Below are 72,089 nucleotides of genomic sequence, written 5' to 3' on the forward strand. Positions count from 1 at the left end.
AAGAAAGCAAACCAGTTAAAGATTAAATGACTTGGAGCGCCTGGCTGGCTCAGTTGGTAGAGCATGTGACTCTTGATCTTGGGGTCATGAGTTCAAGCCCCACGCTGGGCATAGAACTTATATTAAAAAATAAACAAATAAATGACTTGCTGGGGAATGGATTTTGAAGGTATTGAGCTCCTCTGAACTGGGCTCAGTGGGAAAGAGAAAAACAAATCAGATGGAGCTAATTGCCCTTACCCTGGGGTCTAAACGCGTTCTGAGTTAAAGCTCTTGGTACCCAACTCCCACAATGGCTTGTTTCTCCACTACTAATCTACCCCAGTGGGTTATCCAGATCTATCTTGGTGTACCTTGGGACTGCCTATGGAAGGCTATCGCGTAAACTTACTTGCAGTAAATTGAGCTCCATGTTTCTATAATGGATGGAAAGAAAAGCAACAAAACAAACAACTCATTATGTTAAATCTGATTTTAATTCTCCTTAAAAAAATTAAGCAACTGGCATGATATTTTGGCAGCTTTTTGACGGCACCCACATTTGATTTGATGAGATGCATGCTCCTATTTGAGTTGTGTCCAAAAGAGGGCAGACAGATGGAAGGCTTTTACAAAAGGAAAAAAAGAATCCTGGTTAGTGTAAGCCTGGAATTCCTAATTTGCTTTTAATTTTTTTTCTTTTAAAAAGCAATAAATAGGTCTTAACAGATGGGCTAACACTTGAGTTAGAAGCATCCTTTGAAAAATTGCAAGCAATGAATGCCTTTTACAGATGTAGAGAGTTCAAACACATGCAAATCATAGCAAACTACACAGGGTGAAACTAGAGAAACAGACACTTTCTGAGAAAGGAGGTTTAGAGAAATAAATATATACTCAGCTATAAAACAATTTGCTGTGGCCTTCCAGCATAGCTTTTCAAACTGTGAGTCATGACCTATTAGTAGGTCATGAAATCATTTAATGGGTTGTGATCAGAATTTGAAACAAAAGGGGCGGGGGAGGACAGAAGAGGAAATATTCAGAATGCACCACGTGCGGTAAAAATTAAGGCTGTTTCATGATGGTTTGTTTCCATTACACACTGTTTACTGGGTCATGATATATTTCTAACTATAGGTCATGGTTAAAGAAAAATTTTTTTTTTTATTTTATTTATTTGAGAGAGAGAGAGAGTGAGAGAGAGAGCACAAGCAGGGAGAGTGGCAGGCAGAGGGAGAGGCAGACTTCCCGCCGAGCAGGGAGCCTGACATGGGACTCAATTCCAGGACCCTGGGATCATGACCTGAGCTGAAGGCAGACGCTTAACTGACTGAGCCACCCAGGTGCCCGCCCCCAAATTTTTTAAGATGCTGTCTAGCAGATAGATGACTAATGCAACTATATCGCAATATCACTCCATTCATGAATAACCAAGCTTTGTAATGTATTATGTAGTGTTGAGACTTGAGTTGTGCTTCTGAGTATGCCAGGTATACTCAAGGAAATCCTAGTTGGTTTGAGGAGAGTTGGCCAGGGGTGGCCTGTGAAAATGTCTGGCAAGGATGCCAGATATGTCTGGCAAGGATGCCTGGGCAGACTCAGAAACCTTGTGTCTGTTGGCATGAGGTGAGCACCTAGACAGTTGGTGATCAATTGCCTTTCTTTTGTGGACCCAAAGCAAAGAGATGTTACTTTCAGATCCAAGAGAGTGGCGTGATTATGTGTGTGATAAGAAGCAAGAAACCCAGAAGCTAAGCACAGAGGAGAACAAACAAGTGATAGTTGGTTTCCCTGTAAATTTTCTTAATGAAAATGAGTAATAAGGGTAATCCAACATTTACTGAGCACTTACTATATGCTACTACTGTGTTAAGTGTTTTCCATCAATTATCTAGTAATGATCTTAGGTAATAAGCACTTATATCACCATTCTATAAATGAAGAAATATAGGCTCAGAGATGTAGGGAAATTTGTCCAAAGTTATGTAGTTATTTGTGATGAAACTAGAAGTTGAATATAGTTTTGCCACCAAAGCCTGAGTGTTTCCTAATTCTATATATAGCCTCAGTTGCCCTGATTTACTGCATTCATGGCCTAGGCTTAAAGGTGTTTTCTTTCACCAGAATAGGCAGCAAGGACTTAGCTCTGTGACTTATCTTTTCCTGAGTCCCTTTTTTAGGCCACCCTCTGCATCTAGTCCATTAGCTTTCTGCTCAAAATATGGGATATGCCATGTCTATTCACTTCTTTCTATTTCCACTGCTTTCACCCTAATCCAAGCCACATCATCTCTCATTGTAGGATACAGAATATTCTCCTAACTGGTTTCCCATCTGTCATTCATGCTGCCATTTCATCCATTCTACATATGGCAGCTAGAAGAATCTTTTAAAAACATAAAAATAAATACCATCACTCTTTTGCCTGAAACACACCACTGGTTTTCCTTTGAAACTGGAATAAAATATAAACTTCTGAGCATGCCTACATAGACTTTCCCTGCCTACCTCTCCAGCCTCATCTCTTCTTGTCCTCCCTCAGCTCTGACTTGGCTCAGCCTCGGGTCTTTATCTATTCTTCTCTGCCTGGAAAGTGCTTTGCCCAGATCTCAGCAAGGCTGATTCCTTTCCTGCACAAGACTTTCAGATGCTATGTAAATGAGGGTGTGTTCTCATGATGCTGAATACGTGCTCAGATTCCCTGTACCAGTTGCCTCAGATTTACTTTCTCTGTAACACAGTCTGAAGATATCTTATTTATTTGTTCATTATCTGTCTCCCCATCTAGACACCAAAGCACTGGGACTTGGACTGTGTTGTCCTTGACTGTATCTCCAGCATTTAGAACAAGACCAGCCTGGTCATAGCAGGCACTCAGAAATATCTCTGAATGTGTAAATGAGTGGTTGGATGAATGAATGAATGAATTTGCTCCAGGATTTTCCAAAGGCCCAAATTCTAAGGGCTTCAAACCTAGACAAACTATGAACAAAGTGAAGTTAGAATGTTCTCCTGGTCTTGCCAGTTGGACATGGCATTTTGAAGCCAAAGGGTCTGAGTGTGGCTTCCTCAGTTACTGCTATGTTTGGTTCTCCTTCCCCACAAGATCATCACCCTGATAGACTTGAAAGTCTTGTAATGTGGTATCAGAAAACCAGAGTTTTGTGATCTTTGAGTCTTGATTCCTTTATCTGCAAAATAAAGACAAGAATAAATCTACCTAGCAAGGGTGGTTTGAAGATTAAATAAGACAGCAGGTATGAAAAACAAATTTATTTCCTATTGTATTTACCAGTCTTTTAAGGTACTTTGGAAAAATGAGGAGTGAACATGGAAGTGCTTTGCTAATTCCAAACTCAGGAAAGTGCCCTCCATCTGGGCTTCATCCTCAAAGCATCATTTCCCTTTATCTCTACATCCAGTTATCTACCAGTTTCTATCAATTCTTCCTCTTCTCTGTAAAGTGGAGATATCCTCACTTCACCCCTTTACCATTTGAGGACTGATGCAGGGCCCTATAATTTGATTAGATGAATTGAAATGTCTAGAGCTCAGAAATTTAAAAAAAAAAGTTAGTTTCCTTTTTTCCCTGAGGAAAATTCATTTGTACTTGTCCCCAAGATACCCTGCTTTTCAATGCCATGCAGGGCTCTCCTATGCTGTGAAGATCAGGTGCTTTCTTGGGCTTGTCAGCCCTCCATTGTTTGGATGCCGAGTAAAATAAATCCTCCTACAGTTTTCCCCTTGCATTCCTCAAATGATTCAATCAGTTACTGAAACGGGATATGATTCCACCTGGGTACCTTTGCAGTTCTACTCTCCTCTTAACTTCTAAATGGCCGACGTGATCCCATGCTTTTACCAAACCCGTCTCACATGCCTGGAGTCTACCACCATGGTTTTATCCTGGAAGACACTTATTTGTTCATTTGCATGCCCTTGTATTTTTGTTTATTATGATTTTTCAATAAACTTCATTTTCCCATTCTTTCTTCCCTCCCCATTTAATGATTTTTCAGCTGGAGTACGCAACGGCCACTAAGTGGTTTCTCTGCCTTTAATCTCACACCATCCATTCCAACTTGCTGCCATTGCTTTTATCCCATCCCCTTGGGCCCATCTCCTGATTTTCACAGTGACAAACAGGTCAACTGGGAAACACCTTAAATCCAGAGCCATAGAGCTGGTGAGGTGTGGTTTCTACCTTTATTACCCACCTCAGAGGAGCTACTGTGCTAACTGTGGACCAAATAAGAGGGTATGGCCCCAGCAGACCAATTCCAGCCTTGAATGTATACTGGATTGCTGGTTAACCTGGGCAGGTCTCATTATGTCTCTGAGCCTTCGTGTGCTTGTCTGAAACAATGAAAATTGTAGTGGTTAAAATTTCCTTTTTATTTGCCATGTGCCAGGCACTGCTTTACATATTTTATGTGGCTCTGCTTATCCTCCTAATAACCCATTCAGGTAAATACCACTACTCCTGCTTGCATTTTACAGATGAGAAACATGAGAGCTTAAGGAACTGGTCTGAAGTCACACATCTAGAAATTGTTGGGACTCTGATTCCAACCCAGGTAGTGGCTCCAAAGTCTGTGCTTGGATGCTGTAAAAAGAAAGAGTTAAATTAAAGGAGTTTCCAGGGTCTCTCTAGCTTTAAAAACACCCTAAGTTAATATGTCAGAGAAGGCTGCTGGTTCCCCCACCAAACACAAAGGGCAGGAGCAGAGCTATGTTAAGGTGTGACACCAAAGCCAGTCCAGTTCATCCTCAAGCATGGAACATTGTCTAAATATAGAACCTCCCTTAACATTGGAAGATCTGACTAAACTGGGTTAGTGACCGGGCAAGGTGTTAGAGGCAGAGAAGGCTGCAAGGTGTGCCAGCGATGCAACAGTGCGGGGTAACGGTATAGGGCAAGATTTCTTTCTGAGCTCTGCCCTCCTTGCACCACTGCTTCCATTGTACATCCTTCTGTGGGATTATATAATGCTGATTAAGGTAGATTACTTTATGAATCAATCTGCCTCTCGGAGAAACCAGGGCATTTTGCCAGACCCGTTCCCACCAGGATGGCAATTTCGTGCCTTTAAGGTTGATTCTCTTTGTGTTTGTTTGTCAGTTGTAAGAGAAACTCTGGCATGTGTCTGATCCACGCCCAGCTGGACTGTCTTTGGACATGCATACCTTCCAACGATGTTAACTTTCTCCCTGGCATGCTCTTTGAAAGATGTTTCTAGGCCCTTTAAATACTGTTGTGGGTTAAATTATGTTGCCCAAAAAGGTGTTCAAATTTTAACCTCCAGTACCTGGGTAAGTAAGTGGCCTCATTTGGAAATGTAATTTGGCTTACATTGGCAGATGTAATAAAGTTATGATGAGGTCCTGCTGGATTAGGGTGGGCCCTGATCCAATGACTGGTGTCCTTACGATAAGAGGGAATTTGGATACAAACACACAGAGAGTTAGGGAGAAAGTCATGTGATGATGGAGGAATAGATTGGAGTGATGCTTCTACAAACCAAGGAAAGCCGAAGATTGCAGGCAAACGTGTGGCAAGAGTCAAGGAAAGATTCTTCCCTAAAGCTTTCAGAGGGAGCATGGCTTGCTGACACCTTGATTTCAGACTTGTAGCCTCCAGAGCTGTGAGAGAATACATTTCTCTTGTTTTAAGCCACTGAATTTGTGATAGTTATGGCAGCCCTAGGAAATGAATGCAGATACTTCTCTAGATCTTTTGCCAAAGGTGTTTGAAGGATTTTGTAAACATAATTCCATTAATCCCCACAACATAAATTGAATTGTCTGGAAGGAAGAGTACTATGAACATAGATCTAGAACACAGGCCAGAAGACCTGAGATACAGCTCTAGCTCTGCTTCTAACTAGCTCTGATTTGGGAGCAAATCACTGAACTTCTATAAATTTTTTTAAATTAAAAAATGGGACTATTATAAAAAATACTGCCCTGTCTGCTTCATAAAGTTGTTATGAGGGTCAGTAATGATTTACATTTACATAGCACTGGAATGTTTACAAAGCACATCCGGGTAAAAATGTTATCTTACTTGTTCTTCCCAATCACCCTACAAGGTGGATAGTTTTTTGATCTCATGTTGCCAGTCGATGCAAAATTTAGGGAAGATGTTTACTTGCCAAAGGCGTCACAGCTATTAAATACTAGTGGCAGGATTTTCTGTTCTCCACTCTCTATGTGCTTAGGAAAACACTTGGTTCATAGCGAATGGTCTATGCATTTGTTGAATGAATAAAGAAATGAATAAGCCTTTGTTTTCTCACACTTAAACATGTAGTTCTTTCGGAACACTTCAGCTGAGAACAGGTTAATGTATTAAAGTATACAGTATACAGTTACATTCATTCACTTATGGACGCAAAAATATTTGTTGAATGTTTGCCAAGTGCAAAATTGTAGGCAAGAGGTGGAGATAGTGAGAATGGTCAGATCTGAAAATATTTTGAGGGTAGAAATGACAGGATTTTGCAGTTGCTTGGATGTGGGGTGTGGGAGAAAATGATGTGTCAAGGATGACTCCAAGGTTTTGTATATGAGCAACTGGAAGAATGGATTTAAGAGTTATTAAGATGGTGAATTCTGTGGGGGAAGCAGGTTTGGGGCAAGAGTGGAGAAACCAGTTTAGTTTTGGACATCTTAGTGTGAGGTTCATTGCAAACTTCCAAGTAAGAGATATTGTGTTCACAAATGGACATATGAGTCTGACGTTGAGGGAAGAAGCCCACCAGTAAGGTAGGAGGAAAACCAAAAGGGAGTGGTGATATAGAAGCTGAGGGAAGCTGCTGTTCAAGAACATTCCCAAACCTATTACACAGAAAAAAGAGGGACAATTGCTAAAGCAATGAACTCAATTCACATACCGCTGACTGGTTGTTAGGTGAAACTAAGTTGTTTTCATTTAATATGATAATTTGGAAGCAATTAATAGGTAACCTTGACAAAACAGTTTAGGTGTAGGTGGAACCCAATCCTTACTGCAGTGGATTCAGGAGCAAATGGTAGGAGAGGCAGCAGAGGCAGAAAATACAAATTGGGAGAGTTTTGCTGGAAAGGGAGCAGAAAAATCATGTGGTAGCTGGAGAGTAATTTGATGTCAAGGGAGAGAGAGGTTGGTTTGCTTGCTTATGAAGGGGGGCATGTTAATGGTAACATATGGTAATGATCCTAGAGATCCTAGAGAGAGGAGCACTTGATAATACAGGGGAGAGAAAGGAACATTGCTGAGGTGATGTCCTTGAGTCAGCGGCTATGAAAGGATCACCGAGCAGATTCATTGTCACAGAAGGGGAGGAGGGGTATATGGGCACACACGCTGGTGTTTGTTATACAAGGGAGAGCATGTGGAAGTTTTCTCTAACTGCTTCTCTTTTCTCAGCAAAGTAGGAAGCAAGACCATCAGCTACGAGTGAGGGGGACGAGCTGGAATTATGAAGAGGTGTGAACATCCCAGGAGAGTGGGAGAGTGAATGGATTAAGGAAACATAGTGGTAGGATTTCCAGGCAGCATTGTATAAAAATGAAAGGGATTAATTTGATGAATATAAACCCGGGGTTGGAATTTTACACATTTGTTGGCAACCTGTCCACGGAAGCTATGCTGCAGGCCTTGGGATACAAAGAGGAATTCTGGCCTCCAGGAATTTAAAATCAAGTGTAAGTGATAAATAATAAACACACCAAAGATTCGAATAATAATTTAAGACAATAGAAGAAATACATGTGACAAGGAAGCTTATTAAATTGCTGGATATGTTTAAGGAGCTCAGAGGAAGGAGAGAGGTGATCTAGAAGCAATACGATGGTTGAGCCTAGTAAAACAGATAAATTCAGAGAGGGGCAAGTGAAGAGAAAGGAAATAACAAGAACAAAGACTAAAGCCTGAATAGAAAGTGGCAAAGCAATATCATCACCAAGTAGAGTTGCCAGATAAAATACAGGATGCACAGTTAGATTTGAATTTCAGATAAACAACAAAGAACATTTCAGTATAAATATGCCCCATGCATATTTATCTGAGATCAAAGTTAACTGGATGTCCTGTAGTTTTATTTGCTAAATCTGGCAACCCTATCACCAAGGTTAGAGCAAACCAAAAGAATGTTAATTGAACTAAGGGAAGAGAGAACTAGATAGAATGTAAAGATGGAATGTAAAAGGTGTTGGGTGATGGCAGATGCTTCAACAAAACTATGGAAAGGAGATTTTGTCATTAGGACACTCTTGGTGGCATTTGACACAGCAGTGAAGGCAGAGGCCCAACACAATAGAAAAGCACCGCTCAGGAGAGAGGTTTGACAATAAGAAAAGAGAGAAATATACAATTCAAGGTCAAATGTGGAGATGGACCCCAGGTCCTGGGCTAATCGCCACCAGGATGCTATCTGCATGTAGATTATTTGTGAACAACCACGATCCTATCTTTAAGACCGTCTGTAAGTGCCAGAGATTGGCTCCGCAGTGAAATCACAGCTTAGCTGGCTTAATACTCTAGGGGTCATGGATCCTCTGTTGGGGATCAGAACAAGGCAAGGAGACACATCATTGTTAATAAAATATGAGAGGGGAGAAAAAAAGATGGAAATGCTACTGTCAGCAAAATGCTCATTTTAATTCAATAGTAGACTAAATTCGGATACTCCCAGATGGAAATCAGATTGCGAACTTCAGATTATAAATCGCTTAATAGAACACATTCTTTGCGCAGGAGACCCTATACTGGATTTGATTTTATTATGACTGGGTAGAAGAAAGCCTCAAAGAAATTCCACAAGAGCCAAACACTTGTGCAAAGAACAATGGCATAATTGTTCTTGCATGGCCACCAGAGGTAGGAGCTTGGTCACTGAGGACAGCAAGTCCAAGGGCTATGGATTATTGATGGGTAGAGTTTTAGAATGACCGTGACATATTCTTCTCCAGCCACATTTTATCCACAGGTGCCTCAAGGTTCTATCATATCATTATAGAATATTTATTGCTGAAATGCCTGCCCCCAGGAAGAAAAGGTGGCAGCTTTTGGAAGGGGTTTTTAAAAATGAGAATTAACAGAGTGACCTTTGACAGTAACTGTTAATGGATTAGGGTCAGGGACAGCTCAGGTCTCACAGACCTTAAAAATATTGTCATCTATCTTTCTCCCTGAATGGAGTGTTCATCTTGCCAGTTCCTATAGTTAATTAGATTGTTAACTCTGTCTATTTATAGCAGCAAACACTTCACTGGCATGTACCAAGTGCTGATTATTAATCAGGGGCCTCTACTGACTCAGGATGGAACAAAATGTAATTATTCAAATTAGATTTAGGCCAAGGTCCAGTGACCTCACAGGCAACATCCTGATTTTGCAAGCACTAGTTTCTGTAGGCTACGTCTCCGGAAGATGTAGAGATTCCAATCTTCAGGAGCCTTGGGGTTAATAGTGATGCTGAGTTTAGGCACCTCCCAGCATCCTTAAAAGGAATGCATTCTCTTCTATATTTGTACCTATGCACCTGCCAGCTCATGACTCAAAATCAACCTTACCCAGTAAATCATTATACAAAGTAGTTCTGGATGCAGAATTTTAATGGCAAATCAATGAAAGTTAATTTTCATGGATGCTATTAGGGAGGGTGCCCACCAAGCCTGTCTCCTATCATATATCACATTATTTTATACTTTGGGAGAAAAGCTAAGTTCTTATGTAGGTGATTGAAAAAAAAAAAAAAAGACAGACTTTGGAATGGTCCAACCCTCTCTGCTATATTTGATGGAGTGTCTTCTCCAACATTTACCATTTAGGCCTTTAGTGGGAAATAAGAATACCCTCAGGGTAAGCAGGGTGGGGGAAGAGAACTTGAGAGGAGCTCTCTGGGCAGCTTGCAGTTGCTGGGCTTCAGCTTCCTTCAAGCACTGACTGAGGAGTCACATGAGCCCAGCATGTGCTATGCCCTCCTTGCCCTCTGTCCCTTGGGTTAGACATTTGTTACTCTAAGTTTCTGCTATGTTTGGACGTCATGGCTTTTCAAGTGAAAGCGTGCCGACCAAGTAAAAATGAACTCTCCTTTTCTTCAGTAAAATCAGGTATTTGGTACTTGAGGGTATTTCCATTTTCATATGATGCCCCAAGAAACCTGGAAAGTGCTTTTAACTTCTTGGTGGGAGGATGAGGGGCATAAGTTTTCTTTTAATATAGCATTTGTTAAAAAATTGACATATACTTCATATAACGTAAGATTCATCGCTTTACAGTGTACACTTCAGTGGTTTTTAGGATATTCATTTTGTTGTGCAACCATCACTACTATATAATTCCAGAATATCTCTGTCCCCTTAAAAAGAAACCCCATACCTATTAGCAGCTGGTCCCAAACATCCCCTCCCTCCATTTCCTAGTAACCACAAATCTACTTTCTGTCTCTATGGATTTCCCTATTCTGCTCATTTCATGTAAATGCAATCCTATCCTATAATATATGGCCTTTTGTGTCTGCCTCTTTCACTCAGCATAATGCTTTCAAAGTTCATCCATGTTGCAGTGCGTCAAAGCATTTCATTACTTTTTACAGCTACATAGTATTCTAGTTTATGAATATACTAAGTTTTGCTTAGCCATCTGTCTGCTGTTGGACATTTGGGTTGTTTCTACTTTTTGGCTATTATCAATACTGCTGCTCCAAACGTTTGTGTGAGAGTTTTTGTGGAAACGTATGTTTTCAAGTTTCTTGAACATATACCTACAAGTAGAATTGCTGGGTCCTACAGAAATTCCATGTTGAACTTTTTGAGGAATGCCATTCTGTTTTCCACGGTGGCTGCATCATTTCACATTCCTACCAGCAGTGTATGATGAAGCCCACTGCCTCTCAGTTTCAAATTTCTGGAAGAAGTGCCTGGTTACTCCATCTCTACTTCAGGATGGGTTCCCTTCGGGGCAGATTTCTACTCTGTTCAGTACGGCTCGAGGGCTGAGGTGGACAGTGGAGCGGGAGTAGAGTGGTCACATGGTACAACCATGCAGATGCTCACTGTGGGACAGTTCTCAGAAAAGAAGGGGTGGTCTGGTACTTTTGATATTTCTCCTTTCCTATCTACTCCCAACCTCACCCCCAGCATACCACCTTTAGAATCATCCTGAATCTTGGAAGTGGGCAGTTGATGACAATTTGTTACTTTTAAATTGAACTGAGCCTTGAACTTTTCTCTAAGACACAGCACAAAATTCTTTCAGTGCCTAGTGAAAGGTAACATGTCCACTTAGAATAGGTATTTCTTATATCAAATCTGTGAGGCAAATGGAAACTCTAACCCAGTGTGGAGCTGTTAACCGACATGTGCAACATCATGAAGTGAGTTAGCAACCATCCTGGAACTAGCATTTGGAACCTCAGTGCTGCTGATTGGATTCCCAGGCCACTTGTGGGTTGAAACCATAATTATTGTCTTTCCTTGTTATTTTGGGACCCAAATTCCCATTCTTTATTCATGCCTCTGGGGAATTTGTAGACAAAATCTCACTTACACTTTCCAAAATGAGTTGCTTTATAAAAATCCCAGAATGCAGTCAAGCCCATCTGTTTCCTCTCCTACATTAACTTATTTGTTACAGTAAAACCCCAGACAGTCCTCAGAGAGATGCAGTTATAGGAAAGGAAACTGATTATGAGGGAAAGACTTTAGGGTCATTGAGATTTATTCCCCTTATATGCAGAGTCTGCGTAATGTGTGCAATAACCTGAGCTCACCTTGGCATAAGGCATGGCTCACGTTTGAGCAGCTAATCGTGCAGGCTGCTCATGAGGGGAATAGTAAGCAAAGGATTCCCACCACAGAAGGTTTAACAATCAGGAGCTTAAGATATTGAAATGGAAATGAGGCTGGTTGGGCAACATTTTAACTGAGCGTTACTCTGGATCTTGCCTCCCAGTATTAAGACTCTCAAAAATTATTGATTTGGATCCAAATGGGGAGAAGGATTTAACATTTGCCTTGTTTTCTGTGCAAGTCAAAATAAATGTACACCATCAAACTTGAACCTGAGTTAGACTCTGTGCGTGTGTGTGTGTGACATAGAGATATTAAGCAGTGGATGTAGAAATCTGAATGCGGAAGGTAAATAATAATAGCAAGCCTTTCACATAATTTTTATTTACTCCATATTATCTATAATAATTTACAATCATTTTTTGTTTTATTTGTAGGGTTAAGGAGACAGGGGTCTTCATTTCTATTTCCTACATAAGGCTCTATCTGAAAGGTGGAGTTAGGTAGCTGAGTACCCAGGGCATAGCAATTCAAATGTTATGTGAAGCTGCTTCCCAGCTCATGGACTGTGGGCAGTGTTGCTTCTCCCCCACTCCTGCCTCCAAGAGGACCCCCACACACAGTAGGTGACACTGATGGATGGTCCCCACCCGGCTCTTTACTGAAGCCCCGCATTATACACAGAATGGGTGAGATAGTTGATGCCTCGGTCAGGGTGGACAGCTAACAGGTCAACAGAAACTCAACCCCAAATTACTGTTATAGCAGCTTATTACAGCTTTTGGCTTAGATGTACAGCTACAGCACTTTGTAATTCGGCAAATGCGATGCTGCAGGACTGCTCCACTAGGTGTAGCTGTAACTGGAAATCGGGTGATCTGGAGCCCAGTTCCAGCTGGAGCTCTGTGACCTTGGGAAGATTTCTCAAGGCTTCTGAGACTGTTTCTTCATCTGACGGGGCAGTGGAATGGGTGTTAGACTTTCCTAACCAGGATCAACTAGGATAATGCACGTGAAAGCGTTTTGAAATGAAAAGACAAAGTATTGTTAATGCAACAAAGTTAGGTGGGTGGGGATCACCTTGGGGGCGTTTCCCCTTCTAGGTTGAAAAAAGTGGGCGAAGAGAACTAAGGTTCTTTTGAAACAGGTATCACCTATTTTCATCTCGTGTAACCCCATCAAGGTAGGCATTATTCCCATTGTGCAGATGAGCTGACCGAGGCTCAGAGAAGATTGGTGACTTGCCCAAAGCTGCTCAGTTGGCTGGTACTCAGCAGAGGCAAGGCTGGAAGAAGTGTGTCTGATTTCAGAGCTGTGTTTGAGGTATGTGGTCCCTGCCTCACTGCCCCACCCAGCACTTCTGCACTCCCTGGCTTCCACTGTTTCATGTTTATATGACCTTGGGCAAACTAATCCCTTGGAGCAGGTCCCTCATCTGTAAAAACAGAATGAATACCACTCACCTTGCAGGCTTGTGTGAACATTAAATGAGTCTACCAACAGTGCCCGGTGAGGTGTGGGCACAGAGAAGACTCTTCTCCCCACCTCCAGTCATCTGCCTCATCCCTGCTGCCCACTCTACAGTGCTCCCACAGTTCAACCTATGCCTCAGGGCTTCCCTTCTCCCTTCAGCAGAAAGAATGAGAAAATGTCACTGCACATTACCTTTCTATTTTTACTGACTTTAGAAAATTTTTGAGAAACACCCTTAGATATTTTCTAAGCTAGGCACATAAGCATGTTCTCTGGAGGAAAACTACTCTTTAGTTGAAGGTAGAGTTCGCCTTGAGCTGTTGCTCAGTAAACTATCAGGGCAGAGGTTTTTGACGTCGTTGGTCATTTTATCTGTATTTCGCTAATAACTGAAAACCACAGTACCACTCTTCTGCCTAGTGCCCATTACTAATCTCATTTAATATTTATCAATAAATGAATGCTGATAAGGTTTGTGAGATAACATTATTCCACTTTAAGATAGTGATTTAAGATAGTGATTTGCACATCTAACTCTCCTTCTTTCCACTCAATTTCCATTTGAAATGACCAAAGAAATATTAGAAAACATCCATAGCAGAGCTGGAAAACAGAAAATGAAGCAACCTGAGGCCAGAAACTTTAAGAAAACTTTATAAGATACAGTTTATATAAAACTGGATTTAGGGTTTTACTAAGACTCTTGTTTTCTTAATTGTTTTTAAAAGCTTTGATGGGAGTTGACTTGTATCCCTCAAAACGATATGTTCAATTCCTAACCCCCAGCACCTACAAATGTGACCTTATTTGAAAAGAGGGTCTTTGTAGATGTGGTCAAACTAAGATGAAGTCATAATGGATTAGGGTGGGCTCTAATCCAGTGATTGGTGCATTTGTAAGAAGAGGGATATTTGGAACAAAATATACAGGAAAGAGGGTCATGAAATGATGGAGGCAGAGATTGGAGTGGTGCAGTTGTGAGCCAAGGAATGCCAAGGATTGCTGAAAACTGGCAGAAGCTAAAGAAAGGCAAGGAAAGATTCTTCCATAGAAACTTCAGAGGGAGCATGGCCCTGTCAAAACCTTAATTTTGGACTTCTAGCCTTCAGAACTGTAAGAGAATGAACTTCTATTATTTTAAGTCACCCAGTTTGTGACAATTTGTTACAACAGCCCTAAGAAACAAATACAAGCTTGATCGAAAACTTTAAAAATGGATTTAGGGAAGTACTGACCCAGATACAATTTAACACATATGAAGGAAAGATTTCACCTGGAAAGTAAGCAGGTAGATTCCTTCAGCAGAGTCCCAGATAATCCCCAAGCTCAGACCAACAGGTGCTCAAGAAAATGTGGGTTATGTCAGAATCCTACAAATGACCTCAGGAAATTAGATCTTGACTCCACCCTTGCTATGATCTGCCATGTCAAGTAAAATGGAGGCATCATCAGACCAGGTTTGTACTAAAGAAAGCTATGCCAGTCAGAGAAGGGGCTGGCTTGGGGGACCACACCAAATGCAGAAAAGCATCTACTAAGCACGATGGGCTAAGCAAATAAATTTTCTTGCGTATGCTCTTTCCTAACTTCTGGGTATAACCTAGGCAGCCAATCTTGCAGAAATAAAGCTACAAAAATATGAAAATTTCCCCTCCTCATTTGTCTGAAACTGAACAGTTTGAATAGAGATCTGTACAGTTTCTGATAAGACATTTTTCAAATTCCCAGAGAGGAAAAATGTAGAGATTCATTTGTTAAATTCAAATTTTTGTTGAACACTTACTATGTGCCAGGCATTATGCTAGGATGAGGGTTTCATTCAGAGGTTTTGCATCATATGCAAAATCTGGAGGCAAGACAAAAGAGAACGTGCAGCAATCAAGGAGCTGCAAGAATGGGTAAATAGGGAAAAACCCCTGGGTCTGAGAAATTAATCAACAGTTATTCAAATTATTCAAACAAGGGAGGACAGTCAGAGCAATCAAGGGAAATGACTCCTCTGAATAGACTTATTCCAAGAAATCAGAAAAAGAAAAGACTTAGGTGAATCACCAGTTCCTTTTAATATCTCAGAACAAGGTTAGAGAAGACACTCCATTTATGAAAACTGAACAATCTGAGGTTAGAAAGTATTGCCATATGATCAGAAATATAATCCTTAAACTAAAATTTTAAATAAAGGTAGAATAGAGAAAATTGAATCCTGCAGTAAATTAAATTGGTGAATTAAATGGTTAGGTTGAGAAATTCTCCTAGAATGCAGAGGAAATATACAAATTTAATGATAAAGCGTATAAAGGAAAGATGTACAGGGGATAACTCCAACAAACCCAATATAGGTATAATAAAAATACCAAAAAGAGAGCAATTACAGAAATGGTAACAATAAGGAAATAGTAGGAAAAAATGCTAAACTTAAAGAAATATTTGCGTTTTAGACGGAAAGGACTTACCAGGAATGAGGTAAAATAGTGTACAGACTCCTACACTAGAACTCAGTGCAGGTTCCTTCCTGCACTCAGGAAAAACAACAAACAAACAAAACAAAACAAATTATCTAGAAAGGGGAAAATACTACTTTTCCATCATACTAACTGCTGGAAGACAGGGAATAACATATATAGAATTTCGAAGGGAAAAATTATTGTCCAAGAATTTCTTATTTGGTTTATGTGTGAAGGCAATAGAAAAATCTATTCTCAGACATTCAAGAACTCATAACATATTCCTCTTCCTGAGAAAAATTCCTTGAAGAAGTCCTATAGCAAATCAAGGAAAAAAAAAATCAAAATAAGTAATTCAAATTGGAGGAAGCCAGAGCATCACAGAACTTTTTGCAAGAAATGAAACCAGTAAAATTTAGAATTAGTGTGTAAATAATTGCTGTTAACATATGAAATTTAGCAAAGATATTAAAAATGATAATAATCTGGATCTAAAAAGAGGGCTTATTTAGATAAAAACTTGGGAGTGTGGAGGAAGAAGGAGGAAATAAATAGAAGCTCTGTGAGTATATAAATTCTGTCTGATTTGTTTACTATTCTACCCGCAGGCTTAGAATAGTGCCTGGCATATTGTAGGTGCTTAATGGATGAATGAAAAGTCTGCAAAATGTCTATAATCAGAATTTATAACTCCCATGCATCAAAAATAAAAATACTATTGGAGAGAAGGATGAAACAAAAACAGAACTTATGTCAATTTGTAAGAGCCAAATGCCCCTCCCCAAAAGATGCTCCATCTAAAGAATAATCAGGAAAATTGCAAATTAAAATAGCAAGACATACCAATTCCCATCCATCAATCTAATTGCCAAAGATCAATATGTCTGACAAAAACAAGTGTGGGTGACCATATGGGGAAACAGGAACTCTCTTAGTCAATTGGTGGGACTTGAAATTAGTAGTAATACTTTGGAGAATTTGGGAATATCAAGCAAAGTTAAAAATGTGCATACCCTATGATTCAGTAAGTCCACTACTAGGTACGTACCTTGAAGAAGCTCTTGTAAGTGTGCCCCCATGAACTCTTGCAAGGATGTCCATGAGGTATTGCTTATAATAGTGAAAAGTTGGAAACAATTGTCCATCAAAAAGGAATAGATAAATGTACTTTGATTAATTCATACACTTGAATAGTACACATGAGATAAAATTTGTGAACTACATTTGTGTTTTAACTAAATATCAAAAACTTACAGTTAGTGAAAGAGTAAATTCCAGAATGGTATGTACAGCATGCTAGCATGTGTGTATATTTAACAGGCACTCAAACTACACCCACATTAATACGAATTGTGTATGCCTATGTACACAGTAAGAAGCAAGAACTAAGTGGAAACATGCCAAATTCACAATAGTGATTACCTCTGGGGAAGAGGAGCAGGAGAGTTTTGAGATTGTGGATTAGAATAAAGGACTTCAATTTCATAATGTTTTACTTCTTTTATTTGAAAAAATCTGAAGCAAAGTGACGGAATGTTAACATTTGTAATTTCTGAATAGTGAATATATGGGTGTTTGTTATATTATTCTTGTACTTTATTTTTAAAACCTTTCACACTCCCCGGAAAGTGTAATAAATATCTAACCTCATGTCCTTACAACAATGATTCCGTCAGAAGACTGATAAGTTCTAGTGGGAGAGAGAGTAGATCCATGTAACTTCTGTAATGATTAAAAAAGCAAAAGAAAATTTTATGCATGTGCTGTGTATGCACATTGTTTTTTTGGAGAGGATGCGACTCTATCCCTTACAAAGGTATTTGCAAATGTATGGCAGGAGACTTTGATTTGCACAATATTTGAATAGTGCTACTGGTATTAGCACCTGGGGCTGAGGATGCTAATATCTTGCAATTTGCAGGTCTACACCTACACAAAAAGAATTGGCTAGCCCCAAATGCCAATTACATCCTTTTGGGAAATACTGAGTTAGAAATTGCACCCTACTGAGAATGACAGATAATCTACAATTAGCAGTTTCAACAAATAATCTTTTTTTTCCCTCTTTTGTAGCAGGAAGTCTGGAGGTTGCTGATACAGGTTCAGTTGCTCAAGGGTGTCAGGCTCGGTGTACTCTGTTTCTATTTGTCTTTTCCTGATAGTTTCATAATGGCTGCGAAAGCTCCAGCCATCAGATCCACTGTCCAGACAGGAATTAAGAAGGGCTAGAGAAGAAAAGGGCAATCCCTGTACTAAATACCAAATACAGGTATTTGAAAAAAACACTTTCCCCAAATCTTCAGTATATTTCTATTTATGTCTCATGGTACCACACGGGCTTGCTTGCTGCAGGAGAGCTTAGTTTTTGGCTTTGCAGCCTTTATACTAGAGGAAGACAAGGACAAAGGGGTTTGGAATGGGTATTAAGGAAGTCAACCCACAGTATTGGCTGCAAAAATGAATAGGTTAAATTTCATACTAAAATAAAAAGAGTGGGTGATTAACATAATAAAATAAAAAAAAAGAGTGGGTATATCAAGGCTCACTTAAAAAAATAGAAACCACCTAAATATTTACCAGAGAGGGAACTTAATGCAAAAAATTGGTTACACAGGAGATGGAAGAGTAAAGTTAAACAGGGGACAGTGAGGCAGCCCAGAGATTAGCAACCTCAGGAAGCTACTACCCACTTCCTGGTAGAAAGACAAAGGGAGAAGGCAGATTTCCTGGTGTCACTTGGCAGAAGCTAGAACCAGGATGGGCCCATTCAGCAGGAGCTGGAGCTAGAGAGGAGCAGGTAGCTGTTGCAGAAAACAACACATGAGAGGCAGGGGGAGAGGAATCCCCTGGCTTATCTCTTTTTCCCACTGGTTTCTACTATTGGCCAAACCCAGCTGGGAGCCAGGTGACAATCTGTAGGGGCCCCACTGTGAGACAGCGCTGAGTAAGAGAAAGAGAAATAAATCGGAGGGAAAACAGGTCCAGGACCAAACACATAGAGTTGAAAATACAAGACACTCTTCTATGTTAAAGTAAAGGAAGGTATAGACAGTAAAAGTAAATCAGGGGTGACAACATTAATATCAGATGAGGTAGAATTCAAGGCTCAGGCCATTAAATGAGATGAAGGGTTTTCCTTTCTTTTCTTTTCTTTCTTTCTTTTTTTTTTTTTTATTGTTGATAGGTGCAATCCATAACAAACATGAAGGAATCACTGAAACTTTAAGTGCTAGACAGCATGGCATCAAATATATTTATCAAACCTCTTAGAAATATAACAAGAGCCATAATCCTAGAGGGGGACTTTAGTCCCTGTGATAGATCAAGCAGACAAATGTAAATAAGCACATTCAACAAGAGTTCATATTAAGACATATGGCAGCAGTCAAACCTGAAATCAGAGATATTTACAGCTTTAAGTGCTTTTATTAATAAACAAGAAAAATGAAAATAAATGGATTCAATTATGGCTTCAACTCAAGAGAACATAAAAAAACAAATATAACTGTAGGAAAGCAAGAGAAGGGAAATCAATAAAAACAAAAAACAGAAATCAATACATTTAAAAGAAAAGTGGAATCAATAGAGTCTATTTCAAAAAGATCAATAAAAGAGACAAACACTTGGACTTAGTACACAAAAAAGTGAGAAAAGACCCAAATACCCAGCATTAAGAATAAGAAAGTTAATACAATCACAGATACAGAGATTAAACACATTGTAAGAGCCATTCTATATATGACTTAATCCTAATACGTTTGACAATCTCAATGATAGGAAAGATTTTATAGGGAAATACAAACATTACAAAATTGAAAGAGGTCTTTTTATGGCTTATGAGGCCCTGCAGTTATGCCCAGGCCTGGAAAGAGTAGTCTTCTGCATGACATCTATCATGATGGGATACTGAACTGTCTCCCCTATTAGACCATAAGCTTCTGGAGGTCACAGACTACATCTTATTTGATTTTGCATCTTCGGTATGTAGGTAAAGGATACATTGTAGATGCTCAGAGATGTTTGTTAAAAACATTTCTTTCCTCCCTCCCTTCCTTTCTTTCTCTCCCTGCTTTTCCTTCCTTCCCTCTTTTCTTTCCTTCTTCAACACCCCATAGAATAATCAAGAAGCAAGATCCATTTAGCTTAGGAAAAAAGAGTGCCATATTTATGTCATTCTTTAGATCCTTTTGATTGTCTATCCCTTATAGATCCTGTGAAGGAGGCATGTGCAGGCAGACTCCTGTCTGGGGTCCACAGAGTGTTCTTCTGTAAGCAGCTTGGCTTATCAGGAGCTGCCCGGAGCTGGTGACTCAGAGAATGGCCCAGCAGGCCCCGGCTGTTGCTAGGAAACCACAGTTCCCTGGTGGAACCCAGCACAACACTTGCAGGTTGTCCCTGATAACTTAGAGGAAACAAAACGCTGTCAGGAAAGGTAGAAGGAAAAACAAAAAAACTAAAATGAAGAAAGTAATTTTCCTTGCCCAGCACTAATGACATGTATCTATGGGGATTAGAGACAAAAATAGTCAAAAGAGAGGTTGACATCATTAACAGCTCCTGTTTTTGCTCTTGCTACTTTTGACGTTGTCGAAATATGCTACAAGAACACGGCCAAAAAGATGTCTGTTTTGTAGACAGTCTCAGAGTTTTCTGGAACTTTGGCCATGGAAGGGTCTGGGGGAAGAGATGAAGGGTTCTCCCCCTTCGTCCCTGTCCGCACCCTGATTGGGATCTGTTCAGCTGCCTGGTCAGCCTGCTTTTGCAACTGAATGCTTCCTTTGGCCTCCAGTATACCTTTGACCAACTGCAAGTCAGTGTGCAAGTCAGGCACACCCAGAGAGGAAAGAGAAAGAAAGTAATAGAATCCTACAGCAGTGGTTCTCACAGGAGACTGTGTGTCAGAATTACCTGGAGGGTTTCTTAAACACAGATTGCCGGACCCTACTCCCAGACTGTCTGTTTCAGGAGGCCTAGGTGGGGGATGAGAGTGTGCATTTCTACTGAGTTTCCAGGCAATGCTCATACTGCAGGTCTAGAGACCACTTTGGGAAGCTCTGCCCTAGATAATTAAATCTTGCAAGGAATTGTCAATTCACTTAACTGATGAAGAAATAGAGGTTCAAGGAAGTGCATTGGGTGGCCCAAGGTCACTTAGCTCCTGCCGGTGGGTTCAAACCCAGGCTTCCTGACTTGAACACCAGGGCTTTCTCCAATACAAAATGCTCTCCAGGCAGTGTGCCTCTTTAAAAAATTCTCCAAAAGACTCCAGATGGCCACCAACAGGGGTGGTCCTATCAAACGAATGCCAAGTTGCTAAATCCAACCTTGATAGCGACAGCTTTGAATATGAAGCCAGAGACGGTTTGCAAAAGCCTTTGTGTTCTTCGCAGCGTTGTCTCTCATCTTTCTAAATACTGTAGATAGAAAAGGAAGCACATTGAGGAGGAGCAGACACAGCTACGCAGGGCTCCAATATGTGTCCAAAGAGGCACACCTCCAGTGGCACGCTGCCAAGCCAGCACTGCTGATGGGAAGCCCCAGCGGCTTGGTCCTCTTGCCTGCCTCCTCCTCCCCGTCCCACTGCCCCCCTCCCCGCTCCCAGCCTCCGTGTGTGCAGAGTTGGCTTCAGAGCTATATTTGAAACTTAAAAAATACACGTTCTTTCCACTTTTGCTTGAATGTAGGCTTCATCATTCACTGAGGCTGATTGTAAGCTGCAGGATACACAAAGAAAAAATCAAGCAAACAATGTGTATCAACAAGGCCTGGCTAAAGCAAAAGTAGGGTGAGTCTGGAGTTTGTCTTTGGTCCCTCTGGTCTCCTTTTCGATGTTCTCATGGCTCTCCAAGGCTCCAACTCTTCCCTGCCCTTCTTGATTTCTAGTACAACCTTTACTTCTTTACTTCTTCTTTACCTTCTGCTAAACTCTGCTAAGGTGTGAGATGAAACGGATTTAAGGGGTTATTGCTCATAGGCTTTTAATTTTAATAAAGGATATTTGAAGAATAAACACCCTTTAGTGCTTAAAAAAATGAAGCTCTAATGATGAAATTTAGGGGGATCTGAGGCATAGGGGGTGGGTCACTAAGAACCAGGACCTTACCCAGAATGCTTTATCATAGGTGGCCACTAATTTGTCTCCTGCTAAGGCTAAGACTTACCTTGTGCCTGTTGACAATCCCGGCAGAGGCTCATGCCTTGTATTTGCAGTTCTGTTCTTATCACAAGAACTTTGCATCCACTAGATGGCATTCAGATAGAGCTGGTGGACCAGTTTTTATTTCTACAGCTTAATGATGCTAAGAAACAATGAACCGGAGAGCTCCTCCTTCTTGCCAGGATTTTAGCTTCGTTCATATTGTGTCTGCCTCATGAGGTGAACTATGTGACTGCTACTGAGTGAATGTAGAAAGAGAAGGCATTTTACTTGTGTATAGCGCTATATAGTACTCAACAGGCCTCATGTCCGTTCTTTCCTTTTCCTCACTTCTTGACCTTATAGAAATGATCATTTCCATTTTACCTCCGCACAAAGAAGTTCGAATACATCCGCTAGGAAGTAGCAGAGCTAGAACTTGAATCTAAGTCTTTGATTTCTGATTCTAAATAGAACATATGTCATCCCCAAATAGTCAATTAGAGATGTATCATAGAAGAGACAGTGGTTGGCTGACTGAGTGGGCAGAGAGGCCCTTGGAGGACTGACTGCAGTTGGGAAGTGACTCTGGCCAACATGTGAAAATGTTGAAAAGGGGAACATTATGGTGCCAGCCTTCCTTCTGGTGATCCCAGTGGACATCAGGATTTATGTGTCTTAAGTCCAGAGTAGTGGGGGCGGACGACAACATAAGCGTGGCCTATGACTTTCAGGAAGGCAGGAGAGTAAGAAAATGTGGGTTGTGCTGGCAGAGAGGAAAGATGGTACTTAAAATAGAGCAGGGGGTTCTCCCAGTTACCTCTGAGACTCTGCTCACGCAGTCAAAACAAGTCCTAAGAAGGTGAGGAGGTTCCTTCAAAATCACATTTCAGCTGGGAATGCAAAATAACCGTGGGCAAGTAGAAGAGTTTGTGCTGACTGAGGTCCCCTAGGAATTATCTCTATGTTGTCTGTTCACTTAATGCTGTATACAAGTCTTACACAGCATTGTATTTCATTAATATTGTTCCGGTACAGAGTGCTTGTCTTATATTTCAGATGCTCCCAGGGATGCTGGGAGTAGGAATTATGCTAACCAGCAATATTCCATGCACTTAATCACTCCTGGGAAATTAATATAGCCGTAGCGTTGACTAAGGAGTTAAGAGAAGAAGGAGGGCGTTTCAGGTGTGTGGATCAGAGGATTAGCAGGTACAAAGGTACCAATGGGAATGAGTTTAATCTGTGGGGAAGAATAAAAGCCCCTGCCTGGTCAAAGTGGAGAATCTGAGCATAGGAAGTAAGGTTGGACAGATAACTTCAGGCTGGATTAGAGGGCTTGGTATGTCACACTGAAGAGGGTTTGCCTTGACATGGGCATCACAAGGTTTTTAAGAAAGTATCATTTTAAGATTATTCCAGCAAAGCACAGGATGGTCTGGAGGGGGAAGAGCTTGGGGGCAGAGAAAGGATGTAAGGCTATCGAAGTAATTATTTATAGGATGTTATAATATGGGGCTGATCTTGTAAGGAAGAACAGATATGAAAGACACTAAGATGAGTTCCTTTTCCTTGCCAGTGAGGAAGTCAATTGTTTGCTGAACATAGTGTCCCCACTGGGATCCTGTGGGCAAGAAGTGGGTTTTCCTGCTATTCTCTTAACCTCCTATCCCTGCTGCTTGTTTTCCCAATATGGTCTCCTGTTGTCTTAATGGAGCCGTGGAGCTCTGCTCATTAAAACTGAGCAGCACATTACAAGTATCACTCATTTTAAGTAACTGATTTTGTAGCATTTCAAACCTGCCAAGTTGATAAATTAGGCACTGTACTATTTTATACAATCTGGAGTCTCAGATTTAGGGAATTTTGAAAATTTGCAAATCTTGTGGCAAATGGCAGCACCTGCTGGCAAATATGATATTACAGGCTAACTCTAGTAGACAATGGAATGGCCCAGAAAAAGATGAACAAAGAGAACGAAGCTGCTTGAGATGGAAGGGTTGAGGAGGAGAATGAATAAACTTGGAAGAAATTAATATATTTCAGGGAAATACAAGAAAAGCAATCACTGGGGCGCCTGGGTAGTTCAGTCGTTAAGTGTCTGCCTTCGGCTCAGGCCATGATCCCAGAGTCCTGGGATCGAGCTCCGCATCGCATCGGGCTCTCTGCTCGGTGGGAAGCCTGCTTCTCCCTCTCCCACTCCCCCTGCTTGTGTTCACTCTCTCACCGTGTCTCTCTCTGTCAAATAAATAAATAAAATCTTTAAAAAAAAAAGATCTAAATGCTGCAAAAAACTTTTTTTTTAGGATAATATGGCAACCAGTCTGACTACACTCCCCAAAACTTCAACAATAATTATTTTGTATTTAATGCATTTGAGAATTATTTTCTTAGGAATTGTTCTCCCTGAGAAAATACTTTTTAATATATTAGAAATTGGTGTGTATATGAGGAGGTGGGATATGGCTTCACTTTATAGCCCCTGTTACTAGAATTCATACATTCTATAAAGTCAGATTTTCCAGACTCATACATGATTCAAAGAATCTTTATAAGGTCTGGTCATAGTTTTACAGGGAGACTGGTGTGTAAGAAAACTTATTTACCTCCCACCTTTTATTTGCAGAAATAATTTAAGACTACTTTAAGCAAACTGTAAAGAACTAACTCTTCCCTAACCTGGTTGGGAAGATAGGAGCAGGTGCAAAAAATTAATGAATAATAAGATATTATCTATCAGAAGGTAGTAAAAAACATATCTCTGGAACTCAAGTGCCTGGGTCAACATCCTGACCATGCAGTTCTTTAGCTTGGCTTCTTGGGTAAGTTGCATAAGCGCTCAGTGTCTGATTTGTAAAATGGGATAATAATAGTACCTGCCTCATAGGGTTGTTGTGAGTTTAAAATAGCTAAATATATGTAAAGCACTATACAGAGCCTGGTATTAGTAAGTACTACATATGTTATCTACTATTATTATGGAAAGCGGTAGTCCACACCACACCCAGACAAACTTTGTCACAAACCGTCATATCCCCCATCTATTCTTCTTCTTTTTTTTTTAAAAAAAGATTTTATTTATTTGACAGAGAGAGAAATGAGTGACATACTCGGTAATCTCTGCAGGATTAGCTGTACACCCTTTTGGGAAATAGTGATAAAAATAAAGAAATAGTGTTGAGAAGAAAAAAAAAACACAGAAGGATGAACTGGGGAGGCCTCCTGGGAGGGTGGTGGTAGTTCATGTAACCTGAGTTTTTTAAAAGAAGTAGGATTTATATGAGAGAAGAAGCAGACAGAATGGCCAGAATAATAGTGCATGTAGCCTGTTGCAGGGATGAGAGGAGAGTCTGGTCTGATTGAAGCAGTGTGGGCACAGAGGGAAGTATTTGAAGCCCTCTGCTGGGATGATCATGGAGCCTAGTATTCAAGGCTGAGGAGCCAGAACTTTACTCTGAAGAATTGGGAACCACAGATGAGGTTTGCATGGGGGAGTGTGGCCCGTTAGGAAAATTAATCTGTGCTGGAAGGGTGAAGGATGCCGCAAGGCCAGGACAGGAGTTGTGGGATGAAAATAATTTTCCCTCTACCCTTTTGAGTTCCTAGCTGAGATGCCTGCAATAAAATGTAGATTGACAAGAGAAAAACAGCTTATTAACATGTATACCTCATGTACACATGAGAGATACCCAGGAAAACTGAGTAATTCTTGGAGGTGGCTTAGAATTCAGGATTACACACCATCTTAGTAGGGAAAGGCATTGGGGAGGGGTGGGTTATGTAGGCCTCTTAGGGGAGAGTAAAGGGAGATGAATGGGCTCTTAGAAGAACAGATGGGCGGGACGCCTGGGTGGCTCAGTCGGTTAAGCGTTTGCCTTCCGCTCAGGTCATAATCTCAGGGTCCTAGGATTGAGTCCCGTATCGGGCTCTCTGCTCTGCAGAGGGCCTATTTCTTCCTCTCCCCCTGCTCTTCTCTCTCTCTCTCTCTGTCATATAAATAAAATCTTTAAAAAAAAAAAAGAAGAATAGATGGGGGATATGATGGTTTGTGACAAAGTTTGTCTGGGTGTGGTGTGGACTTCTAGTCTCATTTCCTGTGATAAAAGTCCATCTTTCCTGGATGCTGAAACTCTTGGGGAAGGGATTGATGATACGTGAGTTCCTTTTGGAAGATGACAGGAGTTCAGAGTAAGCCTCTCTTTGCATTTGCTGGTTTTTAAGTGCCTATAGCTCAAAATAACCAACATACCAAAGTGGCAGATTTGGGCTGGCATTTTCTGCTACCTTTCAGGGTCAAGTCAGTGTGGGACCAGAAGTGCAACAGTGAGAGTTTGGACAAGGAGAAAGGCAGATGGAAGGATGATGAGATGGACCTCACTAAGGAAGACCTGATGACATTGAAGGTAGGGGCCAAGGGAGGGGCTAGGGGAGATCCTACTGTTTGAAGCCAGAGACACTGGGATAGTTGAGGTATCAAGTGCTCTTAGGAGGAGGCTGGGTGTGCTGTAGATGGTATTCTAGACATGCTAAGGTTGAGGTGGCAGGAAAAAAATGAATACTCATAATAATGTCTGTGGCAGTTTACATCATGACAAATATCCTCAGCAGTTCTAGGTTAGAAGGTTTCTTTGAGTGTGGGGGTACATCCCTAGACAGAAATCCAAATAATTTTCTCAACTTTTCATTTGTAGTACATGTGTTGTCATTATAGGACTAGTGATTTCACTGCTTTTAGGCTGAATCTGGGGAGCATTTGTCTGTCAAGTTTTCATCATTATGAGCACTAAGTGTGGCCCATGCATCCTGGATCATTCATGTTAAGCCTTTTGGCTGACTTTCTGCCTGAGGACCCCCATGTCTCTCCTTCTAATTTAGCATTAATATTAATGATGACCGCTAGAGCAGAAAATCAGATCAGCAGGCAGAGTCAGATCTCCTCCTTTAAGAGCTCCCAGTTTACCCAAATGTGAAGGTCTGGGGGCGCTTTTGTCCTTCAGGTGAAGCCTGGCAAGTGATTGAAGAACCCCTTTCCTCGAGTGAAAGGCTGATGCTATTAGTGATGGTTCACTTTTTGCAACCTCATTTAGCAGCACACTAAACCGTGGTTCATTACGCTGCAAGCGTCTATGTCGCGGCACCAGAGGCTTCTGAGGGCACTGGGCTGAGATGGTGGCTTCACTGTTTAACTTCCAAGTCGAGGACATTTCGAGCTCTGTAGGAAGAACAGACAGAGTAGCAAGTGCAGTGAAATTGAACGTGGCCAGATTTGCCCTAACATTGAATTAATGCTCTAGGCTCTGGGATTCAGAAATAGTAACAACATTACACACAAAACAAGATGGGGTAAATTTTGCAGGGGATCATTTGTTTTCTCATTTCAAGGCTTGAATGGTCAGATGCAAGAGGGAGAGGAAGCAAAGTAGAAATAAAAATTGTAATCTACAACTTGGCCCAGCTGCCAAATTGTGCTTAGGTGTATATTGATATGTCTTAAGTTTTTTTTTTTTTTTATTCTTATGTTAATCCCCATACATTACATCATTAGTTTTAGATGAAGTGTTCCATGATTCATTGTTTGTGCATAACACCCAGTGCTCCATGCAGAATGTGCCCTCCTCAATACCCACCACCAGGCTAACCCATCATCCTACCCCCCTCCCCTCTAGAACCCTCAGTTTGTTTTTCAGAGTCCATCGTCTCTCATGGTTCGTCTACCCCTCCGATTTCCCCCGCTTCATTCTTCCCCTCCCGCTACCTCCTTCTTCTTTTTTTTTTTTTCTTAACATATATTGCATTATTTGTTTCAGAGGTACAGATCTGAGATTCAACAGTCTTGCACAATTCACAGCGCTTACCAGAGCATATACCCGCCCCAGTGTCTATCACCCAGTCACCCCATCCTTCCCACCCCACCCCCCACTCCAGCAACCCTCAGTTTGTTTCCTGAGATTAAGAATTCCTCATATCAGTGAGATCATATGATACATGTCTTTGATATGTCTTAAGTTTTAACCCCAATTTTCTTTTTCCTCTGTGGCCTTGTGGATGGGTTCAAAATTATCTTAAGGTTATAAGATTTCTCCTGTGTGTGATCTGCTCACTTGTTCTCCTTCCACTCGGAAGTCAGCAATGCCCCCAGGGGCAGGGAACACAAATAGCTCAATATGCTTTGAGTCATCGCTTCCATTTTTATAACTTTCGCTTGTTTTATAGTCTAATTTTAGGCCTGACTTATTTTTTCCTCTTAGTGCTATATTAATAAAATTCACAATGCCTTGATTGTAGCAAAGAGTCAAATGTTCATTGAATGACTGTTTCATAATCATAGTGTGCATGAAAGAACCCTGCAAACGCTGCTTTGGTGACGCTCTTGCTCAAGCAGCGTCAGCCTAAAAGGAAGGCGCACCTGGATTCCAGTTCTAGGTCACTATCTGCAGGTTAGCTGAACTATCTGTATTTCGGGTTCCTCGTCTGCTAAAGGGGATCGTATGTCCTTCACAGAATCATTGTGAAGAATGAAGAGATAACATATAAAAAGTGCCTCGCAGAATACCGAGCATATAAATGAGCCTTATAAAGTATTTGCCAAAGAAATTAATAACTCCAATGCAAAATTTCATAAGACAAGGTCAGTTTCCCAGATAGAGTGAAACTTTTGAAGTGTCATGCGAATGACCTAACATCCATCAGGGTTGTGTTATAATCCTCTCTTTCTGTACACACTTTTTAATTGCCAGATTTGTGCTGGAAGGGAACTTGGATATCTCCTAAAATGATTTTAAAATTTTCCTAAAGGTACGTTGAAAGGGATTGACTCTGCTTTTAATAATGTCAACCAAGAGCAAAAATGGACCCATAAGGCCATCATTCAGATTGCTTAAAATGATGAATAAACAAACAAAAAAAGAAAGTGTTAAGTGAGCTGTATGAAAACTTTAGTCTCTCAGAGTTTGCAGACAATATTGTGGTATCATGGCCTGAAGATTGGACCACTGCCCTCCTGGGAGCCACCACGGATATTCATGTTCTCCTGGACTCCCCAGACCATTTGTGGACACCTCTAACCATCACGAAGAAAGACTGTGTCATAGACCTATTTTTGTTTTGGGGCTTGATTAATTTTTCTTCACATCATAGTGGAGTAGAATTATTTCTGGGAAAGAGGTGAAGCTTTGTGCTGTTAGACAATTTGGCCTTTCCTATCAATTACCCATAACTCAAGAAATCAGAGAAGAGAGGCTCAGAATTAATGAACAAAGCACTCAGTAAATCAAGTAAAAATGGAAGCCCACACGTTCTTGATCAAATGTTCTCTAAACTTGATGTTAGCAGTGGAAACTGAGCCTGTGGTCCTCCGGGAGACTGATTCAATGGTCTTCAGAGCCAGCAGGTGCATCCAAAATGCTATCACTTACTCCCCTCCCCGCTGTTTTCTAGCCGTGGCTTACTTCTCAATCACAGCCTTTCTTGGCCCCTAAATCTTAACTCACTTCCTATTGCCTCTCAGAGAGAGAAATTTACCATTTCACAACATTAAACATACACACTGAACGCTGCCTTATTAGGTAACTGTCCTACGTTTTAGGACAAATTACCTTTCTTGCAGCAGGCACCTGGAATGCCTGTTTTCTAGTGGCAACTCAGAGCTCCTGGAGAGGGTCATGAGAGGGGATCTGATTCACTTGGGACTTTACTCACATAGGACAATGGGGACCCCCTGCAGATGGCAGCAGCACTTCAAATTTCGCCGGCCAGGAAGGGCCTGTGTTTCACACAACCAGAAATCAGAAGACGCTGGCTGAATCCTTACCATTGTCCCCAGGCCCTGTCATTTCCAGCCACTGTTCCAGATTCCAACTTTACCTCTTCGAGTCCTGCACAGCGTAGAGCATGGAGAGAAGGAAATGAAGCCCAAGAAATGTCCGTCTAATCCCCTTTATCAAAGAAGAAAGGAATTTAAAAACCTTTCAACACCCCCAACCCCTCCATTTCCTTCTCAAACGTGGGTTCTCTCTCCAACTTGAGTGTGAAACTGAAGGAATAGAAATGGAGATTGTAGATCATACACTGATTTTTTTTAAATGATATTCCTCTCCACTGGCTAGTTAGACTATTAGACAAAGAATGAGCAAACTGTTCCTTTCGCTTTCTATTGCTAGAAAAGCCCATTAAAGAAAATTAATGTTTATTCTGTAATTTCTGAGAACTATGTGCAATGCCTGCACATAAAAGGTGTCCATAAATATGAATCTAAGTCTTTCACATCTGATTTGAAAAGCCGTATCGTTTATATAATTTCCTTTGTGGAGTTGAAAATATAAAACATGTCTAGGCTGATCATCACATTTACATTTATAATTATTTCTAACTTGGATTTTTAAATTGCAAAGGCAATACAGCCTTATATAAAAAGCCCAACAATTCAGAAATATAATAGAAAAAGTTAATCATCCCCTCGGCCCTATCCTACTTCCTGAGGTAACTGTTAAATATGCTCATAAAAATACCAAAACGGTAGGATCTTATCGTACACATTACTACAACTTTCTCTGGATCAATAGATAGTTGGAAGTCTTATATAAAGCTGCACAGTATTCCACAGAATAGCTGTAACATAATTTATTCAACCACAGCTCCTGTGATGGACATTTGGGGTATTTCCAGTTTTGTCACCAACCACAAACAATGCTGAAATTTCACGTACAACTTTATATACTGATGTGGTGTTTTTTGTTTGTTTGTTTGTTTTTTTCTGTAGGCCAGAGTCCTCAAAGTGGACTGTTATATAAAGAGTTTTGTGTACTGTGAATTTTTAGTGAATACTGCCACATTGCCTTCTAAGAAGGGTATAACAATATTTGGTTGTTCGTTTGCCTACTTCCTTGCCAGCACTTGATGTTACCAATTTTTAAATGTTTGTTTGCCAGTCTGCTGGATAGAAAATGGTATCTTTCCTGAATTTGCATTTCCCTGGCATAATGTCTAAAGGTATGGACCTAGACTCCCACTACCTAACTGTGGTACGTACTACATGTGTGAATTTAGCAAGTTCCAGAACTTCTCTGTGACTCAGTTTCATTGTTCCCATTGAAAACAGGAAAAATAATAGTACCTGTCAAATATGATTATTATTGGGATTAATTGAGTTAATATTTGTAAAAATTTTATGAATAGTGCCTGATGCTTAGAGCAGTGCCTGATACATAATAAACACTAGGTGAGTTAAATGCTAGTGATATTGAACATCTTTTTATATTTTATTAACCATTTGCATTTTTTCTGCTAAATATGAATGTCAAAATGTTTAATTTTTAGTGTTAAAAAAAGTGGATGGATTTTTTTTTTTCACTTTTGAAATCAGATTACTCCCATGGAAAAGCATAGCAATTCCTGCCCCATATCTCTTCTCCAAGAAATACTCCACTGCTTGGAAATGCCAGATGCCAGATGCTAGGAAGAATTTTGCTGGAATGTTTGTTTGTTTGTTTGTTTGTTTATTTAGAGCGAGCTGGGGTGTGTGGTGAGAGGGGCAGAGGGAGAGGGTTAGAGAGAATCTCAAGCAGACTCCATGCTGAGTACAGAGCCCAACATGGGGCTCGATCCCATGACCCTGAGATCGTATCTGAGTTGAAATCAAGGGTTGGACGCTTAACTGACTGAGCCACCCAGGTGCCCCTGGAATGTTTGAATTAGAAGGAAAATAGAAAAGTTTTAAAAATTTTTCTAAAATACAAGAACCATTCCCCTCCTAAAATAAAAGGTAATTTAAACTTTTCTTTCCTAAAAGGTGGAACCTCAGATTACTTGGATAGAGATGTAAATCCATTAAGGCTTTTCAGAGAGAGAGCAACAGGGGAGAGAGAGAGACAGAGAGAGAGTGAGAGAAAGAGAGAGAGAGAGAGAAAGGCAGTTGGAAAGCAACTTAATTGCCAAGGGTACAATTTTACAAATGAAAAATCGTCACTTGATATCTTGGATTTCAGAATAGCTCAGCCTTTCTTGTTGAGATTACTAACCACATACCTCTTTTCTCAATCGGTTATTTTTCACTTGGATTTGTCCTATACAGGGAATCTTGTATTATTTATCAGTCATATAAATCTGAAACCACCCAGCATCAGGCTTGCTTAAATGTCAGAGACAACTATTTCTTGTGTTCTTCCTCTCAGCTTCTACCAGCTACATGCCTCTTTTTATGTTTTCTCTACATCATCAGTGTGATGGAAAGATGCTCTTTCATCAGGCCTTGGTTTTAGTCTGTTTTGGTTAAAATCACATCTGAACAGTTTTATTCCACTTCAGAATTATTGGGGGGATGGGCACTATTCTTCGGCAACATCAGACTGACTTTTATTGAACCTTAGAAATGATGGCAGGCAGTGAGAATGTTTATGGAAAAACACCCCTTCACAATCGCAACTTCAAACTTTCTGATATCCTACCGCCATTTTCTATTTTTCCAGCTCATTCCCTGTAGTCCTTGGACTCCATAGCTGTTCCACTTCACCTGCAGTCCATTGACCCCATCACCTTTGCACTGATCATCACCTCCCCTCATGTCTTTACTTAATTCCCTGTGTACATCTTCAGTGCCTCTGCCCCTTTCTGCCTCCATCACCCTACTTTGAAGTAATTACCATAAACCTCAAGTGGATTGTGTGGCCAGCTAATCTTGCAGCATTTCCCCGAATTCATTTCCTCTCTCCTAGACCATCATCTCATCCCTTCTTCTCTCCCCTCCAACCTCCAATGCCCCTCCCTACTCCTCGCTCTCAGCTCATGACCTGATTGCTTATTTCACTGAGAGGATACAAACAACCAGAAGAGAAATTCCTCGTGCTCTAACCACCCAAACTCATAACCTAGCTGAATCTGTGCCCATGAACCAACTCTTAACTGTTCTCTCCATGGGCAAACCATCCTCATACCCCCTGTAGGGCAGCCGTGGCATGTGGGTGAGAGAGTCCCCACATTCCCCACCCTTGCTTACTCAAGGACAGCACTTCTGCAATTTCATATTTCCTCGTGCATGATCAGTCTCTTCCTCCTTGCTTAATCATCACCATCTGCACACAAGTGTGCAATATTTCATCTTTTAAATTTTTTTTTTTTTTTTAAGATTTTATTTATTTGTGAGAGAGAGAATGAGAGACAGAGAGCATGAGAGGGAGGAGGGTCAGAGGGAGAAGCAGACTCCCTGCTGAGCAGGGAGCCCGATGCGGGACTCGATCCCGGGACTCCAGGATCATGACCTGAGCCGAAGGCAGTTGCTTAACCAACTGAGCCACCCAGGTGCCCTGCAATATTTCATCTTAAAAAAATTTTTAATATAGGCGTTAATCACAAGTTTTTGTAAACAAATTGCTGTCTGGTCATTTTAAAGATTTTTTTTTTTTAAGATTTTATTTATTTATTTGAGACAGAGAGAATGAGAGAGACAGAGAGCACATGAGAGGGGGAAGGGTCAGAGGGAGAAGCAGGCTCCCTGCTGAGCAAGGAGCCTGATGCGGGACTCGATCCCGGGACTCCAGGATCATGACCTGAGCCGAAGGCAGTCGCTTAACCAACTGAGCCACCCAGGCGCCCTGTCTGGTCATTTTAATAAGGGAAAACATTATGTGAAAAGGTACAAAACATGAAGCTGGCTCCTTTCCCTTAGCGAAGCATAAAACATTTTTTCAAAGCCCCAAATTAGTGACACAGTAAATAGACATTCTATAAAGTACGCTAAAGCAAACCTGTTAATTGTCATATTTAAAACTGGAAAGACTCCAACATAGAGCAAAAATAGGAGTTATTATCAGGTTTTTTGTGGAGGAATTAATGAAATGAATGTTTATGGGCCACAAACTCCTAGTAAACTTAGCAAGTCCTATCACTTTGACACAAGTAATGTTACAATTAGTTTAGAAGTGGTATGGCTTAGACTCTCCCACTCCCAAGAAAGTACTAGGGAGATAATACACAATTCTTAAACATGAAGCTGTTTAGAGCATTAATAAATTGTGCACATATTGTCTAAGGAATTTGAACACTTCTGTTTCTCCAAATGGTTGAGCTGTATTTCTCAGCACTGGAAGGATTCATCACCTGTGAGTATACAGGGGGCAGGTGTATGGTGCCAGATTGGCTCTGACAGCCCCGGTCAGTAGACTCGTTGGCGCCTCTCATCTCACACTGCAGGAGTTTCTGGTCCCGTGATTCCTGGAGGCAACTGGCTGACCTATAAATGGCTGCCAGCCCCGCTACTGACTACCTTCTGCTGGACGTCCAGTCTCCCCCAGCTGCGCCTTCATCTGGGTCACATCTTCTGCCCCCGTCACGGAATACTCCAAGGACATGCCTGCCATCTTGTGCTGGCTCTCTGAAGCCCTAAGCATCTGAGCAGTAAAAATATTTGCAATTTCAGTTCCATAATGCCTGTTTCTATCCAGAAACGAGATCTCTGATTGCTGAAAATAAGACAAACCATAGTTTCAGATGTCAGCTTTTCTGGAAGTCATAGGTAGCAGCACCCTTGGTGCTCAGCCACACAGGGTCTACCCAAAACCCCCAGGCAGAGGATTGACATGTAGAAGTATTTCCCACCCCATAGACAGTAGCATTTTGCAGGGATAAAGTCAAACTCAGTGTCACACTGAGCACACCTTGGATATTCCTGGTCTAGGACCCACTGTGGCTCTTCCATACCAAACTGGGTGCCAAAGCTCTATGCCTGCATGCCAGGCAAGTACCAGCTTCTCAGTGTCAAGTGCATGGACACTGTTAAAAAACAAAATTCAAGGGCTGCCTGGGTGGCTCAATCAGTTAAGTGTCTGACTCTTGATCTCAGCTCAGGTCTTGATCTCAGGGTTGTGAGTTCAAGCCCCCTAGCCCCCCCACCCCTTCCCCGTGTGAGCTCCACGCCTGGCGTGGAGGCTGCTTTTGAAAAAAACAAAACACAAAAAACCAAAATTCAATTGCATAAATTTGAGGATCTCATTGATTTATTAAATGATTCATGAATGGGGCAGCATCCCATCTAGCAAATAGAGGGGAGCTCTGAGGAGTTGTACAAAATGGAAGGTTTTTATAAGAAGGATGGTGGGGCAAGGAAGTTATGAGCAAAAGAAAAGTGTTGTTTCAGGCAAGATCACCTTCCCACAGAAGGAAGGGCAGAGGGTCTTATTATGCAAATATCCTCATCCTTCCTTGTGGGGGTGGGGGATGGAGAAGGCCCATGTGACAGATTACCTCATTGGTACTTACCAGAAAATTCCTGATTGGCACGTTAAGACTTATTCTGGACACAGGCAGAAGCTGCAGTTAGGTACTACGCCCTGGTTTGGTGACAGCCTGGCCCAAATAGTGCCACCTTGGGCCTGTGGTTTTCTTTTTAACTCCACTCTGGGGACAGGATGCCACTTCACTCACCTGTCATGGCTGCTGACCACTATCTCATCTTTAAAAAAATACCTCCTTGGACCCCAAATTACCTTCCAGCTGTTACCCATTTATATGCGCCCCATTACAGTAAAACTCAAAGTAATTGTGTATGTTCTTGTCCTCACTAGTTTATCTTCTCCTGTTTTTTCTGGAACCCACTCCAATCTGCCATTCCTTCCCCCATGCCATCTCCATTGTCAAATCTAGTGCTATTAGTTGCAACTGACGCAGCTGATCACTCTTTCCTTCTTATGACACTTTCTTCTCTTGGTTTCTAGAACAGCATGCTTCCGGGTTTTCCTTCTCATCCTTTCTCTGGCTCAGGCTCCTCTTTCTGATCTCTTAACATCACAATGCCCGGGGGCTCAATCCCTGGGCCACTTTTCTCTCCTCTTTTCACACTAACTTCCTATGTGATTTCAGCCAGCGCCGCCCACAGGGATGACCGATAAAATACAGGATTCCCAGTTAAATTTGATTTCAGATATACAACCAATAATATTTAGTCCTGTAACTTTACTTTCTGTATCTGGCAACCTTACTCTCATGACTCCCAAATTTCTATCACTAGCTCAAATCTCTCTCCTGAACTTTTTACAGATGGCAAAACTGAACCTTTCATATTTAAGATTTATGTATTTATTTGAGAGAGAAAAAGAGAGAGCATGCTTATGTGCCAGTGGGGGGAGGGGCAGAGGGAGAGGGAGAGAGAGAAGCTTAAGTAGACTCCTCACTGAGCTCAAGCCCTATACAAGGCTTGATCTCATGATCCTGAGATCATGACCTGAGCCAAAATCAAGAGTGGGACACTTAACCGACTGAGCCACCCAGGTGTCCCCAATCTTGCATATTTAATAGACCCAACATCTCCATTTAGATTTCTAACTGGTGGCTCAAACTTACCATGTCCAAAACAAATCTTGATTCTCTTTCCTCCCATCAAATTTACTCCTCTTGTAGACTTCCTCCTCTCAGGCAATGGCATGACCATTCTTCCAGTGGATGTATTTGCCTTTGACCCACTTTTCTCACTTGCTGCCCTCCCCGTCTATTAGCAAACCCCAGAATATAATCAGAATTCTCACTTCTGCCACCAGCACTGCTACCATGCAGATCCCATCAGCCTCCTAATTGTTCTCCCTGCTTCTACCTCTGCTCCCCTTCCCCAATATACACTCTACAGAGAAATCTGTTAAAAATATAAACCAGATCAGATCACTCCTCTGCACTAAAACCTATAATGTCTTCTCTGAGTAGAATGCAACATCCTTACCATGGCCTGCAAACTGGTAATCTGTCCCTCTGCACCTCTCCGACCTCATGGGCCATCACCAGCACCCTTGCTCCTGAAACCGAAACAACAGTTTGCCCCTCGGTGAGTCAGAAACTGCACCAGGTGGAGTAGTTGCACAAAGAAAACTTTATTTGCAGCAAATAAGGACATCACGGGGAATGGCTTCCAAAGCCGTGACTTCCCTGAGCAAGGGGGATGGGTTCCTTTTATTTAGGGTTAGGATAAATATTTAGATAGGGAACATATGTAAAGGAGGGCGTGAGGTCGCGCATGCGCCTTAAGGAACATGCTTATACCCACATTGTATGTTATGTAAATGAGGCTTGTGCTCCTCCTCCAAGGGCGGAGATTGTAGTCTCATAATGAGGTAAAGATAGTTGTCGGTCATTCCGGAGGTCGCTGCATGGTCCGTCTGCGCAGGCGCGAGTTAGGGGTTAAGCTCGGAGTGACCCGTGTGGCCGGCGGCTGGAGGACTTGTCAGCGGGGACGCTTTCGCTGGAGGGGCGGTTTCGCTTTCCGTTTGCCTGAGTTAAGAGACAAGCTTGAAAGAAGAGCTTAAGGAAAAATGTGGGAGAAAGGTCGGTGAGTAGGTGGGCAGTAAAGCACCCTCTAGCCTGTCGGGTTTCCTGACTCTTCCCTCTGGCTGGGGTATCCTGCCCCCCAGGGGTAGCTGAATGATGGCTGCCTCCCGGTGTTCAAGCCTCAGAGGCGGTGTCACCTGATGAGAAAGGCATGACAACCACCCTGTTGGACGCCTTCTCTCTCCATCGTGCTCTTGTAGGGGCCAAGAGCAGCCTGTCCCCAAATGTGCCACTTTGGGGTATTGGTTATTTTAGATAAAAGTTACTTAAAAGACAGCCTAGGCAAGGACACTCAGACCGTCTTCTGTCCTCCTGAAAGCAGGGAATGCATCCCCCCTGTGAAAGGCACCCTCTCTGTACCAGGAGGTAGACACCTTATCCCCAGAGCGGGGAAATTTAGAGCCCAGAGGCTGTATAAACAACCCTTGCTACGTTTTACTAATTTACTACCCCAGCCCAAATTCTGTTGGGAATTCCTTACTCACTGAAGCTCCCAAAGTTAAGGGTGTTTTTTGTCCTGTCAGTTCCTCACAGATTTATTGTCTTTGCCTGAAGAGTATAAAAACTGCCCACTTTGGTTATTTCTTTAGGTCTCAATTTCATTACTGGGCCTCTGTGCACACATAAAACTTTGGCTTTTTCTCCTGTTAATCTGTCTCATGTAAATTTAATTCTTAGTCCAGCTGGATTACCTTGATGGTAGAGAAGAAGTTTTCCTAACCTTTACTCTGCTCCTTAAGCCTACTGTATTTTCCTTCATACTGTAGCACCACCCCTGGCATGTTTATTTATTGTCCGTTTCCACCCTCTCCCACAACTAGAATGTAAACTCCGTGAGAGCAGGGCCTTGATTTTGTCACTGCTGGGATAGTGCCAGTGACCATAATTGCCATCAATATTTGTTGAACAAATGATTGAGTCAATTAATGAATAAAAGGGAAGAGCTTTATTATGGAAATTGTGATGAAAAAAATCATCATCTTTCTTTTTGTTCTATAGCTTAATCCCACTTGTAAGCTAGGCATCTCTCTTTTTGTCAGTGCAGCTTTTCAGCTCTGCAAAATGTGTGTGTGGGAATAGCTATTCCTTCCCCTGACAAATCACTAAAAACCTTCTATTATTTATAAGGATTCAAGCAGAGGGAGGGATGCATCTTTCACTAAAATAATTTAAGGGATCAAGGATTGGGAAGCTTCAAACCAAAATTAAGTACAAAAAGTTGAGTATTTGCCCTCGTAGCCTTTTCAGAAAGTATACATGCCCCTGGAACGATGCATTGTCTTAGAATATAAGTATTACTTTAGAGTTTACAAAGAGCTTTTCTTTCCTATCATCATCTCAGTTTCATAAGTAGGAAACTGAATCTCAGAGGGATTACAAGGTATATTAGAGGTGGAGCTGCCACCGAGTCTGGGTTATCAGCTTCAGTTCAGCTCAATAAAACAAAGACATGGGGCCTTGGAAACTGGTCTTATCAGAATCACTTAAGTGACTGTGAGTTGGGAAACCTGTCTTTCCCATAAAAATTATGGATAGGACTCAGGAAAGTGACATGGTCTAAAAAAAATTGAGAATTTTCACAGAAAGATTGACAAAACCAATTCAAAGACACTTTTATCTTGGCTTCCATTTGCTTATCTATTAACCTAGAGTTCATACATTTTTTCCATATTTTTTGTTCAAGAGTGAACTGTTTTTATGGATATCTCAATCTTTAGTGGATTTTGAGACTTTAGAAGCCTATAATCCAGAATATGCTTGTCTTAGTCCTTTTTGGCTGCTGTAAAAAAATGCCATAGACCGAGAGGCTTGTAAACAACAAACATTTATTTCTTACAGTTCTGGAGGCTGGGAAGTCCAAGATCAAGGTTCTAGTAGATTCATTGTCTAGTGAGGGCTGACTTCTTGGTGCTGTGTCCTCACATGGCAGAAGGGGCAAGGGAGTTCTCTGGAGCCTCTTTTATAAGGGCACTAATCCCTTCGTGAGGGCTCCACCCTCATGACCTAATCACCTCCCAAAGGCCCCACTTCCAAACACCATCACATTAGGGTCAACATATGAATTTGGGAGGGATACAGACATTCAGTATATAACAATGCTTACATTATTTTTTTAAAGATGTAATTGCTGTTAAATCCCCAAATTTAAAAAAATTACACTAAGGTACTTTGCAGATCCTGGAGGGTCCCAAGATCATATTGTTAAATGTACTTATTTACTACTTCCTTCTCATGGTAGAACATAATTTTTTCTATATGGTAGGTTATTGGTTTGCAGCCCGTTATTAAATTTTTTTTTTTAAAGATTTTAATTTTTTATTTGACAGAGAGAGACACAGTGAGAGAGGGAGCACAAGCAGGGGGAGTGGGAGAGGGAGAAGCAGGCTTCCTGCCAAGCAGGGAGCTCGATGGAGGGCTCGATCCCAGGACCCTGGGATCATGACCCAAGCCGAAGGCAGACGCTTAACGACTGAGCCACCCAGGCGCCCCCCGTTATTAAATTTTTTATAAGTGGAAAAGGGCTAGCACTTTGCATGCTGATATCTTGTCTCCAGTTTTTGCCATTGAAAAAAAAATGTCATCCTAAAGTCAGTTTTCAAACTGGACCTGCCATGTTTACTATTCCTGGCTGCTATCATCCTTCTGGCTCCTTCTAAGGAAAGAGCACAAGCAGCAAATGTGATGTGAGGACCCTCTGAAACAGGCTGGTCAGAAATGTAAGGTGAAGTGGGAATCCAGCTTGCCTAAGAGAATTTCTCTGCTGGCAGCTCCTTCTTCCCCCTCCTACGTGACTTTAAATTTCGACCTGCAGGAAATGTTGGGGAGAAATGGGCCTGTTTAGGGCTTTTCAGAGAAGGAAAAAGCCTTGATGGGGATAGTGGAGATCCAGTAGCTAAGTAAACAGCGGGGTTTGGCTAGGGAAGAACTGAATGGATGGAGGCCAAGGTGGAGGAGACAGGTAGGATGTCTATGTAGAATCGTATAATGGATGGAGCTAAAGGGGAAGTGTTTCCAGGAAAAGACCTGTTGGGATTTTGGGATATTTACTTTCTGGGGTACTCAGGCAGGATTGGACAAGAGACTTTGCTTTAGTTCTCTTACTGACAGTAACAATCCTACTCCTCCATTGCCCAACAAAACTTCACTTGAATCTGTCCATTCTAGGGACCTTTGTGAGTCAATGGTGGTGGCCAGAGGGATTGGTTAGGTGTTGTATGAAGGAGAGGTAGAGGGATAGAATCCAGAGAGTGCTTGCACTAGAGGGCATGGTGACTGTCGTCCTATCTGTAGTGTATAACGAGGGTCAGAGAATTATTGGGAGCACAGGGTGTCCAGAGAACTTGCTGCCGGTCCAGAGAGAGGCAGAGTTGTTTTGTTTTGTTTTTTTCAGACTGCAATAGAACATCAGTGAGGTTGTTCAAAATTTGCCCTTAACAATGAAAAATATCTTAGACTTGTATAAAGCTTACTATATTCTAGGTACTACTATGCACATTTTACATATATTCACTCATTCAATCCTTAGGACAGCCTGTGGGGAGGCAATTTTATCATGCCTGTTTTACAGAGGAGGAAGCTGAGACACAGAGAGGTTCAGTCATTTACCCCAAGGTCAAATAGCTAGAAACTGGCAAAGGTTGAGATTGAACTCAGGCAGTCTGACTCCAGAGTCTGTGGCCCTTTCAGCACACAACACAGCCTTACGGCCCATGTTTCAGGAGTGGCTGGTTGACCAGACAGCTATCCAAGTATTCAGAGTCACTGGCTGGAGCTAGATAACAAAGACTGGAGGTGGTGGCGGTGGTGCATAGTGGGGAGACAGCAGCATGAGTTAAGGAAATAAATACTTGGAGGTAATGGTAGGATGGGTGTTGGACCAGAAAGGAGGGCATCTGCATGGGGTGAAGGTACTCTTTGCATGCTACTATGGGCTCTCTGTGCAGATACACATGGGAATAACACAAACAAAGAAATCACAGTTAGCTATTCGTAGTTTATTGTCTGATTTTCTTTAGGCCCAAAGTACGTGAGTTAGTGCTCATTTTTATGGTTGCTGTGGAACTTTAGATAGGAAATCTTTAGTGGGTTACAATCTGAGTTCAAAATGATCACATTTTGTGCCTAGTTAAAATCACTGCAGGTTATTGTATGTTCTGATTTTGAAAAGGAACCAGATGTTTTCAGTGTCCTTTGCCTGAGAAAAGAACAAGTTAGTCCCAGGTTGTTTCCAGTTAGATTTTATGACATTATGTATCTTGCTGCCATTTGATAAGTTCCAAGATAAAAAACGGGATAAATGATTGAGATCCTTTCATTCCAACAAAATACGTGTGTTATATGGTCAGCTTATATCCAGTCAGAAGCTTAGGCTTCCAGATCAGGCCACCAGCCATGTTGTAGCTCTAACATTTTCAAAACCAGTTTAGGATTAGCCAAGGCTAATTGTCTGTGTGATTGAAACTAAGGACCAGAAATGAAGCTTGGTGCTTCTTTATGGACATGACGGTTGCCTTCTCCTCCTCTTCCTCCTCCTTCTCCTCTTTCCCTTTGTCGTCAACACCAACAAACATTTGTATAGTGCTTTACAGTTGACAAATCATGGCACATGACGTTGAATTTACTTTGCATTTTCTTCACTGTTTTCTACTTTCCGTCAAAGGATAATATGAAATTATCGAAAATTGAAATTGTTCCTTTGTCTTTTAAAACTGTGACAGGGACATATACAATTACCAACCCTTAACTTATCTAAAATAATTAAACAATGGCTAAAAATATGACAGCAATAATTAGGTCAGTTGACTTGGACAACTAAGATATGGGTATGGTCTTCGAATATTAAAACAAAGAACATGGGCGCCTGGGTGGCTCAGTTGGTTAAGCGACTGCCTTCGGCTCAGGTCATGATCCTGGAGTCCCTGGATCGAGTCCCGCATCGGGCTCCCTGCTCGGCAGGGAGTCTGCTTCTCCCTCTGACCCTCCTCCCTCTCATGCTCTCTGTATCTCATTCTCTCTGTCTCAAATAAATAAATAAAATCTTTAAAAAAAAAAAAAAAAAAAACCACACAAAGAACAAAATCAGGCTTTGTAAGATTCAGAGATAGGAGGATAATTCCAAGGATGTAGTCTTTTTATATTAAATTATCTTATATCAGAAAATTCATCTTAGAAGTACCTAGAACTGATTGCAGTAGTGAATAAAGAGAAGGATAATCAGGAATTGTGTAATAAATTGCTACACATTTGGCCTGAAAATTTTTTTGGAATAAAGGACCTAGGTGATTAACAACTGGGATTTGGAATATGATGGCTATATACTTTATTTTCAGTCTTAAAGGTATATACTTGGATATTGTTTCTTGATTTGATATGCTGGGCAGATACCTTGGCCTCTGTCTTGTGTGCAAACTAGCATTCTCTGACCCCATTTCTAAGGGAAGGTTACCGCTGAGGGCCAGCTGATAGGAATGCTTATGAAAACAGCCAGGAGCACAGTGCCGAGTAAATGCTAACCACCAATGATAATGATACAGAGTGGGAGGAAAGATATGTTGCCTCCTTTGCCCAATTTTGCTGTGTAGAGTTTGACCTCCAGGAAAGTCATTTTGTTTGTGGGTGTGTGAGCAAGCATGCATGCATTTAAATTATCATAGAATATAAATTTAATAATTTTCAAGATGGGTTTTTATTTTAAGAGTTTTTAGATGTCAAGTCAGTAACATTCAAATTTGTAAAATGAAGGCATTTTTGTGCACAAACTTTTTTCTCCTGTGTCTGAACTTGGATATATAGATAGATGGAAACAGTTTTTCTTGTCATTAACCAACTTTAAAGGCAACTTCAGTTTAATAGGCTGTAGCTGAGTGCTCCCAGCCCAGTCAGCCTCTCTCTGCTTGAGCGCAGGCAAGAGTAATTCACTCTCAGTGGGAAGCAGAAAGGGCATGTGCTATTTTCCTAAGAAACCAAAGTAAAAGCTGTGTGTCTGACAGGCAGTGACACCCCACACCCCGCCCCGGTGGTGGCTATGTAGCAAGTCTGTTGAGACATTTCCCACTGTTGTCACTGAAGTGTATGGGTTTATTTCCTGGAGAGACTACTCCCTGGAATAGTCTTCTGGGTGTGACTGCAGGCCCTCCCCCCCCCGCCCCCAAGCTCTTATCCTAATTTTGCATTCAGCTGTTACTTCCTGGAAAAGGGTCAGAAACCATAAGGAAGAGCAAGGCTAATTGTAGCCAAGCCCCAAATGTTGTAGGAGCTGAGGCTCCAGTTTCCTCACGAAAAGACTTCATTTGAGAGAACACAGTTCTCACCTGAAACCTTAATTGGACTCTATGATTTTTGGTTCTCTCAAATTCTGCAACATTTGGTCTTGTTCTGTGAAAAATATTAGGAAACTGCGCTATAGAGAAGCATCCCATTTCTCAAATGCTTTTAAAATTAAGACAAGACTTGTCTGGCAAAGGCATCATGATGCTTGGCAATGTCTAAAACTGATTTCTGTTTTTCTCTTCTTATTGGAAACTACATCTGGGTTCATAACCTTGAGTCTATAAAAGTCATCATCTGTTATCTCACAAAGAACTTTTATGGAGAAACATTTCATCTGTTGTTCCTTTCCACTTGGCACTTGGCCTTGGAGACGATGTGGAGAAAGCCATGCATGAACTTTAATTGCAATACTGAGTTAGCTATAAGTCTGTATCTAACCTGATCCTTCATAGCATGCATTGTGCTTTGCAAGAAAATGCAGTGGGAAGTTTGTCTGCCAGTCATGGTTTTGTCCTTCCTCATGAATAGATGTAGCCTCTGACATTTCCTTTCTGCCTGTTTATCATCTGTGACTAGGGCAAACTCTGTCTGTTTACACCCAGCATTCAAAAGTAGCTAAAACAAAGTACAATTCTTCCAGTTCTTGGAGTACCCACTACAGGCAAGGCAGTCTTTTGGGTGCAGAGCTCACCACTCTCCTGTAGTGTGGTGGGGAAAGCAAGAAAACATCTGTAAATACACATGTGCGTACTTGCTCCCGAGGGTCTTTGTGTCTTTTCTGTCATCGATATCTCAGTGGTTTATCTCTTCTGAATGTAAGCCCACAGAACAGAGTTTGGATCTAGTTGCCGGCATTCAGGGCATTACCTTTTACAAATAGTAAGAACTATAAATCTGTTTTTGGTGCTAGCAAGAGTCTTGCTAGTAAAAAAGGAATAAGGAGGTAGAGATTTTCTTAAGAGTCTCAAAAGGCCATAAAGCTCTCAGAGACCTTGCTGTTCCTGGCATTTATCTTTTTCTCCCTTCGCCATTTTGGGTATTATTTGATTTACACCAATAAGCAGGACTGAAGACTATCTCCTGGGTGTGGATAGAAGACATGGTTTCTAACACAGACTGCATGGAGTTCCGGCTTTGATGAATGGGTCTTTGATGAGTCCTTTGATCTCGCTCAATTTTTAGGTATCTGTTTGCAGACACCTGACAACGAGCACACTCAGCAGAAACAGCTTTCAGCCTTCATTTCTCTCCCACCCAGGGAAGCCATCAACCATGCCCTTTTATCTCTTCCACTAAAGCCAGATTGTGTCTCTGGCTTGAACTTCTTGAATTGGTCGTAGGGCTCTAAACTTCCTCACTTTCTGCATTTGTACTCAAATGAAGCAGCTCTTGCTGGACTTTTGATGAAATTGACTGAAATGAGACCCAAATCCAATAACTCTTTAGAGGGCTATGGTGCCTGGGGAGGTGTGAAAGGGGAGGAGTGGGCAGAGTTTCTAACAAAGCCTGGCTCTTATTCCCACCCACGTTTGTGTCTTTCCTAGGTTAACGTGTCCCGATGCTGAGCACAACCGAGACGCGGAGGATGACGTGAACAACTAGAACACAGGACTGCCAGGCTGTGGACGGTGCAGGTAGGATTAATGGCAGAAAAAGAGAAGTGACTAACTCTGAGGGTAAGGAAATGGGGCTTGTCTTTAGGTTCAGAAATTAAGCCTATCTGCATGAAAATCATTTCTGGATTAAATAGAAAAGGAAAATGAGCACAGATTTGGATATAATAGGGTATAGTATAAACTTTTTACTCAGAATAGTCTTTTCTGAACATCTTACTCATGCTGCTAAGTCATAGGACTTAATGATGATGGGGGAGTTGAGTTAGCAGGACATTTCCTGGAAAAGGAGCACACAAGATCATACAGTGTCAAATAAGGTGGGTTTTTTTTTTTTTTAAGAGTACATTGGGGACAATTTTTGATATAGGTGTCAGAAGAAAGGTAACATTTTAGCAGCCCAGAGCACTTGATGACTATCTAAATGATACAGGGAATTTGCACCAAAGGTATGGAGAGAAATGAGAGTTTGCTCTGGAAAGGGTCAGGGAAAGCTTTATGGAAGAGGTAATGATAATAGCTATCAGGTGCGTACTGTGGGCATTTCTTTCTGCATCAGCTATTTCATGGACTTCTTGAAAGAGAGGTACGCTTACCTCCATTTTACAGATCATGAAACAGAGCATCAGAGAGGCAAAGTAATTTGTCTAAGGTTTTCCAGCTCATCACTGGTAGAGCAGGGGTTTGACCTGGGGCAGTGTGATCCTTTCCTTTATGCCTCACTGACTTCACTTGGGCCAGACCTGAAAGATGGATGTGATTTAGTTGTAAGGTAGAGCAGCTTAGGACCAGCATCGGGCCTAAGGGAGGAGAGTGGCCAAGGTGAGGGAAAGATGAGAGAACACTGTTCCTCACCCTGCACGTTGTCTGTGGTAATGGAGAGTGCAAAGGAGACAAGCTTAATGTTGTGTCCATCCTAGATTCATGAAACCTAGTCTCCTGACACCAAATAAAATGTTCTTTTCATGATGTTTTAATATATTTTATTCCATAGTTGGACGAAAAGCTAGTAGGTTTTAAAATGCAAAACCATACCACCTTGTGTATGAATTTGTTAATATATAAAAGAAGCATGGGGGAGGACAGTTTGAAAGCCCAGGACACTAAGTCCTTGAAGAGAGGTAGGGAGAGACTGAAGACAACAGTGTTTATTCCCCGGTTTTACTTCAGGGTGGGGTGTGTGTGTGTGTGTGTGTGTGTGTGTTTGAATCTGTTACTGTGCATTGGGGCACAACAGAGGCTCCCAGAGATACTTCCTGTTTGGCTATGGGCCCACCTACTCTCCAAGGGCAGAACTAATTGTTTCAACTTTTTATCTTGTCATTGGCAAGGCTTACTATTCTTTTCAGTTACCCAACTCCTACACAGCTCATATCCCACTCTATTGCTCTCTCTGGAGGCACCAGGCTGGAAACCAGGTTCTGGATGGAACCCACCATTGCAGAAAATACTTGAGATGATCCTGGCTGACGTGAAATTTTGTCACACTGTCCAGGCTTTATATCTATCAGTCCTGTTCTGAATATCGGATTCATGAGCCTCTCTCATTACTGAGTACTTGCTTGCATGGGTTTCCTTTCAACTCTGAATAACCAGTAGCTCTTACAAACTTTCCAGGTAGCTCCCGGAAAGCCATCTGCCCTCTTAGTCTTGTTGCAGAACTCCTGGTCTGGGACCCTTCAGTGGACATCCACTGTTTCTGCCTGCTCTGGATCCTTTCTCTTCTGGTAATAAGGACTCCTCCCACACTGCAAGCAACTCTTGCTGAGACTTCCAATTCAAATAGGTTCTCTCTTAGCATGTGCATGCATGGGTGCACTATTGTGTGCATGCACATGGCACATGAAAATGTAGGCCAATCAGATACTCTCTTCAGGAATTTAAACTTTAAACAGATTGACACAAGAATGGAAGGTGGTTGGAGGAGTGACCTGAGGTGACTGTCCCATAGTCTTGCTATTAAGATTGCCCCAGCTGCTCTTATTTCTGACTGTTCTAAGGTCTAAAGTTCAGCTTTTCTTTAATTTTTGTGAATTTGCCCATGTACTTCCCAGAATTTCTTTTTTATTGTTCAGATTAGCTCGAGTCAGTTTCTGTTGTTTGCAGCCAAAGAACTTTAATCAATATAGATCCTTGGGGCGCCTGGGTGGCTCAGTTGATTCAGCATCCAACTCTTGAATTTTGGCTTGGGTCATGATCTTAGGGTCTGAGATGGAGCCCCACATGGGGCTCCATGCTGGGTGTGGAGCCTGATTAAGATTCTTTCTCTCCCTCTCTCTCTGCCTCTCCCCCGCTCTCTCTTTCTCTCCCTCTCGCAAAAAAAAAAAAAAAAATACAGAACCTTACTTATTTGAAATTACAACTGCCAAGAGCAGGGTTGTGGTCAGTGAGATGATAAAGCCCTTTGTGTTTGAGTCCTAAGACTGCTCACTGAGTGTTGGCATGAACTTGTTCCTTTTGTGCTCCCTTGAACTGCTTCCTGGACTGTCACCCTATCCTGTGCTCTGCCATACTTCACCTAGGGTTGGCCTTCTTTGGACATTCCCTTCCCAAGACAGCTTCCTTAAGTTATCTCTGGTCTACCACCTGCTTTGGCACTAAAAAGTTTATATTTTCCTTCTCTAGTAGTTTCTCTAAAAGCCTCCATATTTCTCTACAAATTCCATGGGATTCCCAAACAGGGTTTCCATTCTTCTTTTAGCATCTTACTCCCACTACTTAATGTGCTACTTTACCCAATTTCTCTGAGCCTGGTTTTTTTTTTTTTAATTAATTTATTATTTTTTTAAAACAAATGCTTTTCATGGCTGTAGAAATTCAGACTGCTGTCCATGTATTGGTATTAGTGTGTATTGAAGACAGAGGTTCCTGGGCAAAAGAGTGTGGATAACTTAGTGCAAACTGTTAGTCTCTTGGGAGAAATGACTCTGCATAGGCTCTAGGGATGATAAATTTACTGGTGTCATTTTATATAGGAAGTGTCACAAATAAAGAAACACAGGCCCAGAGAAGTTCAGTCACTTGACCAAAGACAGTTAGCTAATTAGTTACAAAACCATATCTGAAATTCATCCCTTCTAATTCTCTCTGAAAAGTACTCTCCATGCTAAAAGTTGTCCCGGATGCTTTGCCTGCATGTTTTTTGGTGTTTTTGTTTTGTTTTGTTTTGTTTTCATCCATCAACTCTAGCGCCAAGTTCACTAGAGAGATTATTCCACCTGAGATAGGAATGATAGTAAAGGCCTGAATCCAGAGGGGGAGTGAGCTTTTCCCTGCATGAGAAATAGGACGGGTCCCTATTTTGTTTGGTTTACTGAATCAAGAAAGTACAAGCTTTGTAGCTCAGAGTCTGGGCTCTCTCTAGTGATTTTTCAGGGCAACCCTGGTGTTAGGGCTTCCATATCCCAGCCAGCAGGGATGGTTCACGGGGTTGGCCTGTGTCTAAGCAGGGAATGGACACCCACGAGGGTGATCTGGTCATGCCTGCCCTGCACACTTGATTCAGCTGAGAGGTACACATCGCCCCAAAAAGCTGAGGTGCTCTGCCAGCTCCTTATCACTTACTAGTCCAGGCAGGCTTCCCGCAGGCAGGGTGAGGACTACTGAGTTACATCAGACATAAATGAATCAATACAAACTAATTCCTTTACAAAAGAAAACCCAATTAGTCACACTGCTGTCCAAATGAACTGCTTCTCTCTTTCAGCAGCTGACACATTCCAATTCCTGCATACAACTTCATTCTAATTCCCATTAATGAAAAATACATATCCATTTTGTTATTGCCAAGTTTAAGCCTTGCCAATTTGTTTTTTAAAATACAACCAATAATGGAAACTTAACTGTGGTCTTAGAGGGGTTTTCACAGTTTAGGGAAAAATTAGGCTTTCTGTTAGGAAATAGAATAAGCTCGCAGCAGGTGATGATCTCATCAGAGGTGAGTTCTCACTTGGCTGCCTTTATAAGAGGGAGATGCAGAACTGGGAGATGACCCCATGGCACCCCCTGGAAGATGCTGCAGCCCAACTCCATCCTCTAGGAAGAATGAGCATTTCCCACAGGACTTTCCTACTGATAGATGCTTTGTATCCCTGCAGGAGCCCCCAAAGAAATCAAAGGCCACTTGTTAAGGGAAACTCAATTTTTCATTCACTCATCATACATTATTCTTCCCAGTGACCCTGGCAGCCAAAGAGACTGCTACCTTCTAGGGCCAATGTAGAGCATCCATTACCACACCGACAAGTCAGATTCTGTGAGTGCAGATTGGCTGTTGAGGCGGTACCGTGGATAGTTGAGCCTGAGCAGGTGAGTTTAGAGTCAAACTGCCTGGGTTCAAACCCTGGCCCTGCCACTCACTAGCTGTTTGACCTTGGACAAGCTCTAAGTTTGCTCACCTGCAGAAATGGGCTGCTACCGTATTTTCTTAGCTTTAGGATGCCACCATTCTTTTGTGTACAACTAAGGAAGTAAAATTGCTGCTAATCAAACTGTGACACAAGAGTGATTGCAAAATTCACCCATTTTATTTTATTTGTTATTTATTTATTTGAGAGAGAGAGCATGTGCCAGGGGCAGGGGCAGAGGGAGAGGGAAAAGATCTGAAGCAGACTCCTTGCTGAACACAGAGGCAATGCGCCTCAATCCCAGGGCACTGAGATCAAGTCAGAAGCTAACTGACTAAGTCACCGAGGTGCCCCCAAATTCACCCATTTAAGAGATGTTAAATGTAAAAAAAAAAAAAGATATTACAGTTGAAGAAATAGGATAGCACCTACTTCATGGTACTGATATGGGGGCTAGGACAATTCAGATAAATGCTTAGCATTTTTTTTTTCATGCAGGAAGCCCTAATAAATGATCCTTACTATTTTACTACCAGAAGGTAGGAGTTTGGGTAATTTCAGCAAATCATTTAACCCTCTGTGCTTTATTCTCTTCGTCTTTAAAATAAATAGGTAGCTATATGATCCTCCCACCCAGAATTGGGAGCATAAACTAATTAAAAAACATTTTTCGGGCTTTAACAGCTCTAAATATGAAACACTATCAACTCCTTCTGCTATTTATCTTCTGTAAACTGATAAGGAAATATATTCTGTTTTTTTATGTATGTATTAATTTAGTTGGAGTTCCAAGGCCAATTTAAACTTTCAACTTGGCGTATTTATATTTCTATTGTAATTGTTGAAAAAGAACTTTACATTTTTTCTTTATCATATTCAATATGACTCTGATTTTTCATAGATTGTTCTGTTTTATACCAAGGAAGTGAAAGTTACCTTAATATAGTATCTCCCTGTTGGGCATACCTAAATAAGTAATACCTGGTTGCAAAATTTTTCATGTTTCTGAACTCCCACAAATTTTGGAGGAGTGACTTTGGTTATATTGGCTGGGTGAGGAAGGAAAGTAAGTTCCAGATTATTGTCAATAATCACTAAACACAAAGGAGATTTGTTTTGAAATGTTATTCAAATACTAGTCACATAGAGACTTACTGTTGGATCCCACTTTGAGTAGGAGGGAGCTAGACCAATAGGGTCAGCTACATTGTATGAGAGAAGTTCAATATAATTCAGCTTTCAGTTATTGAATCTTAGTATGAAGCAACATGGTGTTAGGTACTAGAGATGCAAAGTAATTTAAGACAATTCTCGCCCTCCCAGAATTTATAGTTTGATAAGAAATGACAACACAGAGCGATAAATACTATAAAAATGACATGGAAGTACCAAGGAAGCAGTGACTAACTCTGCCTGGCAAAACAAAGGAAGCCTTTATTTATTTATTTTTTTAAAAGATTTTATTTATTTATTTGACAGAGACATAGCAAGAGAGGGAACACAAGCAGGGGGAGTGGGAGAGGGAGAAGCAGGCTTCCCGCGGAGCAGGGAGCCCGATGTGGGGCTCGATCCCACGACCCCGGGATCATGACCTGAGCCGAAGGCAGACGCTTAACGACTGAGCCACCAAGGCGCCTCCAAAGGAAGGCTTTAAAGGTTGTATAGGAGTTTACAAAATGGAAAGGTTGGGAAAGAGTATTGCTTGCAAGGAGAACAGTGTTTGCAAAAGCTATGGGTGTGAAGAAGCATGGCTTTTATGTAGCTTTAGCATGACTACATTGCAATGCATGGTGTGTGTGTGTGTGTGTGTGTGTGAGTTGAGTGAGTGTGTACTGGGTGGGGCCAGTTGTGGTGGTGAGATACTGGCAAAGAAAGTTGAGATAAGATGGTGAAGGCCTTTAAATGGCTACATGAAGCAGTATCCCTTAGGCAAAAAGTATGGGTTCAAAAAGGGTTTGGTGGCAGACTCAATGGGCCATAATGACACATTGGCTGCAAGGTGCCAAACATCACAGAGGAACTAGGAATGATTTCAGGTGTCAAACTTGGACTTCTGTGATCAGAGGGGTGGCATTCACTGATAAGGAACATAGGAGAAGAAGCACATGGCTGAGACTTAGAAGACCTGCAGTTTTCAAAGACCACCTCTGAAAAGAATTAGATCAGGCTAGTGTATTGTATAACACACTACACCCCTCCGTGCCTCACGATCCTCATATTTATGGAAGGAAGATGAAGAAAGAGACCGAGATGACCTAGGAGTCGGGGTATATGAGTTCAATTCCTGACTGAAGGTTACTAGTTCTGTGATTTGGGGGCAAGCTCCCTAACCTGTTTCCTTATGTGGAAAATGAGAAGTAATAATAACAGCTGTATCTGACACATAGTAAGGCCTCGATAAATGTTCCTTGTTACCTTTCTTGTTCTTTTCTTGTTCTTATTACTTTTACTATCTCTATTATAAAATTTTGGGTTAACAAATGGATTCTATGGCACTTTTGGTGAGAGGAATATTATCAATGGATACATTTATCCTTTAATTCCAGGCAGCATAGCATAGTGGTAAAGAGCATGAACTTAGAACCAGAGCATTTATTTTATTATTATTTTTTAAAGATTTTATTTATTTATTTGTCAGAGAGAGAGCAAGCACAAGCAGGGGGAGCAGCAGGCAGAGGAAGAAGCAGGCTCCCCGTGGAGCAGAGAGCCCGATGCGGAACTCCATCCCAGGACCCTGGGATCATGACCTGAGCCAAAGGCAGACACTTAACCAATTGAGCCATCCAGGCATCCCAGAATCCGAACATTTAAAGCTGAGTCTGCATCTGCCACCCACTAGCTGGGTGGCCTTGGGCAAGTTACTAACCTTTCTGAGCCTTGCTTTACGCATCTGTAAACAAAGGTAATGGGAGCATCTACCTCACAGGGTTGTGAGGATTCAATGAGATAATACATGTTAAGTGCTTTGATGAGTACCTGGCACATATTGATGCTTACATAAGAGTTTGTTATTATAATCATTTTAATTTTTAAGTTGTAAATTGTTTGGGATTGGGGTACTCCACAGGAAAAGTACCTGCTCTTCTAGGTCAGTGACTTTGTTCAGACGACGGAGCAGTCCCCAGACAGACAGTCCTATGTTTAGTCGGGTTATCCTTGACACGTCCTGTCGGCCAGTGAAGCCGTGGACCACAGCTAGCCTCTGAAATGGCTCCTCTGAATTAAATGGGATGTCTTTCTCCTCCAGATTCTGTGTGGGAGGCTTATGCATTTGGTTTGGTAATGAGTTTGCTTTTGAGCCAAAGAAGAGAAGAGAATAAAAGAAGAGAGAAGGCGTGAGAGGCAATCATAGAAACCTGGAGGCTTAGATCCTCCAAAATGGAAAAGGAGCCTGCATTTCTGCAGAAACAAGAGAGAAACAACTAACAATCTCAAAGCTCATTATGATTTAACTTTGAGATAGCACGGAATGACAGTAAAGTGACTACCGAAGCCTGTTTTAACTATAGGCAGGACAAAGGAGTGGAAATGGAGTGTATTAATAGGAGCGTGAAGATAACCTCCTCACTTATAGACTGTGCATGCATTAGTGCATGAATGTTCTGTTAAAAGCTACTAAATCTCTCTAAAGTGGGCATTTCCCTTTCTATGGCAAATGATTGAAAAATTTTTGTTGTGTATTTACTCGAACAAATTTCTTGGAACCTTTTAAGACGCTCACTCTGTTGTTAGAAGGCTACAGACTCATGACGGATAGTGTCAACAGATAGGAGATAGTGATGAATTAGAAGGCACATTGCCTTGCATAGCTGAAAAGAGTAAAGTATGAATTCATCTAATTTTCTTTTCTGCAAAGGAGCATTTCTCTTTGTGTTTGAGTATAGTAGAATATTGAAAAGATAGAAGAATCCAAGAGCCCTATTTTCCCACTGACTGACACTGTCATTTCCTTTGCTTTTCCACGTGTCTGTTATTACTATGATCATCACTATTACCATCTTTCTTTGACTTTTCCCATCTAAGAAGTGAAAATTGTCCTTGGCATCATATTGTGGGACAGAGTCTGAATGGGAGAGCTGGACATTGGTGTTTGTCTAGATTAATTGCATAAATCGGGAACTTTGTAACTTGATCTTGAGTATTAGAGGAAGTCAGTATCCATAATTATTTAAATTAAATCTTTTAATATACATCATCCTAAGAGGGGTTTTGAAGATTTGCAGTGGATCTGAAGAATTTTTTAAAATTCAAGCCAACTGCATAGACTAACTAAAATGTGCTTCCAGATGGTATCAAGGGGTAATTGCACAATGGCACAGCAGAGCTTTGGGTCTGTCAATGTCATTCAGTCATAGTTGTTGAATTCAAATGAGGTTATATAGCCCTCCTGAAAATGCAAAAGAAAGAAGAAGATGCTTTCCCCTGACTTGGGGCGCTTACTCCGTCTTTTGGCATCATGACTTTATATGTACAATAAGCAGAAGATGGTATAAATCGAGTGACCAGGGTCGATGCCCCTCACTGCCTCTTTATGATCTTGGGCAAGTCACATAAATCCTTATAGGCTGAAGTTTCTTCGTGTGAAAAATGAGCAGGTTAGAAAAGATATTTTCTAATATAATATCCTTTTCAGCTCTAAGAGTGTATGGTTCCAAGTGAATGCAGATTAACATGGTGTGAACAAAATACTTTGTTCACTTAGCAATACTAAGAGCATCCTAGAAGCCGAATACTCTAATGGGGCTCTGGATGCAAAAGATAGGAACATTTGGTCCTGCTTTCAGGAGGCTCACAAACTAGCAATTACAATGCACTAAGCTCAGTGTGCCCTGCCCCTCCCTCCCCCACCCCCAGACTAAACTGGTGGGGATCCGAAAGAGAGCAGGGCTAGCCCCAAGGTTGGGTGGGGCAGCCATCTGGGCTGTGGTGGTGATATCTGTGATAGGCTCTAAAACATAAGCCAAAGTTTATCAGGTAGAGAAGAGGGGAGGATGGTTCTGGCAAAAGGAGTAGCACTGACAAGGCATACACCCTGTGCTGAAGGGTTAACTCAAATATGGACATATCAATAGTGGAAAGTAATGGAGACCAGACGAATTATTTGACACTTGATTGTGAAGAGCCTTGAAAGTGTTGCTGAGATCTTTTGACTTTATCTCAAAGGCTTTGGGGAACCATGAAGAATAGGAGATGTGATCAGATTGCTTTCAGAAAGTTCACTTAGGTGGCACTATGGAGTCTGAATAGAGGGAGGAGGGAAGGGAGAGGAAGCTCTTAGGAGACTATTTTGATGGTCCATGGGAACAATGATGAGAGTCACATGTGGGGCAGTGACAGTGGGAATAAGGAGGAAGGGACACATTTGAGAGATGGCTAAGAGGCTGAATCCATAGAATCTGTTCATTTACTCAACAACTTTTTATTCAGTGCCCACTACGTGTCAGCCAGTGTGACCCACAAAGAGAATATAAGCCCTGCGGAAATGCTGATGGGGGAGTAGTCAGAGTGGAATGGAAGGAAGTGGTACTAGTTTAGGTGGGCTTCCTGGAAGAGGTGAGGTCTGATACAGGTTTCCAAGGAAGGAAAAGAGACATGAATTTGTAGAAAGAGGCAGGGGAATATTTTAAAGTCTGGCCAGGGGCTTCTGAGAAGGCTTCTGAGATGACTAGCAGGTCTGCTTGATTAGCAAAGAGAGTCTTCTGTGAATGTGGGAAAAAGATGGGGAGATAGGAGGCATATGGGTGAGAAGACTGAGCAGAATAAACATCGAAATTTGATGTGCTAAGGCACATGGAACCACTGTGGGTTTTTAGGAGAGGAGTTATGTGGCATAATAGAAAAAGATTGAATCAATGCTTGTAGACCTGGGTTAAGCCACTATTAGCAGGGTCAACATTCAAGTCAGTGAAGGTCTCCAAAGCTCATATTTGTGCAGTTAGAATGGGAGAAAAGAGGTGTTTAGATGGAAACCCAGCTAAGAGACAATGATGGTAGTCAATTAAAAATGCACCTAAAGTACAAACCATTGACTAGACATTCTATAGACCCCGGGGAACATGAGGAATAAGAAATGGCAGGGAAATGGACTGCCTAGCCCACTGGGCACCTGGGAGCAAGAGTATTGTTCAGAAAAAGCTGGATACTTGCCTTTACTTCCTGCCCTCCCGTCTCACCTTGCTTCTACCTCTGGATGTAGTCTTGCTGATGCTGAGTCTGACTCAAGAACCAAAAGGACGATGGGTACCCAGAAGTATTTCCTATCAAAGGCATGCACTGCTTGCATACATGCTTGAATAGTGATGCAAGTCCCAGGTGTGAAGAGATGAGGCTTTGGCAGCCTCACGACACCCAGCCCCTCAGGCGCTCTTGGCACCATAGGAAATTGCCCATAATGGCTTCCTCTGCTTCCACTCTGGGTGGTTGCCCTGCTGCCCCTGCTGGCATTTTTTCTTTCTTTTTTTTTTCTGACTTTTTAATGTATAATACCATTAATTATATAATTATTTGCCTTTATAAAATATTTTCCCTTTTTAAAAAGTTTTATTTATTTATTTTAGACAGCGAGAGGGTGCATGCACACAAGCAGGGGGAGGGGGCAGAGGGAGAGGGAAGAGAAAATCTCAAGCAGACTCGCTGCTGAGCACGGAGCCTGTTGCAGAGCTCCATCTCAGGATCTCACAACCCTGAGATCATGACCTGAGCCAAAATCAAGAGTTGGATGCTTAACCGACTGGGCCACCCAGACACCCCTTATTTTCCCATTTTTAAAGTTTGTGTGAAACACAACTCAAGAATTATGTTTTAAGGCATCAGTACTACTTAAATCCTTGATAGCAAGTGGTTTAATTTTTTTTTTTTTTTAAGTAGACTCCATGCCCAGTGTGGATCCCAATGTGAGGCTCAAACTCACGACCCTGAGATTGAGACCTTAGCTGAGATCAAGAGTTGGACGCTTAACCGACTGAGCCACCCAGGCGCCTTGCAAGTGGTTTAATATTCTTGTTTATCACTTTTACATATCTTTTATTGTGAGTTACATAGCATTTCCTTAAAGTTCTCATGACCAGTGAATTATTTGTTAATTTGTTTACTTAAGATATAGTGTTAGCTTATGTATTTGAAAGGAATTTACACGATAATAATACCATTTAGGAATAACACTAGTTATGATAATCATACAGTGATATGACGCTGACCTCTTTCTAAAGTCTCCACTCTTAATTTTAAATTAAGATGGTAAATGAAATTGGCAATTGATCTTGACAACAATTGGTCTTGGCAGAGAAAGTCTCTTGAGAATTTTTCACTATGATTTTAGTTGCCACAACTGAGTGAAAGAATGAGTCTCTAACTCCAGTAGGTATGTAATATTAAGACCACTACCCCTAGACTTTCATTTCAGTGCTTTTAAGCTTCCACCGTTCTTGGCCAAATGTATCAAGCACATAACCTTACAGATTAAGTGGACATAATTTCTCACTGCCAATTTAAACCTCACTGAATGATTCATCAGACTGTGCCTTCAATGGATTTATAGTCTAATAGGAAGGTAGACAAACAAACAGATACATTACAATATGACAAGTGGTCTTTTTTTTTTTTTAAGATTTTTTTTTTTTTTAGATTTTATTTATTTATTTGAGACAGAGAGAATGAGAGAGACAGAGAGCACATGAGAGGGGGAAGGGTCAGAGGGAGAAGCAGGCTCCTTGCTGAGCAAGGAGCCTGATGCGGGACTCGATCCCGGGACTCCAGGATCATGACCTGAGCCGAAGGCAGTCGCTTAACCAACTGAGCCACCCAGGCGCCCTGACAAGTGGTCTTTATTTCTGCAGACTGGTAGGGTAGTGCTAGGAACCTAAAACAAAACAGTTGGCTCTGTTGAGTTTGGCTGTACCCTAATTTTAGGATCTTAACAGTTGAGTTTCTTTCTGTTTCCTCCTAAAACATTGTGTTGTGTTGACTCCTGACAAGTGGGGGTGCCCTGGTCATCCAGGGGCTGGACTTGAGATAAGAGAAGTGTGATTCTTTTTGATCTCTCCAAAAGTAACCCTGGATTTTCCTGCCTAGAGTTTCATTGCCTCATCTGCTTATTGTTTTCTTATCTTTCTCTGTCCTGGCCCTTCTTGGCTGCTGGTCTGAGGGAAGCTAATTGATGAAAATGCCCTTTATCTTCTGTAGATGCTCACCCAGAAGTCAAGCGCCAAGCTAGAGGCTGAAAACCTGGGCTCTGTCATTAGTCAGATAGGAAAATTAAGGCAAGGAATTTATTCTTTTGGGTGTAATCGCTCACCAGTTAAAAAGGGACTATCTGCCATTCTTCCTCAAAAGGCTAATATGAAGATAAAATACCGCTTGGGAAGACATTTTTGCAAAATAGAGAATCACTAAATACAATACACTATTTAATTATCAATCTTTCTATAACTTTTTCTAGCCTCCAGTGTCTACTAGCCATTTTTAGTTTCATCATCTGCCTTAAAGCATTTTCCTTAAATTCTTTCAATTTCAGTCACACTATTGGTAGGTGACCGTAATTCATGTTCTTGCTGAGGGACACCTGAAGTCAGCTTTCACTCCTAACCAGATATCCAAAGCCAGATTTATATTTCTTTTTAAAAAAAGGGAAATGAAAGCCTCAAAGAAAGGTTGTCTGGCAACCGGATAAAAGAAGGAATTTCTTTCAGGCTTTCCAAGAAGACAGAATGGGAGTCTTGAAATATAAATTACTTTTTAATGGTGTCTTGAAAAGGTGTTATTCTCAACCATCTGCCTCTCTTACCCCCTTCCTGAATATGGCCTATACACTCAATGAAACCATTGTGTATCTTTAAATTGAATAAGAGTGGAGGTATTTTAGGAGATGGAAGGAACCTTAGAGATTTCTTGGTTTATCCATCTATTTTCTGAAGTGGGGAAGTGGGATTTAGAACAGGTAAAAGATTTCCCCTTGATCTGTAGCTTTTCAGTGCTGAGACCAAACCCAGGTTCCCCAGTCTCAGCCCAGGGTCCTCACCCCTGGCCAGAGGTGAGATATGAGCCCAAATAACTACACTTGAGGCAGAGAATGGCACACTAAGTATAGTACTGAGTTTCAATCCCCCCCACCCCCAGTGGAAAGGGTAGCAGAAGAATCAAAGATCCCGGGCCAGGTGGACATCACTGTCCAAGAGCATTTGGACTGAAGAGCAAAAATGATGCTTGAGATATTTACTTTGGAGGTAAAACATCTGCTATGTTGAATTTGAATTTCCTCAAAAGGCTAATATGAAGATAAAAGAGGCAGTTGGTTGGTGTCTTTCTTTGCTGCAGTGATTCTGATCTTTCTGCTCTGGTTAGGCCCTCCCTCATGATCTGCCCCAGTGGAAAGCCTGGTGGCCTTCCTGGAGTGTCAGGTTATAGAGAATGAGAGTCCCAGGAGGAGGGAGAACATCCTTCTGGTCAAATCCTATGACCATGAGCTCCCTATGACTGTCTAGCTGCCTTTGTGCTAACACAAATCAGCCTCACTTGGGTTACGTAGGCCAATGCCTGGGGCCTAGAAATAGTTGTTTCACATGATCTCACTGTGATGAAACATCCCCCCTACCCCTGTATTCTCATAGAAATGAATTTCTGATAAGTCCAGAGGGAGTAGAGTTCCCCTGGGGAACATGGGCCTGCCTTCACCTTTGCCTCTGCCTCTCTGGGTGACACAGTGCTCGGCTCCCCGTCCTTTGTAGTGCAAGACCCACCACATGATACCTTACCTTGCTGCCTCCTAGGCTCTTTTCTCTCGTGGACTTGATGGCCAGTGGGGTTTTCCCTGGAGCCTGGAGGGTTTCACCTCTGCAGTGGATTTTCAGGGAATTATTTATAGTTAGTTATACAATTTCTAGGTAGGCTGGGGCAGTGATTCCCAGGCTGGGGGAATCAAAGTGTTAGGAAGTTCTATGTAGGGGATTCTGGGCACACAGAACCATGGAGTCCTAAAGCTGGAAGAGGTGTTAGGATTCCCTCTGTCGCTGGAGATGGGTTTGAGTGTGAGACACCTTGGGGTCTGGCTGCAGCGCAGGTCCAAGGGGAGGCGAAGACTTGGCCCAGGAAAACGTATTTGTTCAAGGAGATGGAGCAAGGTGAGACTTGAGAAGAAGGCCAGAGAAAAGAGGGCAGCTCTTCGTGGCCCTGACAGGTGAAGTGACTTGGCTAAGGACACGAGTGGTTCTCTATTCTGTGCCACTAATCAGGCAGATCTGCTTTCCAGAGCAGCTGGTTCGAGGAGGTGAAGAGAATGAATCTTCATTAAATGAGTTGGAATGAAGCCAGATGTTTGCAGCTGGAGTTGGGCTGTGTGGCTCCTGCCACCTGCTGCCAGTTTGTTCCCAGGTCCACCATCTGACCTTTTGCCTACAAAACAAAGCAGTGAAATGCTCCTGCCAACGAAGCAAGGGGAAGTGTTCTCCTCCTGCCGTTCCATCACACAAGTAGCATGTCTGGTGACTCTTGGTATTTAAAAGTGCCACTTACTCATGTCATCTGCCCTCTGGATCCTGAACCAGTTGAGAACTAGGTAGAGGAGGCCACAGGGCTCCTTCCAGTCCCGGGAGGATGGGGCTTAGATGCCAGGGCCTCATGGACTTCTTAGTCTTCCTTGTCTGAATTGAACAGAGGACCCCATCACAGCCAGGGCAGCTAGATTCCACTGGGGGAAGGATAGACTTTTAAGACACGGAGATGTCTGGAGTGTGGAGACTCCTGAGGCCAATGGACAAGCTGGATCCAGAAGAGAGCTAGGAAGAACCAGTCATGTGCTCAGGATGTTCCTGAATCAGGAGATGGGGGGTGAAGAAAATGGAGAAGATGGGGGAGAGGGCACACGTTCTCATTTTAGGACGTGCTGCAGACGGGGCAGGAAAAAACAGCTCCTCCACACCCGCCCTTCTCTTTCTCAGTGACACCAACTTTTCTCTACACCTCCAACCATGGTTCTCACTTGCTGTCTTCCCAGAGGTTGTCTTCTGCCCACACGGTGCAGAATAGGGTAGGTTTCTCAGCAAATCCGTGTTCACACCTTGGCTTACATCTCAGTGAAATAGGAACAATCCAATTAAGCGTTTATCCTAGGTGGGTCTTCCCTGAGACAAGGATTTGGGGACCAAGAGTGCATTTGGGAAGTGATGCCAGGAAGCGCCCTTTGAGAAAGGGGGAAGGGAGGCAGCCAAGCAAAGGGGTGTTATAGGCACCCCGTGGGCAACTGGAGTTTATGCCCCTGGGGAACTCTACAGCCAGCATGGGCTCTTCCAGTCGGAGAGAGGGAGTGGGGTGTTTATTTACCACATTTCATCAGTCATCATTTGAGGCTGCTTTTCTAGCACTTCCAGCCTGCGATGCACATGATATGCAATTTGTGCTTTTTAGAATAAATCCAATCTAGCAGTTAGGTGTGAGCCACTCACCAACTCCCTGTGGTGTGTTGCTGTGTTTTTTGTTGCTTTTGCCACAGAGGTTTTCCAAGCTCACTCTCAGGTACAATGTACTGCTGCAGTCTCTGGCAGTCCCTCCACGTGCTGTGCCGACAACCCCCCTCCCCACCCCCTACCCCACCCCCCACCCCCGAAAAAGAGCAGTCAACCTCTGACATATACGAGAAAACAACAGCCTCCAACAAAGCTCCATAACCAACTCCCTAACTGGATGTCTTAATAGAAACTGTCCAGAGAGAATGGCAGGTTCAGAAGCTCCACATAATGCTTGACACTGCCAAGTTGATAATCTCACTTTAGGTATTAACTAGTTGAGAGTGAATTGGCTTCTGACAAGTGTCTTCCTCTCTGAGTTTGGGATAAATCCTGCCTGCTTTCTAGTTGACCATTCAAAATGCTGCCACTGGCACCTGGACCAACCCTTGGGGTGCCTTCAGCCCGCCTTCTGAGGCTACTCTCCGGCTCTTCCTGAGATGAACAGAAAAGTGAATCATGAGAAGTGTCCTGGGAAGGCTGCATGCCAAACAGAGCCATCACCTGAGCTTCCTGGCTTCTGTCCTGCTCCCTGTTCTTAGGTATCTATGTTCTCCTTGGACAACGGGGGAGGGCCCCCTGGCTGCTCTTAGGTATCTCTTAACCCTGCTGCCTCATAGGGCTGATTCTCTGATAGACTTGGTGGCCAGTGGAGTCCCTCCCAGAGACTTGAGGGTCTTGCCTCTGTAAAGGTGAGACGATGGGTTTTCTGGGGATTATTTGCAAATTCTGCTGAATTTAGATTTACTTATTTGAGAGAGAGAGAGTGAGAGAGGGAGAGAGAAGGAACATGAGCAGAGAGGGCAGAGGGAAAGGGAGAGAGAATCTCAAGTAGATTCCATGCTGAGCGTGGAGCCCAACTCAGGGCTTGATCTCATGAACCTTAGGTCACTACCTGAGCCAAAACCAAGAGTCGGACACTCAACCTACTGTACCACCCAGGCCCCAAATGCTGCGAAATTTAGAGACAAACTTGTGAGAAAACATTTTCTAAGTTATAGGTCAAGCATCTTCAAGGACAGTCCTCTCCATTAGTTCCCCACTTCTTGATGCAAGTGAACTAGTTTGGGGGGTTAAAAATTCAATATACATAATTCAAGTGCATGAAAGTAGAACTTTATTTCTCCTTAACTGATCTTAGCACTTGTTATGGGTTGAATTTTGTCCCCCTAGAAAGATATATTGGAGTTCTAACTCCCAGTACCTCAGAATATGACCTTATTTGGAGATGGAGTCTTTATAGAGGTAATCAAGTTCAAATGAGTTCATTAGGAACAGCCCTAATCAAATACGACGAGTGTCCTTACACCAAGGGGAAATTTGAGCACAGACATGCACACAGGGAGAGCAGCATGTGAAGATAGAGGCAGAGGTCAGAGTGATGCTTCCATAAGCCACAGAAGGCCAAAGATTGCCAGCAAACCACCAGAAGCTAGGGAGAGGCATGGAGTGGTTTTTCTCTGGGGCCTCAGAAGAAGCAACCATGTCAACACCTTGATCTTGGACTTCAAGCCTCAAGAATTGAACGATAATTGTCAGAGTAAATTTCTGTTGTTTAAGCCACCCAGTTGGTGGTGCTTTGTTATGAGAGCCCTAGCAAACTCATACAACATTCAAATCTTTTTCAGTGATGGTGGTAAACTTGATCTTGCCAATTCAAAGCAAATTTGGGAACCTCCAGCTGAACACAGTTTCTTTTGAATAAAGACACAGGGAATTCAGATTTTCCTCTCCCTTCCTATCCTTCTCTCAGCCTAGGCAGAAATGTTTGCCTACTCTGGATTCTGCTGATATGTCTCTTATCAATTCTGTTGAGTTTGATAAGTTCTTTGTAGATTTTGGATACTAGCCCTTTATCTGATATGTCATTTGCAAATATCTTCTCCCATTCTGTTGGTTGTCTTTTGGTTTTGTTGACTGTTTCCTTTGCTGTACAAAAGCTTTTTATCTTGATGGAGTCCCAGTAGTTCATTTTTGCCTTTGTTTCCCTTGCCTTTGGAGAAGTGTCTAGCAAGAAATTGCTGCAGCCGAGGTTGAAGAGGTTGCTGCCTGTGTTCTCCTTTAGGATTTTGATGGATTCCTGTCTCACATTTAGGTCTTTCATCCATTTTGAGTCTGTTTTTGTGTATGGTATAAGGAAATGGTCCAGTTTCATCCTTCTGCACGTGGCTGTCCAATTTTTCAACACCATTTGTTGAAGAGACTTTTTTCTTTTTCTTTCTTTTTTTTTTTTTAAAGATTTTATTTATTTATTTGACAGAGAGAGACACAGCAAGAGGGGGAACATAAGCAGGGGGAATGGGAGAGGAAGAAGCAGGCTTCCTGCTGATCAGGGACACTGATGTGGGGCTCAATCCAAGGTGCCTGATCATGACCTGAGCCGAAGGCAGATGCTTAACAACTGAGCCACCTGAGTGCCCCAAGACTGTCTTTCTTCCACTGGACATTCTTTCCTGCTTTGTTGAAGATTAGTTGACCATAGAGTTGAGGGTCCATTTCTGGGTTCTCTATTCTGTTCCATTGATCTATGTGTCTGTTTTTGTGCCAGTACCATACTGTCTTGATGATGACAGCTTTGTAATAGAGCTGGAAGTCCAGAATTGTGATGCTGCCAGCTTTGCTTTTCTTTTTCAACATTGCTCTGGCTATTCAGGGTCTTTTCTGGTTCCATACAAATTTTAGGATTATTTGTTTCAGTTCTATGCAAAACCTTGATGGTATTTTGGTAGGGATTGAATTGAATGTGTAGATTGCTCTAGGTAGCATAGATATTTTAACATTTGTTCTTCCAATCCATGAGCATGGAACATTTTTCCCTTTCTTTGTGTCTTCCTCAATTTCTTTCATGAGTGTTCTATAGTTTTCTGAGTACAGATCCTTTGCCTCTTTGGTTAGGTTTATTCCTAGGTATCATATGGTTTTGGGTGCAACTGTAAATGGGATTGACTCCTTAATTTCTCTTTCTTCTGTCTCATTGTTTTAGAAATGCAACTGATTTCTGTTCATTGATTTTATATCCTGCCACTTTGCTGAATTCCTATATGAGTTCTAGCAATTTTGGGGTGGAGTCTTTTGGGTTTTCCACATGGAGTATCATGTCAAGAAGATGTCACTTTTTCCTCAAAATCTTTTTGTATGATATAAAATAATAACAGGACTGTATTAATGAATTATGAAATTTTGACAAGTAAAAAGATAAACCACCCCTCTCACCCCCAAATAGTATGAATCATACTGAGAATGTCTTGCCTACTTCTTTTCTTGTTGCCTCTACTGTCATCTCTTTATTAAATCTGGAAAGGATCAGGCATACTTGTTGGCTTTAACTGAATCCTCTCTTTCACTCAGATGTTGTTAGAGCAAAACTTTAATGAATAAATAAAGGACCAGAAAATACAGCTCCCAGTTGCCCTCCAGACCGCAGCCTATGCTGTCACGGAGGCCTTTGGCAATCCAAAAGGAATAAAGTTGAATCAAGTAACAAGGGGAAATCAATATCTTATTCATGTTAAACCTACCCTAATGCCCTCTATTACGTGACTCACCACACAGAGAATCAATCCGTTTCTCTTCTGGTGGAATATGGGGGCCTCTAAAATTTTCATTTATATATATTAATTTTTAAGACGAGTACTTCACTTCATGAAGCAATCTCCTCTCTCTATAAAAACTGGTAGATTAAGAGCAGAGTTTCAGAGCCCCTCATGTCTGACTTAGCTCCAGTCCTGCATGCTAAGTAAACATCCTTGGAGGAATAATTCTTGGGTCAGGACAAGGATAATAATGGTCATTAATAACCATCACTCATTACATGGTTCTTCTTCTCCTGAGCTCTTCTAACCTCCTGTTTATAAATGCTCTTTAATGTGCCAGGTGCACTGGCCCTCCTGGAGGCAGATACACGCTTGGAGGGAGGGGACCGGTTGCTGTCATTATGAGCTCTGGCCTGTGCAGTGTGCTCAGATCACTTCTTCCACCTCTGGGGTGCGGGGGTTAATGGTCACTGTGCAAGACTGCTTAGGACAGAGAGTGGTGCAATCTAATTACTGGTGCTTGTGGACGGACCCATGTGTGTATCTTTATGAACAGGATGAGCTCAAGTAATCTCCAAGTCTGCATGCTAACTACCTTCTGGAAGCTGTTGTTATTTTTAAGGCCCTAAGGAAATTATGTCTTTAACATGAGTCTAAAATGTCCTCTATTAACTGTCTCTGCTGCCCTTACCTGATTCTTATTGCTCTGAAATCGTCCTGATCCAGCTGCAACTAAATTACCTCCTCATTTTGTCCAAGAGAACCTAGATTATTTGTTTGTGTAACCACTGTCCCCAGTGTTGATCCCTGTCCTCATTTGTCCTGTTTTCCCTCCCCAGCAGCCCTCTCCCCAACTGGTAGATTCCCCATGGGTACAAGTGATAATTCTCTCTTTCCAAACAAGTTGGAACAGATTTTCTGTTTTCTGCTCTTTGAAGATGTGACTGGCATCTTAAAATGCAGATTCTTGCACCTTTATTTTCTCATCTTTGAGTAGGTGACTGAGTCATTAAAAGCCAGAAAGAACAAGTAGGCTTGATAGTGAATGTTATAATTATGGCCGGAACTTGAAACGGTATTTGCAAGCTATTGTTAATATGATTTTTCATTCTGATTTGTGTCTGTGTGTTCCAGTAATGTATATCCACATTTATTTTGCCAGTGGGTACATTCTTTATTCCCTGGAACCCCTGGAAAACAATGTTGCTCTGTTAACACGCAGGTGGATATTCTGCATATATACACATCCTCTTGTCTGAATCTTTCAGGTAGACGTTTTTTCTATAAAGGCAGGAGCTAAAATGTAAAAGCACGACACCTGACACATGATTAGTGAATTATTCTTCTTAAACCAAATGAATGCCCAAACAAATCAGCTCCCTAAAGTGACGTGAGAGCTCCTTAAGCTGTGCCTGGGAATATTAATAAATGGAGGAGACGCCTCTGCCCACAGCTTGTCATTCCAGTGTCCCCCCCCAGCAAGCAGCAAAGACCTAAGTGTTGGAGATCCTTTAGGAGGTTGAAGCCTGCCATCTAGTGGCTACTCAGTAGAATTACCCAACATTTTGTAAAGTTCAAGAATGGCAACTGTTGGAATTTACCAGAGGTATTACTGGCATGCACTCACAAGTGCCATCTGAATAGGTTACCAAGAACTCTAAAGTTTGAAAACAACCACCAGGGCATCTTTGACATCTTGCCTTTAGGAGGCAAATGAGAAGGTGGGTGCCAGAGAGGGAGATCCACTGTGCTGTCAGGTTCCTCCCTTAGAATTTGTAATGCTGAAAAGTGGTACCATCTGGGATGCCAGTGACTGCAGCCACCTCCAGTTCTAGACAAATGGGTACTGTCTTAAAGCGCCCTTCTGATGAGCAGAAAAACTCCAGGCTTGTTAGCTAAATGGCATTTGCAGGCACACCTGGAAAGATCATAGCAGGTGGTACAGTAGAGCACCCAATTCAAGGGGCTGATCCATCCATTGGGTGCTAAACAAATGAAAAGTAATGATGCCTGCTGGTGGTTGGGGGATTTTCCTTCCACCTGGACAAATGGGGATGCAAAACATGAGAGCATCTTCAAGCTGCTCCTCGTGGCTTTTGCTTTTTTAAGGTTAGAGAACACCTGGAGGGGGTTGCTTTTTAAAAACTATTGGTTGGGTTTCAGTGACTTTTCTGCATCCTGCTCCTGCCTTCTGTGGGTTGTTGGAGTTGGAACATGAGAGGGAGGATTGTTGCTATGATAAATGCAATCTATCTGGAGGTCAGAGCATGGGGGGGGGGGCGGAAATTGGGCTTAATCGGGATCCCAAGGTCACGTAAGAAGTTAACGGCAACATGACTTCCATGTGTTCAGACACAGCTTTATAATTCTTTTCAGTGTTCCCATTTGTGGTTGAAAATGAAGGGAATGATCAAATTTGCCAACTGACTGTCTTCCAAGGATGCTAATGGGGGATAACCATTAAGGATGTTAGTGTAGCAGGGTATATATACTTTATTTGAAGAAGTGTGTGGATAGATTAAATTTGAGTTTTTTTCCTTTTCTTTCTTTCTTTCTTTCTTTCTTTTTTTTTTTAGTGCTATCTGATTCAGTCAAGTTGGGAACAGAAAATCACCTTGAAGTAAATGGTCCTTGCTCTACAAAGAACACTTGAGTAGGCTCCCTTGGTTATGTAAATGTCAGTCGAGTAGGCCTCTGGTCCCAGGAGAAAGGAGTAACAAGTCGTCCTGTGCTTTGTGTGGTTTAGAAAAGGTTGCTTCACATCAGTGGGAGGGACTGGTGGTGCAGAGCAGCCGCAAGGAGGGCTGTGGGCTGAATGCAGTTGCGTGGTCATGTAAGATGAAAATTAATTAAATGCCCCTTGGATTTAGTTGCTCACTCCCTGTTTTCAAAACACTTGTCTTACCTTGACTTTTGTGCCCAGACACTCCTGATTCTTTCCTTGCTTCGTTGGCTGCATTTTTTCTCTCCTTTGCAAGGTCATGCTCCTCCACCATCTGTTGGCTTTCCTCAAGGGCTTGCTCCTGCTAAAGCATCATTTTCAAAAAGGTAAAATCCAGGACTCTCACACAAATGTAAGAGAACACATCAAAGATTTTATGAAATCATTAATTAATGAAGAAACCACTAAGGTGTTAAAATCAGGTCAAAGGAGAATTTGAAGAGCACATTCTTATATATTCAGGGATGCTGAAACAAATCTGCTCATAGATGCAAGATGGTTAATATCCTATAGAACAATAAAATATATTGTGTAGGGTCATCTTCCTCCAGGGTCAAAGTCAATTGTATCTCTATTGGGACAAAATTCCTCACAGTGCTATGGACAACAATCATTTGCATTATATAACTTCTACCCCTAAGAGAGTTGTAAAGAAGCCTGGCCAATAAGAAGGCAATTAAAGGTGCACAGCTCTACAGAATAGGATAATCCCTTCGGGGTCCACTGGACAATGCGCAGAGCCTAGTCAGCTCTGTTGTCCATTCCATGGTTTTGATAATTTTCCCTGACAGTCCTGAGCCCTCTCTCCATTCTGTCCTCTCTCTGGGACATCTCACTGAAGCCATAGCTTCAATTATATCCAGTAACATTGACTTTCAAGTTTATACCTTTGGCTGAATTCCCTCAGCTCCAAACTTAACAGTTCCTCTCAGATGTTTTTGAGAAGGCAACTTGCTCAAGGTCACTTAGCTTGTTAGTAGAAGAGCTGAGATTTGAATTTGGGGCCATCTAATTTCAGAACTGGAGCTAAAGGCCCACAACATTAACAGGAGGCAGTTTGGGAGATGCCTACATTTAGGGGGCTGGAACCTATGTGGTAGACTCCTTCACTACCTGGCATATGGTGGGTGGTCTCTGCAGAGGAGGCTGGAGACAGGGACCCTACCATTTTGGGCTGAGCTGCAGAGAAAGGTCCGTGCTTCTGGCGGTCCATGGTAAGTGTTGCTGTTTCCTGATGATGAGGCAGGACGAGATGATACCCCTTTTCTCTAGGTGGTGCTGGTATTTTGCCTGTGCGCTAGTTACCTCCTACTCTGTCCTTATGGGGAAAGAGGCCTTCAGTCTGGGCCTTGGGAAGGAGTAGAGTGGGGGTGGGGTGGAGTTTTCCCATGGGATGCTTCCCAGGACTTCTGGGGGCATCCCACATATTCTACCCCTGCCTCACTGGCCACAGCCCTCCCCCTTTAGCACCCCTTTCCTCCAGTGTCCGTGTGGCTCTCCAGGAAGAATGAAGTTTCAAGCCCCGTGGGGCCCTGACTGGTCTCACAAGGTTAACAGCCAATTTTGACCTATGTAGGTGCTTATTACACTGTGGAAAACAAATCCTAGTGAAAAGAAAGCACAAACGAGGTGGCTGAGGGACAGAACTGGAAGGAGCACTGTTTTTCTCCCATTTGCTCAAGTTACCAACCAGGTCACAGAAATGGACTTTGCCGTAGTCTCATCAAAGGACCTGTGTGGTCCAGAGCATCCATGAACCCACAGCCCCAGCACAGGCCCCCGGAAGGTGGTGGGGGCAGGGGTGGGGGCCAGGAAGGACCTCCTTGCCCAGTCAATTTTTCTTCCAGATCTCCCGGCTTGCTGAGCCATGTCCTCATCCCCTGTACTGGGGTGACACCCAGCTGGGGTGGCTCTCAGGCCAGTTTGCTCTCAGCTTGCTCTTTCTGACAATGTTCCTAGTCTTATGAGACTGAAGCCTTTTCTGCAGTCAGAGAATCCTACGTACCTCCTTTGAACTCCTGCCATGCTGAAAAGCAAAAAACATCTGCCCACAGCACGTCATTTTGGAAATCTCTTTTCCCTTTCTTTTCAATCAGAACTGTCTGAAACCACTTTCTGTATTAGATGAAATTGCTGTTTGGTGCAGTACTTCAAATATGAATGTCTTAGAAACCGCCTTTAATTCTCTTGAATTAAAAAAAAAAAGAGTATTCTCTTTTTATTCTCTAGGAATTTCTCTGGGTCTTTCTCTAGGAATGAGGGGATTTCCTCCCCCGCCAACTGTTTCCCTCCCTTTTCAAGGTCACCTTTTGGTTGTGTTTGGTGAAAAGGAGGCTTTTAAAAAACATTAAATTGAGGCATAATTCACATATCATATAATTCATGCTTTTTTTTTTAAGATTTTATTTATTTGAGAGAGAGAGAATGAGAGAGAGCACATGAGAGGGGGGAGGGGCAGAGGGAGAAGCAGACTCCCTGCCGAGCAGGGAGCCCGATGTGGGACTCGATCCTGGGACTCCAGGATCATGACCTGAGCCGAAGGCAGTCGCTTAACCAACTGAGCCACCCAGGCGCCCAATTCATGCTTTTAAAGTTGTACAGTTCAGTGGTTTTTAGTGTATTCACAAAGTTGTACAACCATCACTATAATCTAATTCTGAACATTTTAGTTATTCTATAAAAGAAACTTCATCTCGATTAGAAGTCATTCCTCATTCCCCACTCCCCCCAGCCCCTGGCAACCACCATTCTACTTTCTCTCTCTATGGGTTTGCTTATTCTGGACATTTCACAAAGATGGAATCACACATCCTTTTGTGTCTGGCTTCTTTAACTCAGCAAAATATTTTTAAGGTTTATCCATATTGTAGCATGTATCAGTACTTCATTCCTTTTGTTTTTTTAAAAAAGATTTATTTATTTATTTTTGAAAAAGGGAGAGGAGAGAGAGAGGCAGGGGAGGGGCAGGGAGAAGGAGAGAGAGAATCTCAAGCAGACTCTTCGCTGAGCATGGTGCCTGACACGGGGCTCAATTCCACGAGTCTGAGATTATGACCAGAGTTGGTATCAAGAGTCAGACACTTAACCAACTGAGCCACCCAGGTGCCCGATTACTGCATTCCTTCTTATTGATGGATAATATTCCATTGTTTGAATATATCACACTTTGTTTATCCATTAGCTGTTGGTTATTTGGGTTATTTCTACTTTTTGGATAAAAAGTATGAACATTTGTGTACAAAGTTTTGTTGTGGACATATGATTTCAGTTCTCTTGGATATATATCGAGGAGTGGAATTGCAAGATCATGTTGTACCTTTTAACTTTTGAGGGAACTGTCAAGCTGTTTCCTAAAGTGGCTGCACCATTTTACATTCCCAAAATATGAAGGTTCCAGTTTCTCTACCTCTGCTGCAGCACTCCCTACTATTCATCACTTTCATTATTACTATCCTAGTAGGTGTGAATTATATCACTGTGGTTTTGATTTTTATTTCCCTAATGACCAGTGATGTTGGGCATCTTTTCATAGGCTGGTTGGTCATTTGTGTATCTTCTTTGAAGAAATGTTGACATTCTTTGACCATTTTCCAACTGCATTGGCTTTTTATTGCTGTGCTATAAGAGTTCTTTATGCTGTATACAATGTCCTTGTCAGATACATGATTTGCAGAATTTTTCTCCCATTCTGTGGGTTTGTCTTTTACTTTCTTGATGCTATCCTTTGAAGCTTAAAAGTTTTTAATTTTCATGAAATTTGATTTATCTATTTTTTCTTTCGTTGCTTGCTCTTTTGGTATCATGTCTTAGAAATGATTGCCTTATCCCAAATCATGAATATGTATACCTATGTTTTCTTTAAAGAATTTTATAGTTTTGGTTATTCTGTTTCAGTCTTTGGTCCAATCTGAGTTAATTTTTGTGTATGGTGTAAGATAGGATCCAAATTCGTTCTTTTGCATGTCTTAGCACCATTTGTTAAATGAGTGTTCTTCCCCATTATATTTTCTCCCATATTGAAAATCAATTGACCACAGGTGTATGAGTTTATTTCTGGTCTCTGAATCCTATCCTGTTGCTCTATATGTCTATCCTTATGTCAGCAGCACACTGTTTTGATTATGGTAGCTTTGTAGTGAGTTTTGAAATGGTAGTACTAGTCCCTTCCAACTTGGTTATTTTTCAGAATTGTTTCGGCTATTGTGGGTCTCCAGCACTTCTAAATGAATTTAGGATCAGCTGGTCAATTTCTGTGAAAAAGGCAGCAGAATTTTTTTTTTTTTTTTTTTTTAATAGGGATGGCATTGAATCTCTAGACCAGTTTGGGGCAAATTGTCATATTAACAGTGTTAAGTCTCCTCATCCAAGCACATAGGATGTCTTTCCGTTTAAGTCCTTAATTTTTTCCTGATGATATGTTGTTTTTAGTGTATAGGTCTTGCACTTTTTTTTTTGTTAAATTCATTCCTAAGTATTTTCTTTGTTTTAATGTTACTGAAAATGGAATCATTTCCTTAATTTCATCTTGGATTGTTCATTGCTATTGTATAGAAATATAATTGATTTTTTAAAAAGATTTATTTATTTATTTTAGAGTGAGAGAGAGTGAGAGTGCCTGTGAGCATGAGGAGGGGCAGAGGAAGAGGGAGAGAGAAACCCTAGCAGACTCTGTGCATGGAGTGCAGAGCCCAATGTGGGGCTCCATCTCACAACCCTGAGATCATGACTTGAGCTAAAACCAAGAGTCGAATGTGTAACCCACTGCACCACCAAGGGGCCCCAATACAATTGATTTTTATATATTGATCTTATATTTTGCAACCTTGTAGAACTGTTTTATTAGTTCTGATAGTTTTATTGTGAATTCCTTAGGATTTTCTATATACAAGATCATAGCATCTGTGATTAGGGATAGATTTGCTTCTTCCTTTCCAATCATGATAGGACCTTTTATTAGGAGGCTATTTTCATAACCAATCTTGCTCCCACAATGGCCC

The sequence above is a fragment of the Neomonachus schauinslandi genome, chromosome 9, assembly GCF_002201575.2.
Source record: "Neomonachus schauinslandi chromosome 9, ASM220157v2, whole genome shotgun sequence".
In the NCBI taxonomy this organism is placed as follows: domain Eukaryota; kingdom Metazoa; phylum Chordata; class Mammalia; order Carnivora; family Phocidae; genus Neomonachus; species Neomonachus schauinslandi.